At 48.4% G+C, this 60,948-nt stretch overlaps 1 protein-coding gene across 2 annotated transcripts; it reads right to left on the bottom strand.

Annotated features, from left to right (window-relative positions):
- Positions 1 to 10,601: 10,601 nt before the first annotated feature.
- On the bottom strand, positions 10,602 to 33,338 carry BAG3 (BAG cochaperone 3). Of its 2 annotated transcripts, none has more exons than XM_055300457.1 (4): positions 32,759 to 33,338; positions 17,303 to 17,632; positions 15,479 to 15,883; positions 10,602 to 11,980 (listed from the first exon to the last, which is right to left on the bottom strand). In XM_055300457.1, the coding sequence occupies exons 1-4, from the start codon at positions 32,942 to 32,944 to the stop codon at positions 11,162 to 11,164; spliced, it is 1,740 nt and encodes a 579-aa protein (XP_055156432.1). In that variant the 5' UTR covers positions 32,945 to 33,338; the 3' UTR covers positions 10,602 to 11,161. The 2 variants fall into 2 exon arrangements, with proteins under 2 accessions (XP_055156432.1, XP_055156433.1); XM_055300458.1 differs by having other exon boundaries at positions 10,602 to 11,977.
- Between the last annotated feature and the right edge of the window lie 27,610 nt (positions 33,339 to 60,948).

Raw genomic sequence — 60,948 nt, 5'->3', positions numbered from 1 at the left:
TTTTTAAACTATGCATTTTCTGATCTCTTGATAATTAGGCTGCAGTGTAGTGAGCAAAAATAAAATAAAATAAAAATGGAAGAGTGAACCATATTTTTAATACTTTTAAATTCTGGGGATTTAAAAATGTATTTAGGATAATGATCTTTTTTTTTTTGTCTGAGAGAACTTTATGACCCAACAATTTGTCGACATTACCCCCAAAAACATTGATGGACCTGGACACCTGTTGGGAGAAATTTCTAAACCATGCCAGCTGCTTTTCTGTCAGAGGGGAGGTTCCAGAGTCACCCTAGAACTTTCGTTATTCAGGTAAGAACTTTTAATTCAGGTGGATTCTTTTAATTATAAAAATGTAGGGCTAGTAGGCCCTCATTGCCTTGAGTGGAAAGTGGTATAAAGCTTTTTGAAAGAGTTAAGGGAGCCTGAGAGAGAGAGATAGAGAGCATAAGGAGGGGGAGCAGGAGAAGGAGAAGCAAGCTCCCTGTTGAGCAGGGAACCTGATGTGGGGCTCGATCCCAGGACCCCAAGATCATGACCTGGGCCAAAGGTTTAGCCAACTAAGACACCCAGGCACCCCTTTAATACCTCTTGACAAGCAAATCTGGTTGCCAGGGAGAAAGAGTGGAAAAGTAATAGCAGCCTTCTGGAGGCAAAATCTCCAGATTCCAGCCCTTTCTGAGATTCAAAGATGGGAAAAGCTGTTGGGATAGATGCAGGGTCACTGATGAAAAGGAATATTGAAGCTCCTGAGGGAAAGTCTGTGAGAGAAATCAAAAGTGGAGACGAGGGGCTTGGGTGGGGGGGGGTGAGGTGGGCAGAGCGTGGGAAGTGAGAGAGAGCTTAGGGACGGTTCATGAGAGGACATACTTGGAGGCCCAGATGCCCACAGGTAAAAATCAGTTGTCAGTATTTGGCTGTGTTCCATTAAAGTTGGCCGAGTCTCTTGTTCAAGTGAGGGTTTCCAGAAAAGTCTTATTATGGTGACAAGTGCCTCCTCAGCATCACACCTAAGAGGGAATGTAAAAAGTCAATGTACAACCCAGTGGAGGGCTTCTCAGGGCCCCTCTTGGTTTTGCCATTTGATAAATGCCACAGATTTACAGACACCTCTGTTAGCAGAACATCTTTTTACATCCTCGTACTACTCCCCTGAGCAGCCATATTCTTTATGCTAAGTAAACGATTTATTGGCTGATACTAACAGGTATGTGAGTTTGCAATTCAGTGAGTTGGAAAAGTCTGTGTCCATTACTCCTGGGCCTCAGGCGGGAGCTGAGACTTCATGAGGATCACATCCTGATTCCTGCACAGGGTATGGTCAAGGAGGAAGTGCTGAATTCACCTGCTGGGTGTTTCAGTGTAATCCAAGAAATCTTTGAATGAGGAGCCTAGAATGCAGCCCCAGGTGGGGAGGCCCTAGGGACAGAGGCTGGGTCTCTGCAAAAGGAGCAAGTGTCTACTTAGTAAGGAAGGGCCCCTTTTCTTTTTTTTTTTTTAATTTTTATTTATTTATGATAGTCACACAGTGAGAGAGAGAGAGGCAGAGACACAGGCAGAGGGAGAAGCAGGCTCCATGCACCGGGAGCCTGACGTGGGATTCGATTCCGGGTCTCCAGGATCGCGCCCTGGGCCAAAGGCAAGCGCCAAACCGCTGCGCCACCCAGGGATCCCGGAAGGGCCCCTTTTCAATAGCAAACCTGAGCGTGCCTTTGAACACTAGCTGGTAGACAAATCAACCTCCTGTTCTCTCTCTCTGTCTGCATCTATAACAGGATTGACCCCACTGACCTGAGTGTTGCACCCCTAAGGTTGTTGGACAACTCCAGGGGGAAGGGAGAGGCCTTACAATGACGACACTGGACTTCTTGCTCCTAGGAGCTCCTGCAGGTGCTCGAGCAACTAATTGGAAAAATTAGACCTGATTCTTGCGGCCCTGAAGTGCTGGTTGAAGCCGATTGAGCTAATTGCAAGGGGTAACTAATCTGCCTCATTTCAACACTCAAGAAAAGCAATACCTGTTTTTTTTCTGCCCGCTGACTTCTTCATGCCCGTGACCCTAGGACGAAGCTCGTATTATCCTCAAGCATTATGTCTTCAGGAAATTGTATCATTTAGGCCTCTTCTCTTCCCCAGGGACTCTGCTGAAGGGATGGGCATTCATTCAGTAGCCATGTATTGAACCCCATTACTCTGCTTCATCACTTGGGCCCTGGCTGATTTGACCAGGGGTATCTGACCCAAGGCAGACAGTCCATAAGCCAGTCAGTGAACTGTATCACCTGGTGCTGAGAGATGAGCTGATGGTCAAACCTATGCTCTTAAACATCTTAACGAAGATATGTAGAGAATGAGACATAGAGAAGTCAGAACCTTCCCACACCGCTGGTAGGAATGTAAAATGGTGCAGACACTCTGGAAAACAGTCCCGCAGTTCCTCAGAAAGTGAAATATTGAGTCACCATGTGGTCCAGCAATTCCACTCCTAGGTATATGCCCCAGTGAAACAAAATATATGTCCAGAAAAAAAATTGTGTGGCCCCAAGCTCACAGCAGGATTATTTTTAATAGCCATAGATGGAAAGGACCCAAATGTCCATCAGCTGATGAGTGGATAAATAAAATGTGGTCTATCCACACAATAGATGCTTTTCATCAATAGAAAAGAAGAAAAAGTGACATTTGCTACAACAGGGCCTTCTAAAGTTAGATGATTTCCCTGCTACCAATGCAGTTACCACCATCTCTGAAGACTCTTCCATAACTTTCCAGAACTCTCTGCCGTACACAGCTAGAAGCTGACAGAAGCACATCCATGTCCTCAGCTCCAACAAAGTCTTCAGACTTGAGAGTTAACTCCACTCTTCATAGTTTTCCCATGCTGCAGCGGTCATCTGAAGCTAAGAAGTTTCATGAATCCGTTGCTCATAAAGGGCCACATTCCTGGAGATTGCCACATGACTGATTCTCGACCTAGTCCTTTTGGCTGGAAGTTTGTCTCATCTGTCCCACCCTCCTGTATCCATGGAAGGTTGGTAGGAAGGCAGGCCTGTGGGGTTTTGTGCAGCTGAGCACGGACGCCTTCAGGGCTCTAGGTCAGGAGCTGGGCCTCACATCTGCTATGTCTAGCTCAACACCCCATAGCCTAGGACTGAATTTGCTTGCATTTTACTTAGAGCTGTTTAAAGGGGTATCCCTTTCTATGTCTCAGTTTTGGAGTTGGACCATTCCCCTTAATCAAGGACATGTGTCCCCCTTAATCATCACCCTGTTGAAGGGCACTGAGGAGCGATGCTATGTTAGGCACCAACTACCAGGAGCGTTAACGGCCAGTGTGCTCACACAGCCCCTGTGTCTATATTCCTTTGTGTTTGCCCAGAGTAAGTTCCAGCTCCCAGGAACTCTGCTGCTTCCGGGTCTCCCTTTGCTGAGGCCGTTCTCCCTGACGGCCCTTCTCTGAAACAGGCCAGTGGTTACCAACCTGGGTGCTCCTCTTGATGGCATCACCAGCCCTGATTCCATTCATTCCAAATCATTGGTGGGGAAAGAACAGAGTTCTTCGGGAACTGCTGGCAGTTTAATTCAATGGCAGACCCCGGGTCATTGGATCTGTGCTTTCTTTCCTTCAGCACCTGCTCCCCTAGAGGCCTGGCCTGGATGTTTTCTGGTTTAGGGTTCAGAGATCTTTGCAGTAAACCCTGTTGTCTGAGGTCCTCTTTTTGGCCTGGGGTGAGGCTGGGGAGGGGTGTCCCTGTTCCCTGTTTCCTGCAACCATAAATTCCCTGCCTGGAATGCACTGTAGAGAGGTCATCCAGACTTTAGCAGGGAGGTTACAGAGATGGAGAGGGAGGGAAGAAACTGGCATGGAGTGCAATTGCCCCCTGGACTCTGCCCACATTCCATCTTGAGGTTGGAGAGCAAAAGGACCAATACCCTGGACCTGCTCCTTGGCCTTTTTCCCCTTGGCAAGGGGTAGGATGGAGGGAAGAATGGTGGAAACGGTTCTGATGGGGAGGAGCACAGGGAGGTGTAGCACCAATGACCCCAGCACTGTGTCCATAGGGTGCTGGGTGCTGGGGGCAGGGGTGGGTCGAGAAATGCAGCTGGAAGAGCAGTGCTTGGGAGGCCCGGTGGTGACTTTGGTTCTTTCATTGTCTTGGGTGAGCTGCTGTCCTCAAGATGAAATGGATTATTCAAGTAGAGTCTGACACTCTCACTGTTACCATTTAATAAGGGAGAAACTGAGGCTCACACAGGCGTAGAGCCTGCCGAAGGTCACAGAGGTACTGAGTAAGGAGGCTGAGATTGGAATTTGGCCTATCTGACCCCAGTGCTGACTCAAGACCACCCACCCTCAAAATGCCCAAGACCAGTGCAGGCCCGAAAGAGAGCAGGGGGCACTGGGATGAGTTTAAGTATTGTTTAAACAGGGAGCCTGGAGGCATCTGCTGATTTCTCTAGAATGGAGAGGCCAGGGGCTGGGGCACCTCAAAGACAGGCCTACTCTGAACTAGGCCCAACAACGTGCTCTTGGCAGTCTTTGTGTGACAGGATGGAAGCCCTGGATGGGCAGGGGGATGAAAAAGGACTTCAGCCAGGTGGAAGAGAATGGGAGCCGGGATCCAAGTTCCCCTGGATGCCGCCGCTTCTCCTGTTGACCTTCTTCACCCCAGGTGGGGTCAAGGGAACTCAGGCCACAGTCATCACTCTCTCAACTCCCAGCAAAGGGAGGCACAGAAGGAACTGGGGACAGAATTTAAGTATGGACAGCACAGTGGGACTTGGAACTAGCTAACTGACAGCCCAAAGGCCAAATCTGACCTACAATTGGGTTTTGTTGGGCCTGCTGGGTTTTAAAAAACATTTAAAAATATTTAAAAATAGAGAGATATCACATGAACAGGCTCTGGACTTTCTTGAACACTGGAAAACTCTTTCAACACTAGACCCCTGTCTGTCCCTACATGGCAACTACTGGCTGGGACCGAGTAGGACTGGCTCTACCCCGCCCCTCTGACAGCTGGCTCTGTCACTCCTCCGCTTGGTGGTGACCTCTGCATTTGAGATCGCACCCCAAGGAAGGCATGTGTTGTGACAGAGCTGATGTGGTGCTGAGGAAACCCTGTAGGCAACTGTGCATATAAATTTGGTGTTCAGGAGAAAGAGGGTATCAGTGACATAGACCCAGAAGTGATCGGGATCTGGAAACTGGAAGCCAGTGACCCAGTGAGAGCAGAGAGCATAACCAATATATGTCAGCCACTGTTGTCTGGAGAAACAGTGTGTGAATGTGTGTGTGTGTGTGTTAGATTTATTTTAAAGAACTGGCTCACACCATGATGGGGACAGGTCAAGTTTGAAATCTGTAGGTCAGGCAGGCAGGCTGGAAACTCGGGTGGGAGCTGACGGTACAGTTTTGAGGCAGAATTTTTTCATTTCCAGGAAAATCATTGTTGTTCTACAGGCCTTTCACCTAATTGCATGAGGCCTGCCCCCATTGCTGAGGGTAATCTTTATTTAAAGTCAACCGAGGGGGATCCCTGGGTGGCGCAGCGGTTTGGCGCCTGCCTTTGGCCCGGGGCGCGATCCTGGAGACCCGGGATCGAATCCCACGTCAGGCTCCCGGTGCATGGAGCCTGCTTCTCCCTCTGCCTGTGTCTCTGCCTCTCTCTCTCTCTCTGTATGACTATCGTAAATAAATAAAAAAATTAAAAAAAAAAAGAATGTTTTAAAAAAAAAAATAAATAAATAAAGTCAACCGAGGGATCCCTGGGTGGCGCAGTGGTTTGGCGCCTGCCTTTGGCCCAGGGCGCGATCCTGGGGCCCCGGGATCGAGTCCCGCGTCGGGCTCCCTGCATGGAGCCTGCTTCTCCCTCTGCCTGTGTCTCTGCCTCTCTCTCTCTCTCTGTGTGTGTGACTATCATAAATAAATAAAAATTTAAAAAAATGTTTAAAGTCAACTGACTGTAGATACAAATACCTCCACAGAAACTCTTAGACTAGTGTTTGGTTAAGTATCTGGGCACTGCCACCTAGCCAAGCTGACACACAGCTACCGGTCACACAGCCGTTAAGAGCAGGAGGTCAAGGAAAGGAGCGTGCGAGACCTTGCTGTTCAGGAGCAGGCAGGGGAAGAGGATGAGTGGGCAGGGGAGGAAGGAGAGTCCGGCAGTTCTGATGGGGAGGAGCACAGGGAGGTGTGGCACCAATGACCCCGGCACTGCGTCCATATGGTGCTGGGTGCTGGGTGCTGGGTGCTGGGGGCAGGGGAGGGTTGGGAAATGCAGCTGGGAGAGCAGTGCTTGGGAGGCCCGGTGGTGACTTTGGTTCTTTCAAGATATTTCCTAATAAAGGGAGCACATGGAGGAGCAAGGGGGGAAGGTTTCCTTCTGATTTGTGCTTTCCTGTAGGCTAAGGCAGAGGAAGGAGCCCTGTTCTGGAGAAAGGAAGAAACCAGGGAGATGGGTACGCCTGGGTGGCTCAGCGGTTAAGGGTCTGCCTTTGGCTCAGGGCGTGATCCCTGTCCCGGGATCGAGTCCCACGTCAGGCTCCCAGATAGGAGCCTGCTTCTCCCTCTGCCTGTGTCTCTCTGCCATTCTCTGTGTATCGCTCATGAATAAATAAATAGAATCTTAAAAAAAGAAAAAGAAACCAGGGAGGGATGATGGTAGGACTCCTGTGGGGACAAGAGAAGACCTCCTTGGTCCTAACGAGGAGGTGGAGAAAGCCCAGCCTCCGCATGGGCAAGCAAGGACGGCAGGGCAAAGCTCTGGCGGGAGCAAGGCAGGGTCAGGTACAGGAGTGCTCTTGACAAAGGCCTCTTCTTTCTTTTTTAAAAAATTGTTTTTTATTTATTTGAAAGAGTGAGAGAGAGCATGAATGGGGAAGAGGGTCAGAGAGGGAGGGAGAAGCAGACTCCCCGCTGAGCAGGGAGCTCAGTAAGTGGCTTGATCCCAGGACCCCGGGATCACGACCTGAGCTGAAGACAGATGCTTAACCGACTGGGCACTCCTGGCACCCCAAGACCCCTTCTCGCTTACCTGGGGTGCTTTTTCTAATCGCCACTGCATCTCCTGGCACCACCTGCAGGCTGGCTCCCAGGCAGCCCCAGGGCTGTTCTGGGCTCCCGTGTCTGGGGAGGGCAGGGTCCTCAGGACCTGGGTTGCCTCTCCCCATAGCACTGCCGGCTCCCCCCACTCTGTCCTCTGCTCCTGCTCCCCGGCCCCTGCTCAGTGCCCTCCCCAGGGGCCCAAGTGGCTCTTGCTGATCCCCACCCCCATTGCTCCTGGAGGCTGCTGGACAACAGGCAGCCTGAGCACCAGGAAAGCAAGCACACACACACACACACACACACACACACACACACACACAACTGGAGGGATTTCATTTCCAGTTTTCAGAAAGCAACAGAGTGTGACATGGCAAGTTCAGGTCCTCCTTACACTCACTTGGGCGCTTACTACCGCTTTTTATTTTGAATCACTTCTGGGTGAGTCGCCACAGTATTTTCCACCCTTAAGGCCTGCAAGGGCTTAGCCCAGCCCTGCCTGTCACCCCTCTGCACTAACTTTCACAGCTCAGAGGAAGGGGCGGCAGAGCAGAGACAGGGAGTGCTGCTCAGGAAGGGCAGGCCAAACGCACAGGGCGTGTGTGCCTGCCTGGGCTTTTTTTGTGCCGCCTGGAAGTTCAAAACATGCTGGAACACGGAAAGAAAGGTATTTGCCTGAGTGACTCAGATATGTTCCAGCATTTTCCCACAGGCTCCTGCATATCCCGAAATAACTGCAACTCTGGATCCTGTTCCTTGGCATATGATTACATTTGTATAATGTTACAGAACAGTGGGCAAACTGGCCACACTCCCACAGGAGCTGCAGGAATGCACAGCCCACAGTGGAGCTCCATGCTGTACACAGACTGCCACAGGAAGAAGTATGGACTGGCCAGCATCATCCAGACCCCTGAGAGGGGCCCCCGTCAGTGCCCTCCTTTCATATGGGGTGAGGGGGAGAGGCCCAGAGAGAAGAATTGACTTGCCCGCACTTCACACAGCTGGGGACCCTAAACTCTCAACTGTTATTGATGTTTATTTTGGAATAAATGTCAGTTGAGCCTTGGAAACATAAGATCTTACGTCAAAGGGACTTTACGGGTCTCCTGGTCATCCAGGGTACCTCTGTGCCCAGATCTGGACAACAACGTTGGAATTGGGTTTCAATGGACTGCCTCAGGGAATTTACAGTCTTGCTCAGGAAATGACTGCAGATGTTCAACCAGCTGGAAGATGACTGGGCCCTGGCAAACAAGGCACAGAGTCTGGGGGAGGGAAAGTCTGAGAAGGAAGGTACTGTCCAAGGAGGGAAGGCTTCACAAAATGGTGGGCTCAAGGGTGAGCAAGATCTAGACAAGAAGGTAGGGTGGTGAGGGCAGACTCAAAGACAGGAACGCGCTGGAGGGGTGCAGACTCTTGGCGAGAAAAAGTGCAGGGGGCTCTAGAAAGTTCTGGAAACCAAGTCCAGGGACCTGGGCTGCCAGCCTGGAGGGTGCGAGTGGCTTTCAGTGTGGATGCCATCATTTGCCAGTTCCAAGTCATTTGCTTCATCTAGGAGACAGGAATTTCACAGGATTTTGACCCAATATATCCATTTTTTAAATGCTCTGACCTAGGAAGAGGTGAGAGGTTATTTTCAAATTTCGGTGGTCCTTAGACTGTCCTGTTCCTTTTGGCTACCACAGCCCGCTTGGTGCTAAAAAAATATAGCACACTGTGGTGACACTAACATGGCCTTTATGTCTCCTGGGACTGGATTCAAATCCTGCCTTTGCTCCCAGCCCTGGCAAGTCGCTTCCTGTTGCCTCACCCACTGTGTGAGGACGTTGAGAATAACTAACATTTGTTATGTGCCAAGTGCAGCTTCCACGGCTTCACAGGTCTCATTTCCCCCCACTTGTCCATTGTCCCAGAGCTATCACAGGGAGCGGTAATTGAACCCAAGAGTTCTGATTCAAGCCTGTGTTCTCAACTATGATGTTCTCTAAAGGGCACCTGGATAATTACACAGGCAGAAACCCCAACACTGGGTAGATACTCGGTATCTGTCCCAACTCCTACAGACACCGAGACAGTCACGTTAGTAAGAACCTTGAAGCCAGCTCTACACCCAGCCTGTTGCCCCCATGCAAGACCCGGGGACCACCAACACAGGTCAGATAATTCGTACTGAGATATCCACCAGGTATCATCTGATTTGGATGATTGAAAATATTCTAACTACAGTAAATGGCTATCTATTGATGTTTAGTGATAAAAATAACATCAGTCCAATTCATAACCATCCGAGGAAACTTCATGTTAAGGTCTGTTGAGCGGGACACCTGGGTGGCTCAGTGGTCGAGCATCTGCCTTTGGCTCAGGTCATGATCCTGGAATCCTGGGATCGGGTCCCACATCAGGCTCCTCACAGGGAGCCTGCTTCTCCCTCCGCGTATGTCTCTGCTTCTTTGTGTCTCTTGTCAATATATTAAAAAAAAAAAAAAAAAAGCTCTGTCGAGCATAGACACCCAAGTCACAAAAAGAAATGCTCACGTTCTTTATCTTTGGTTCATTTTAAAAACAGTCTGGTAGGTCTGTTCTCCTCTTTGCACATCCAGGCTTCTAGAATCAATGGTGTGTCATCAGCAACGAGCTTGTACTCCCCACGAGTTCACCCAGGAATGATGCTGGCGGACTCCCATCCGAATGACTTCAAACTTTCTCAGCAGGCTAAGAGTGGCAACCCCACCAGCGTGTATTTTTGTACAGCACAGTCACACACCAATATTAAGCTCAATACAGTCATTAGGAATTCGGCATGGGGGCCCTAAGTCAGCATGCTCTCTGGGGGTTCCAAGTTTCCAGGACTGTCCTTCTCTTCCATTTTTGATTTACATGCAGTTAAAACACCAAAACCTAGTGCATTCAGAGGCTGTGGTCCTTCCCAAGCTTTTAAAAAACACTCACCATACAGAGAAGGATCTCCTTCCACCCATGGCTTCTGAGTGCATCTGATCCTAACCCCAATGGCTTCTAGGAACCCAATCTGGGATGATAAACCCAGCCTGGTTTGATGACTCAGAGAAGCGTCAGATAAAGATGAGCCCGAGACTCTCACAGAACACATTCTCAACCCCAGTGACCTGGACTTTGTGCAGAACACTTTGGTCAGCCTTGGGCAACACGAGCAACTGGTTTTCCTGTGTGCGCATCTGACCCATCCCAGCCCTTGCAGAGGCCTGATGGCAGCCCAAGGCCCCAGGTGAGCAGAGATGCTGCCAGAGTGGCCCCTGGGCTGGGCCAATCCGAACAGGTGCCTTCCCATCACCTGGGTGCACAGCCCTGGGTCTTCCCAGGTAACAGCTGCAATCTGAGGATGAAATGTGACACTCATTATCTCATGAGCTGGGCCAAGAGAGAGGTCCTAGATCCCAGAGCTGGCCTGTAAATGTGTCTGCCATTGACTGTCACTGAAGCCAATGAGACACAATCTTGATGATGCCCTTCCTCAAAACTTTAGAGATCACACACACACACACACACACACACACACACACACACAAAACCATTTTGAGTTATATTATTACTTTATTTTCTTTTTTCTCTTAACGTAACATTAAAGTCATCCAACATACAGATATTCCTAGGGCTCCTTGCACATTTTATTCTATCTAAAGTTAGCTATTTTAGCTATGAGATGAAGAAAATCATCCCATTCAAAGGGCAACATTTCTGAAAAATGGATTCCATATTTGTGCGATGGGAAATTAACACCACATCTACCAGCCAGAAATCTCCTTCGGGCCAGAGCTACACGAAGACAGCTTACAACCATGGCTAACATGTGGTGCCCGTGCACAGAAAGGGCCCCAACAACAAGCAATGTGGTTAACTTCTGAAACAAGCAACTGCTTTATTTATACAGAATAAGAATACAGAAGAAAAGCATCATTTTCCTTTTAGCCCTTTAATAGTGTGTTTGGCCTCCACCCAAGTTACTGTGTACCAACCGCCTACGAAGAGTAAAAACAAACTGATTTAAAGTCCCTGAAATGCATGCAACTTAAAATTCCCTAAAGCACACCAGCAGTTCCCAGTGCCCGGGTCTGCTGTGTTGAGCAGAGAAGACTATGGTGCGGCTGGGTTTCCAGCTGTGTCCGTCGTGCTGCCGGGGTTTGCAGTTGCTGCTTCTTTGGCTTCTGGCTGCTGGGTTTCAGTTTTGGGATCTTCTTCATTTCCAGCACTTTTCTTATTCTTGTCTGTTGCCATGGAACCCATCTCCATGATCTCCTGCAGTGGCTGGTCGGTTTCAAGGGAGCGAGGCTGGAGTTCATAAACCTGGACTTGACCCGGGACGTCTATCGCTTTCTGTTCAAGTTTTTCCAGGATGGTCTGAACCTTCCTGACACCATCTCTCCTGGCCTGACGAACATCAGCTCGTCCTTCGGGGTCTACAGAATCCAGGGCCAGCAGCTCTTTGGTCAAATACTCTTCTATCATCAGGTACTTTTTGTCCGTCTTCTTGCCTTCAAAGTTGTCCACAGCCTGCTCCAGCCCTTGCACATTCTGCAGGATGGCTTCCACTTTCAACACACCTGGGTGTTTTGGGGGTGCCTCAGCTTCTCCTGGTTTGGGAGGTGCGGCTTCTGCGGGGGCAGGGCCAGGGGCTGCCCCCTCTTCGGCAGCCACGTTCTTGGGGGACGAGGGGACAGCAGGAGGGGTGAAGGTGGGAGGACAAGGAGCCGGAGCAGCAGCCGGAACCTTTACTTCCACCCTCTCAGATGGGGGTGGGGGCTTCTGGGAAACAGGCTGGGAATCTGCCTCCTTTCGGATCACCTGAATCGGGATGTGTCCAGGAAGGAGATCTGGTCCAACTGGGCCTGGCTTGCTTTCGGGTTTGTTTTCAGGTTGGGGAACAGGTGAAGATTCTCGATGAGTCATGGGCTGCTGAGGAGAAGCAAGGACACAAAGATATTTTTAATGACTGGCTGAGAGTCACAGGCAGTTGTTGGTAGCTAGTACTGAGGGTACAGAAAACTGGGGAATGGCTTTAATGGTGCAAAAGGGATTTTCAAAGTCAACCATGCACTGTTACAAAATTAAAACATTCTGATCATGTGTGTGACCAAACCATTCATTTCCATTCATCACCTTGGACTGTGTGTCTGTCACCACTCACTGAACTTTTCTGTGGATAGTATTCTTAGGGCAACAAAAAGAAAACCAATATAGTTTTCAAAAATGAAAATACCAAACACCTCACTGACTGCTGAGCTAGTTTAGCTCAAAGCAGAGTCCTGCGTGACTCAGAATCTTGGTGATGCAGCCATGGAGGTATACCTGCCAAATGTCCCCTTCCTCACACTGTGTGGACAGTCTCTCTTCAGGGTGTGATGGTCCCTCTCCTGTTTCAGACAAGTTGTAATCTTTTTTTTTTTTTTTAAATCCATGACAGCCTAGTGGTTTCTGCCCAGACTGATGTATTTTTCTGAGAATAAGCACGATGCCCAAAATAGTTAACTGTGAGAATTTCGCTGGGCACATCTGTGCCAGAGCCAACTCTTAGCTGTGCGTCTCCGCATTGACTTCTGGCCATATAGGCTGACATGCTTTTTAATGTAACTGCAAGTGAAAATTTTTAGAATGAGCTATGTTTAAAACAAGTATCTTCCCTCTTCTAGCATTTCAGTGGATACCTCACCCCCTTTTTTATTACTGAAGTAGAGTTGACACACAATGCTGTTTCAGCAGCGCAACACAGTGACTCGACGGTTCTATACATTACTCAGTGCTCACTATGGTAAGTACAGTCGCCATCTGTTATCACAATATTATTGACTATACTCTCTCCACTGTACTTTTCATGCCCATGATTTTGTTTTTTTTTTTACATTTTTTTTAAATTTTTTTTATTTATTTATGATAGTCACAGAGAGAGAGAGGCAGAGACACAGGCAGAGGGAGAAGCAAGCTCCATGCACCGGGAGCCCGACGTGGGACTCGATCCCGGGTCTCCAGGATCGCGCCCCGGGCCAAAGGCAGGCGCCAAACCGCTGCGCCACCCAGGGATCCCTCATGCCCATGATTTTGTAACTGGAGTTTGTACCTCCCAACTCCCTTCACCTATTTTGCCCATCCCCCCACACACTTCCCTGCTGCCAACCATCAGTTTGTTCTCTGTATTTATGAGTCTACTTGGCTTTCTTGTTTGCTCTTTTGTTTTTTTTTTTTTTTGATCCCACCTATGAGTGCAATCATATGGTATTTATCTTTCTTGGACTTATTTCATTTAACCTAATACCCTCTAGGTCTATCTATGTTGTTGTAAAAATGGCAAGATTTCATTCTTTTTCATGGCTGAGTAATATTCCATTGTATATGTACACCGTATCTGCTTTACCCATTCATCTATCGATGGATACTTGGGCAGCTTCTATATCCTGGCTATTGTGAATAATGTTGCAATACACAGAGGGATGAGTATAGCTTTTCTAATTAGTGTTTTAGCCAAACTTCTTAAATCTCACACATCCTAATTTCATCAACTGGGAAGTAACAGACTACATGATTTCTGAAGTACTCTCAATTTAAAATACTAAATTTTTACCACTATAATATTCAGTTAGGTCCAATCTTTGCAAACCTTCAAAAAGAAATCTCTGAACAAGCACTAAAAGGGAGGGCACTACAAACAAGATTAAGGAAGAAATAGGATTAAATAGTTTCACTGATTATGGGGAATATATAGGAAAGACACAGGGAGAAGCATTTCTAGCTCTGCGAATGGGCACTGCTTTCCCGAGATTCCCTGAGCCCAAGTTGGGATCTAGTGGCTACTTAGCCATCTGAGCGCCAGCAACACCTTCTCTACCAGACATCTTGCCAGCGCGGATGCCCTCAACCACTTGGCAACCAGGCACACATCCCTCTCTGGGTTTTAAAACAATCTCTGAGTAAGAAAAATGACTTTGGAAACTCTTAAGGGCTCCACGGCTTGTGTACTCTTTGAAAAAGTCAAGGTCACAAAAGCAACGGAAGTCCGAAGAACTGTTCCAGAATGAAGGAGACTGAAGAGAAAGGACATCTAAATGCAGTGCTCATGATCCTAGATTAGATCCTGGAACAGGGAAAACCGCTATCAAGGAGATTTGAAAGTGGACTGTGTATCAGATGACGATGTGGTAAGGACGTTAAGTTTCCTGATTCTGATAATTGAACTGTGGTTATGGATGAGGTCCTTCTTAGGAAAATATTTCCTGAATTATTTATGGGTAGAGGGGCACCGTATCTATAATTACATCTCCAACAAAGAAACCACGTGGATAAAACATATAGAAACAAGAAATGGCAAAGCAAATACAGCAGAATGTTAACGGTGAATGTGGATGAAGGGGGTATTGGGTTTCTTTGTAGGATTCGTGTAATTCCTCTGTAAGGTTGAAATTATTTCCAAATAAATAAGCTAAAAAAAGAACCACAGGAGGGTGCTGTCACTATTTATAGTAAGACATCCTGCATTTGCCTACAAGGGGCTTTCCTTCTAAAAACTATGGCAGAGAACCAATTTGGCTGCTCAAGTTGGGGGGCCCGGGGTTGTTCAAGGCTTTGCTAAGTAAGCTACATGACCTCCTCCTCTTCCAGGATGTGCCCTACAAGTTGCTCCTGAAGGATGAACAGGTCTGTGCCTGCAACTTCCCCACGCCGGAAGGTTTCCCGGTCAGCTGGCAGGCCGGTCCTTTACCGGCAACATTGCCCTTTACCACCAAGGAGAGAGGTAGAAGGCTTGCCCCTGTCATCAAGCTCAGAGCCGAGCTCAGCAAGTAAGATGTTGAACACTTTCGGAATGCACACCGTAACACATGCCAAGCCCTAAAGGACCGTGAAGGGATGCTGTGAGAAAGAGGAGTAGGCTTCATGGAAGAGGCAAGACTGGCTGGTCCCTTGGAGGATGGGGAGAACCTGGAGTGTGATGGCATTTCTGGGAGTTGGTTCAGCAAAAGCAAATGCACAGACGAAGAACAGAAAGGGCCTGTAGAGTGGAGAAGGGGCATCCGTGAGGAAGGAGAGGTGGAGATGAGGCTCTGGCTGCAGTGTGCAAGGGGTCTGAAGAGCCCTGACAAAGTGTGGTGGGCGCTAAGATAGCCGGGCCCCACGTGTGTGACACCCTACATGCTGCCCAGCTGTCTCTCGCTGAGGTGAGGGAGGTTCTGTCTAAAGGCAGCTGCAATGACAAATGAGCAAAAGCTGCAGAAAGTACTGAGAGTACCCAGTACCAGTCCTGCGTTTCTGCTGATAACCAGCCAATTCCAGAATCTTGCTTTCCCCCAGTAACAGGCATGGGAGCTAGTGAAGGCCCACGGAGGAACCAGGGCACCCGCACGGAGCTCCTCAGCCCCGGCAGAGAAGCTGCTGGAGTCGGTCGGCCTGTGAACACCAACTCCGTACCTGAGGCTTGTCGACCACAGTGTGCACACGGTGGGGCGAAGGGGAGTGCACTGGTGTGCCGCTTCTGGCCGGAGAGCCCTCCCGGCTGGATGCACTCCGGGCAGGTGAGCGGAATGGGGACGCTGCCGGCATGGGCCGGGGCTCCCAGTCGTCCCCCGGGGCCCTGTGGTACATCGGCTGGTAGGTCTGGTATTCACCCTGCTGAGCCGGGTAGTGGGTCTTCTGGGCTTGGTGGAAGGAAGGCTGGGCTGCTGGCCAGGCGACATTCTGCTCGTGTATCACGGGGATGGGGATGTAGCCCCGGGGTAGCTGGTGACTGCCCAGGCTGCTCCTGCTGGAGGAGGAGGGCAGGCTGGCTGTGGAGGACGACGACGAGCAGTCCGAAGCAGCTGGAGACTGGGATCGCTGCAAGACACAAAGAGTAGAGGAACGAGTGACCCTCTGCCCTGGTGCTCCAACCTCGCCTCCGTATGTGCCTGCTCAGGGGAACACATTTAATACAGCCTTCCGCTTATAAACCTTTCCATCTCCAAAATGTACTGCAAGGACCTGAGGCTCTAGAGCCAAGTGGCCAGCATTCTAACTCTTACCAGCTGAACTGCCTTTTTAAAAAATTATTTATTTGAGAGAGCACTTGCTCGCGCACAGGGACAGGGCAGGGGTGGGGTGCAGCAGAGGGAGAGAGAGAAGCAGACTCCCCGCTGAGCAGGGAGCCTGATGTGGGGCTCGATCTCAGGACCCTGGGATCATGACCTGAGTCAAAGGCAGATGCTTAACTGGCTGAGCCACCCAGGCGCCCTTTCATAGCCTTTGGCACTAAGCATAGAAAGTGCCCTGCCACCCCGAGCTGACTAGAAGATTCAGTAAAATAATCCGTGGATGTGCTTCAGCTTCAGGGCCACACACTGATGTCTCTGGATGTGGGGAGCAGCACATGTCACGTGCCCGGAAGCTGGCCAGCCCCTAGACCACCTAGAAAACCAAGTGCGTGTTTCCCCAGCTGGCTTCAAAGAGCCCTGTTAGCTCCAATTTGATTAAGATTTATCTGATTATTGTGTCACTTTGGATTTTCACAACAAAATATTACAAATACAGGTACTCCTTCAAGAAAGGAAAAGAACAGAGCCGAAGAAGGCGGTGCTAACTCTGGCCACAGACACAGAGCGAGAATCTGTGTTCACGAGCAGCAGACAATCTGCAGGCAGGGAAACCGGAAGAGCTTACTGCTCAGGAATCCTTCTGGGGTCCACGGGCTCTCAAATCCCAGCTAAGAACTGGATTAAGAACTCTTTAGATATTAGTGCACTGAAGCACTGGCTTCAGGCTTAAAAATAAAACCCTACCGTCAAGGAGCTGACTTCCTGACTCTTTAATTTTGGGTTTCTTTTTAAACCATGGGATACTGTGCGGGCAGGTATGTGCCTCATTTTCCTATCAAACCAGCTCCATGCAGTTAATACTTACCTTTAAGTACAGAACTGAAGGAAACAACCCATCACTATCCCTGTGTTTCTGACACAGAAAGCCCAGGAGGAGTAAGGAGCCCCAGACAGGAGCAGGAAGGCCAGGCTTCCAGCCCCCGAAAGGCCACACTTCCACCTTTAAGCATTTGGACCAAGCGGTTTACCCTTCTGAACCCCAATTTCTCAACCACAAAAGTAAGCCATGACCTTCCCTGTGGGCTCCCACACCTGTGGAATGCTGGGGGACACTATGTGGCTGCCATGCTGTCTCTGCAGGGTGGCCTCCACTCCGCAGGCCAGGCCCAGGTGCCCTGCATGCTAGCATGTGCCTGGCCCAGGGTCTGGGGCCTGCCCTCCTTACCTCAGGTCTGTGGGAGCCTGGGGGCTGGGCCGCTGCAGCTGCTGCCACCGCCTGTCCACACTGTTTATCTGGCTGGGTTCCCTCTGCCACACCCCGCAGAGGGGACTGGGACCTCTGAGGAGCCTCTGTGGCCGCCTCGGTTCGGAAGCGCTGTGTCCCCGGCTGGGGACAGACAAAGGGAGGACGCGGCTGCCGGCTCTCGACGCCTTCGTGTAGGACAGGAATGGCAATGTAGCCCGGCCGGAGGTGGGGGTACACGGCGTGGCCTTCGCGGGGGGGCAGCACCCTGGAGCCCTCCTGGGAAGGGCCATTTGCAGAGGACGGTGCTTCCTACAACACAAACAGGAGAAACGGTCTGCTTAAGAACTGGGGAGAAAACACCCCACAGAGGCAAAAACGTGGTGCGAAGTGCCATGTTCCGGAGTGAGTCCCCCCCACCCCCCGCCACCACTGGGCATCAGCCGAGACGACAGCACAGAGAGCAAGGCTGCTCACAGGCACCCTCTCCCCCTGCCAGATATCCCCTCCCCTACAAGGCTGCTGTATGGATTTGGGGCATCAAGAGAAAGCAGGTGAGCCACAGAGAAAGCCAATGAGCAGGAAAAGGTCCCAATTTCCCAAACTGGTCAGACAGGCTTCTTTTATGGTGACAACCAGCAGCTGTATGTAGGAGAGCCACTGACCGTCCCCCAAGTCACAGACCCAGATCAGAAGGTGCAAGGATGAGTCAAGTCCAACTCACTAAATTACAGCCAGCCTCCCGGCTTCCTCAAAGGTCCTAGCGTTTCCTAACAACACGGGACCCAGCCTGGACATCATTGCACGGGGGTGGCAGTGGGGCAAGGCTGCCTACCTAGGGACATTTTGGGGACAAGCTGCAAGAAAGGGAGATAAGAAGGCACACGCAGGCAGCCCAGTAGAACAAATTACGGAGGGTGGATTATGCTGGTCTGACGATGCCGACAAAGCCTGTTCTGGTGAGGAGTGGCTGGGGTCCCTCTCGTGTCCTCTCATGAGTTGTCCCTTCAGCCACCTGGCTATTTTGGGACCCTTGAGAAGGCCAAGTTCCAGATGTACCGCAGAGAAAGATCTTGTTTCAGACAACAAGGCCGGTCAGTCACTCACGGGGCAATGTCATTTCTCATCACAGGCTGAGCAACCACGGTCAGGGACCCCCCCACCCCAAAGGCTGCCAGCCCTGACTATCTCCTGAGCCCTGCTTTACAGAGGAGGAAGCCACTCACACACATCTGGGGACGTCAACTATGACGATGGAGAATGTGATCCTGCCTGAGGCGGCATCTGTCGGCGAACAAATGCCGAAGCCTGACACTCCGGGAGCTCGCGGGGTCTGAGGCTCACTTGCCGCAAAACCAGTCACGAGGAAGGAGAGCGGATTTGCGTCTCGGAGTGACCGGGTCATTGGAACCGGTCACTGGTGCCTGGTTTCTGTGTCTGTGTGCAGCAGTCGGTGGTGGTGGACCCCGGAACTTCGCTCTTTCAGACCCCAGTCAAGTGCTTCCCTCCTGCTGAGCCCCTGCCCCGGGCCTCCCGCACACAGGAGAGGCAAGGGTGTCGCTGTGTCCTTGGGGACACCAGCAGACAGGCACTCTCAGATTAGAATGCCCACGTGCTCGGGGTGGCGGCATTATTTTAGCCTGCTTAGCTCTCAGGTCACCCAGGAGCAGGCAGTGGGGCCAGGCCTCACATTCAGAAGCCAATTCCTGCCCTGAGACGGGCACCAGAAGGGAGGCAGCAAGAGGCGCCGAGGAAACTCCGGGCCGACTCCGAACCCGCCACGTGGGCCTGTCGTCCCGTCGCTGGGGCCCCCCTTCCGGCGCGAAGCAGGGGCCCGGACGAGCGCTGTGCGTCCTCCCTGCTGGCTGCCTGGGGGCCCACTGCCCCCTCCCAGCCACAGCTGTCGGCACAGTCCTCGGCAGGGCGGCTAGGAAGCCCCCACCCACTCACCACCCCCTGGTGACCACCCTGCTCCTCAGGTGCTGGGCACCACGGGCCCATGCGGTACCACCTCGGGCTCCCGCGACAGGGTGAACAGCATCAAACAGGCAGCAAGCAACCCCCCCGGAAAGCACGGGCTTCTCTCGCTGCGCTGGGGCTGTCCTGGACAGGGTGCCAGTGCGTTGCGACCTCCGTTGGTAACGGTTCTGGCATCTGGGATCATTCTCTTAACCCGTGAGCTTCGATTCCCTTATCTAGAAAAGGGAGCCGGCCACCCCCATCTCGCAGGTCTGCTGGAGGTTTTCTGAGAGCACCTGCGGGAAGGACGCCTGGAAGGCAGCCATGCATGTCGGTTCTCTCCCCAAAAAAGGCACGAAGCGTGCTGCGCAGACCCCAAAGTGTCTGAAGAAAGCGGGTAGACGATTCAGAGTAGTGGCTGCCCCGGAGGTAATGGGAGTCACTGGGAGGGCCTTGAACCTTCTGAGGATGGAAATGTTCTTTTTCAGCCTGGTGGCAAACAGGTGCAAACCTACCTACAAACCTATCGAAGTATACACTTCCCTGGATCTCCCCCCCCCCCCAATGGCCCATCCCCACCGCATTCCACCCACACTATCCGCTTTTAGCAGGCGAGGGCTGCCAACCCCACCACCCCCGCAGAGTCGGCTGTTAGATGTGCCTCCAACTCAGCCCCTTCCAGGGCCTGGAAACCTTAGATGGACCTGGCGGCTGAGGCTCGGCTCCTCCTGGGGGAAGCCCCTGGATCCAGAAGGCGAGGCAGCAGCTGCCTGCCAAGAGTTGCGCATTTTATGCATCTCACTGAATATATTTTGTACAAATAAAAGAGAAAGGATGCAGGGAAGGAAGGTGGGAGGAAGGGAGAGCAGTTGGGCCTGCCTCCTGGAGCCAATACTACACCTGGGCCTGGGTTTGGTCATCGGTGGAGAAAAGCTGTGGTCATTGGCAGACAGGGGTGTGTGTGGTCCGAGCATCAGAGGGAAAGGGGCAGCACACGAAGCTGGTGCTGAGCAGAAGAAGGTAAGGCAGGGGGCATGGGCCTGACAGACACATCCCGAGAACAGCTGACAAGAGATGCCTCAGCAACACAGTTGGAGCCGAAAGGGGAAACCAGGCCTTGTCAGGAAATGAGGGGAGGAGTCAGGCAGTCAGGAAAGGAGGTGAGAGCAAAGCAGGGCTGAGGGCATGGAAAGGGAGAGTGACCGAGGGAGGCCAGCAGGAGGAGAAAGGGTGGGAAGGCCTCCATGGCGGCAGGATGGCAGGACCAAGGGGGAAGGGCCACTACCAAGACTCGAGCTCTGAGCCTGGGATCCACTGGAAGATGGTGCCGCCAGCTGGCATGGTTAGGGGAGTTCTGGACACCCCAAGGTTCTGCACTCGGGGTTCCAGGTGAGGCCACCCCTTTATGCCATGTAATAAACAACCAAGCGTCTCTTTGTGAGTCTCCTATCAAAAAGAATGCTCCCATTCCAGTCTGATCGCGGTTTTGTTTAGAAAAACACTGCTTGAGGTAAGTAGAAAAACCACCCCAGCTTTACAGAAGGATAAACACTTCTACACGAACGAATAATTTAAACCAGAAATGAAGCTCCCGCCTAGACTAAGATCTAAAAAAGCACCATGGGAGAGAGTTAAATTGCCCTTCCTGTCTTCTATGGTGGTTTTCATTACAATCTAATAAAAAAATTTTTTTAAATGAAACAAGTAGGGCTTCTGGGTGCCTCAGTTGGTGAAGCGTCTTGATCTCAGGGTCGTGAGTTCAAGCCCCACACTGAGCTCCAAGCTGGGCGTGGAGCCTACTTGAAAATAAAATGAAGAAAGTCAAAGAGACAAACGTCTAATAGTCATGATTCTCATAGAATATGAGAACATGGCTCCTCAGTCCCCTAAAAAGTTCCAGCATCCAAACATCCAGAGAAAGCCTATTGGCCAGGCCAGCATCCTCCATCTGGAACTCATTACTTTGCCCCCTTCTGACCTCAGTGGGGACCAGGGGCCACCCCCTGGGGGTTACGCTTCTGGAAGGAAGGGGCGAGCTGTGATCACCTGACCAGGCAGGTCACTGTAGGTCCTCCTCACCACCGCCTGCCCTGCAGCTTCTTAAGGAGTAATGGTGGCACTCCAGGAACTATTTTCCAGTGCAGCGCAGCTCACCATCTCTATCTTTGGGCAAAGACGTCAGGAATCCCTATATACAAGATCCGATTAGGAATTAAGACTTTCACTACTTATCTCACTACATTCATTTAATATGAACTGGTTCATTCTCCCTTGCTTTGCACTGCAGTAAAATCTTGAGGTGCATCTTAGGGCATCCATGAGATGGTCAGGATAAAAAGCAGGAAAAATTACCCCAGATAAGCCAAAATTTGCCCTATTAAGTACAAGGTATTAATATTAGAGAAGCTTGAGGTCAGATTCTAAGCCCTTGGACTTATGCAAGTCTTGTTTGCTTAAGATCGTGTCTTAAGAGCACCAGAGCTTTGCTGCTGGTTTTTAATAAAAATGTGGACATTAAGGGTGCAGCTAAGAGATGTGGAAATAGACTGTACTTGGTCCTAATCCTGGATCTGTCCCTACACATACGTGTTATATAAGCAGCTCACATCTCCTCTCTGGACTTTACTTTCCTCAGTCGCAAAATAAAGGCAAGGCCCAGAGACTCTGTGAAGCAGCAGTTCTCAGATTCTAGGGAGCAACAGGAGCACCCTAAAAATGCATAAAATGCATACCCTAAGGCCAACCCCAAGAAAGTCTGATTCAGTAGGTATGTGGTGAAGCCTAAGGAGGACCACAGTGAGAAACACTCATCTACGTGAAGTTCCTTCCCACTCTGGCGTTCTTCATGGCTCTTATTCCAATATCCCCTCTAGCTCTAAACATCTACAGAAAGCTCAAAAACAAGGAAAAGTTGACATCATATAAATTTAAAGATGACCTCTCTTAACTGTGTTCAGTTAAACCATAATGGAAGCCACTGGGATTCAAGGTGTCCCAATGTTTCAGGCCCCAAATGAAGAGGCGGCCACTGATCCCCGGGAAGGACTTCTTGTGCCTTAAGATTCTTTCATTGTTATTAAAGACTTATATCAGTGAGAGAGAGAGAGAGAGCAAAGAACGGGAGGGGCAAAGAGGGACAGAGAGAAACTCAAGGAGACTCCCCGCTGAGCACAGAGCCTGACATGGGGCTCAATCTCACAACCCTAAGCCAAAACCAAGAGTCAGTTGCTTAACCGACTGTGCCACCCAGGGCCCCAGGACTTCCTGTGCCTTAAAACAGGTCAAAACCAGCAGCTCTTGGGTACCAACCTGCCATATGCCAACCACTGCACTGGGATGTTGCACCTTCATGGCCTTAGAGGCTTTGGGGACAGAGGGGGAACAGGGTTTGCCTTGACATCTCCATAATCAGCTCCCTGTACACTGAGTGGCCTCTGAACCCTGAAAACAGCCCTCCTGTAAATCCCCAACCTCAACTCCATGGCACAGCTCTCTCAAAAGTGTTCTCAGCACCTACAAGTCACAGCTCCCATCAATGTGGTCCGAATGAAGGGTAAGAGTAACAAGGTTAACTTTTAGGGCTGCCCCATAACACTTTGCCTCCATAGCCCTGGAGTCTCAAGTAGGACACAGATCCAGTAACTGGGTTTTGAGGCCAGAAGAACCTTCATAGCATTCAGGTGTTGACTTTTATTAATGACACTTCAAAACTTCTAAAACAAAGAAAAAAAGATGGAGGAAAACAGAAATCCTGAACTCCCCATATATCTAGGACCTGGATCAAAATGAAGTAGCTTAACTCACTCCTATCAGGCAGGGAACAAAAGAAAAACTTCCTTCTAAAGCACAAAGAGTTGAGCTTCAACATCCTTCCAAAACGTTCTGTTTGGTATGTTTAGGCCATTTAAATTAATTAATAAGTATTATTGCTAATTTGCTATGTCCCACAGCCAAATTCAAAATTCCTCCAGTTTCCAATGGATTGTCATAAAGGGTCTCTCCCTCCGCCCAAGTCTGGGCACATACTGGATGCCAGGTAAATTCTGAATAGCAAGCAACATCTACCTCCACAGAAGTCTTTGTACATTGCTCCCGGTAAGACAAGAGTCTGTGCTGACCACAAATTCTGGACACAGCCCAGTAATAGGCGACTAGAGGCTTTATCCGATTGCTTGTTATCAAAGCACACATATTTTATCCTGGGATCACTGAGACAGGTGTCCCAGTGTGTCCCTACTGGGGAGAACTTTCTATAGGATGAAACTTAACACCTCTTCTCTGTGCAACCGTGAGCAAATGAGCAGGAATGAATGGGCATGAGCCCTGGACTTCAAGCTGTCATCCTGAGCTCCAGTGCTACCATGCTGCTCACCAACTCGGCCCTCAGACAGGACTCCCAACTACCAAGACTCAGTTTCTCCAGCTGTAAAAGTCCCCACACCTCCCAGGGATTTCTCCAAAATTTAAGTGAAATAAGGCACAAGAACATCTTTGTAAACTGAGCCCTACACAGTCATGTTCCTTCATTCCACAAATGGTTATTGACAGACCCAGCTTCGCAAAGCAACAGTTGGTTGAGCCTACACTGTACAATGCCTAAAACCTCCGTGGTCTCCCGGTTGGTAATAACCCGGTTAGGTTAGGAGCCCCTTTACCTGAGTCTTTTTTTTTTTTTAAGATTATTTATTTATTCATTCATGAGAGACAGAATGAGGCATGAGAGAAAGACAGGCAGAGACATAGGCAGAGGGAAAAGCAGGCTCCCTGCAGGGAGGCTGATGCGGGACTCGATCCAAGGACCCCAGGATCATGACCTGAGGCAAAGGCAGACGCTCAACCACTGAGCCACCCAGATGCCCTACTTGAAAGTCTTAAGGCCACTAATTAGCAAGGGTGCCATTTTCTCTACCAGGAACTATACCTAATGCTTTACAATCTGGAAGCAAACACAGCCCAACGCTCCAGGGGCAGAGCCCTCAATTCCCCTCCCCTGTAAGAAGTCCCCACCCCAGCCACTCTCAAGGGACCTGCCCTGAAGACAAATCCACACCCACCTTGCACTGACTATGGATCCCTGTACTCCTGCCCCTGAAACCTCAGGAAAACCGTGGGCCAGGCTGGGGTAGGAGGATCTGTCGGGGAGCAGAACCTCTCCTGGTGTCTCACCAGTAGTCTCAGTAGGTCCCCCAGCAAGGTGTTCGAGTACCTTCCAGGCCAGGCACCTCAGACCACAGCTGGCATTTCAGCATCAGCCCCCAGCCCAGCCCCCCATTTCCCCCACCCCCGAAGTCCTCCTCAAGGATTCCATGTGGCAGGTGTGGCCCAAGATCATTTCAGGCAGTTTCCAGGTGGAGAACCCCGCTCACCTAATGCCCAGCTCCTGAACTCACGGCTTCAGAGAATTGAAAAACCTAGCTAGTTCCTCTTCAGAAAAAAGGAGTAGGGACACTTGCTCTAGTGATCTGAAGTCACGAAATCACAGATGGAAAAATACCTGAAATTTCTGTATCTGGAAGCAAACTGTCTCAAGTTACATAAAGAGACTCCCTCATGGTTCATTCCCATGGGTTTCTCAACAACTGGTCCATACAAAGATGGAACACTGACCCATCACTTGCTGCTGCTAGACACCAACTATACAAGTTGTTTGTTGGTATCGGGGTTCAGGACTTCACTAGATATGCATTTTGTACAAAACAATCACCACCCCCTTGCAATCTGCAATTTGCCAGCTGCAGCTAGGGCAAGCACCCCTTTAACCAAGGGAAGTGCCTGGAGGGGAATTCCTGGGGACTCTCCTCCCCACCCTAAGCAGCTGCTCCAACAATCACACTCCCTCAAGGGGGTGGTGGCAATTAGCAAACCCCCTTCTCCTTCCACCTGCAGTGACATTTCCACCCCTTAGAGCTAGGTCCAGAACAGCTGTGTAAGTGGCCAGCCCCTTAGTTAACGTGACTCAGTTTCCCCACAACACTGACTTGGCACCTAGCTCCTGCCTGGCAACTGTCCTGGGGTCTGTACAGACAGGTGGAGGGAGACACTCCCCTAAAGGAGTCAAGATTGAAGGCAAACACGCCAGCCGATGCAGTAGAGTCCAGGGAACACAATGCCTCCTGGCCTATCTTGGCTGAGGGATCAGGGATGAAATCAGGGAGGAAGCTGTTTGGGGCTGTGGGCTGTGGGTTTGACTGAAGCCCCAGAAGGCCCAATGGCCTTCATCTGACCCCTCTGCTGTGTCCCTGAGTGATGCTGAAGGCATCTAGACACTAGTGGAAAGACAGCCAGCTAAGGTAGCACAGGGGGATAAGAGGCCTGGCTTCTGGGAAAAAAAAGATCTGAGGCCTGCCTGGAGCCAACAGACCCATGTCCAGCCAGATCCGTCTGCCTTTGTGATGTACCCCCTCCTTCTTCACGGAAGCTGTGATGGTTTCCAGGGACCATACACGTGTCCAGTCAGGCCCGGACTCATCACTGTCCATGCACTAGCCCCCTGATCCTCGCAATCCTGCTGGACAGGTACAGTTGTGTTCCCACTTTACGGAAGGGGAGACTGAGGTTCAGAGAGAACGAGTGATTATCTGAGATCACTAGAACTCAGGTTTGTCGGACATTGAGGCCAGGGGTGTGTTAACCCTTTCGCTATTCCTGCCACACCTGTACACTCTGTAATAGTAACTGTTTGTGGCTAATGTCTTCAAACGCTTCATCTTCCCAGGGTAAAACACAGCAGGGGAGAAGGCATTTCGTTTTGCCCAGTCGAGCTGGGCTGAGGCTCAAGACCTGGAACATTCAGTTCAAGTGTGCTCTGGGCCAGGGAGCCAGTGCTTGGTGCTGAGTCATTGCCTGGCTGAGGCAGGGCAGGCGACAGTGCCGACAGTGCCGACAGTGCCGGGGCTCCGCTCAATTCTGACTCACCACAGCCCCATGCGCCCAGGGCCTCTGGAAGGAGAAAACCCAGCTCTGTCTGGGCAGGAGAGCTGGTCCCCCAGCCCACCCCCACCCCCCACCCCCCGGTCTGTAGGATAAATGTGGAAGATTCAAAGTGATGTGGCTGCCTTGTGTTCTGCACACACATCTTTCCCAGCCTCCCGCTGTTTGGATTTAACTATTCACTCATCCATCCAGTGTCCAAGAGGAATCTTTAAAATAACTGGGGGGAGTGGGGGGAATATCTACAATTTACCTTAATGAACACTGAGGATGTTATTTCGGAATAGGAAATGGTTGTTTTCCAACAGGATGCTAGGGCATTTTCAGCGGCGAGTCTCCCCCCAGTCACCAGGGCCACTGCTCTGCGCTGGGAGCTCTTGGGCAGCCACTCTGTACTGTTTATGGGCTCTTGACGTAGGCAGTGAGCAATCTGTAATTCTGGGCTTTTCGCACTGACAGTGAATAAGAAGCTTCACTGTGTACTGTCTGGTCTTACTGCCAGCCACATAGGGAAAAGAGAGAGACTCCTTTGACAGCGCTGAGGCTGCTGTTGGAGCAGCTGGGCAGTGGCTGCTGTGAGCTCCCAGCCTCTCCAGCACGTCTGCCCGGAGAGGCTGTGTCTCTGGTGGGACAAAAAAAAGACCTTCTCCAGACTCATCAGGATGAATTTAGGGAATCAATACTGAAGTGCTTTGCGGAGAAAAGGCCATTTAGAAATGCAGTAAAAAGGAACCTTTGCGGGATGTCTGGGTGGCTCAGTGGTTGAGTGTCTGCCTTTGGCTCAGGGTGTGATCCCAGGGTCCTGGGATCGAGTCCTGAATCGGGCTCCCCACAGGGGGTCTGCTTCTCCCTGCTTATGTCTCTGCCTCTCTCTGTCTCTCTCATGAATAAAGTAAAACCTTTAAAAGGGGGGGGACCTTTCCCCGGGGGGACATTTGGGGTGCCCAGGACAATACTTCAGCACACAGGAACCAACAGAAGGCTTCCAGCAACTTCCACTAACCCCAGGATCGGGCCTGCACTTGGGTAAGGACAGCTTTTCTTTTACCAGCCCGTCCAGTCCGGAGCCCGGCCCAGGTTTTACCCTCCTCCATACACAGTCATTTCCTTAGACCTAGACCCTGCCAGACTCAGAGCAGCAGAAAGATGACAGGCGCAGGCTGCCCCCAGGACTCTCAGCCCACAGGGACATGACCCCAGGGCAAAGCAGGGAAGTGCCCTTTAGAAGAAAAATTCCAATCAAAGTAACAGGGAGTCCTGAGCAGGGATAGCCGGCTTCCAACCAGAGAGATGTGTGTGTCAGAAATGCTGCTCAGAGAGTGGCATGCAAGGAGACAGACCTGTCCTCCAAATGGCATCAGACGCCAGGACTTGCAGAGAGCAGGCTTTCAGTAAATTTCAGGTGGAATGAACGAATGAAGACTTGGGCCCGTCTCCTAAATTGAGACCCAGGCTCGGGGAACAAGTGGGCTCTCATCACCCTGGGAGCTCTGAGCATAAAGGAGGTCTGAGAAGCTGCCAGGCTCAAGGTGGCACGGCTGTCTGTCACCGCTCCAGACCCCACCCCCACCCACAGGTGAGGGGAAAACCTCTGGCCACAACAGTCTTTCCGTGGTGTCACAGCTGACAGGCCTCAGATGCATCTAATAGTTTCCATCTTAGAGAGCTGTTCTGAGGATTTAAAGAAATAAGGTTTGTAAAAGCACCCAACCAGCGTTTGGCATATATATATATATATATATATATATATATATCCATATGTACAAACAAAAAAAATCTGAGGTTCATTCTATCCTAAAGAAATTCTCTTTCATGAAGCTTTTTGCGAGCTGCCAGGCTTCCAAGGCCCCCGAAGAAATCTTCACGGAAATATGTGAAGACTTCATAACACCAGATACTTCACACAGTTGCACAGTGCCAAGTGCGCAGTGGGGATCAATGCCCACGTGTGCAAAGGGCAGGATTTGGGGTTAAGCTTCGAAAGTCCAGCTGTGAGTCTGAGATAGGATGCAGAAGAGGAGCCTGAGTGAAGACTCGATTAACCAGCAATGGGGAGCTGGGAAGGGCTTGAGAACCCCATGATCAGGTGAACAGAGGTTTCTTCAGTGTTCATCAACACTAATGGGTCCTCAGAGGTTCCTAATAAGCAAGGCCTTTGCCTTCTCCCAGTTTTCCTGCCTAAGATGTCTTAAATATTTAAGAGCAACATTAAAGCAGCAAAAATGCAAAGGAGGAAGAATAGGTTTGGGTTACACATGACGTCCTATCTTTGATGATAAACATCAGACCATTTAAAAATGTCAATAGGAAGTAGTAAACATGTAGAGTGCCTTATATAAGACAACTGTGTGTCATTCCAGAAATGGGGACAGGAGGACAGTGCTAATCAAGCCTCACGGATGGCATGAAGCTTTCTGACTCACAACCAGCCCCAAGAGCATCAAACAGCTAAGCCTTCCTCGGCCCTGGCTAATGTCAAATGCTGCCACAGTTCCTGTGTACCGACTTTACCCTCATAAAGGGCAAATCTACTCTACAGAACAGGGGACGAATTATGTTCAGTTCTTGCATAAGCCAAACATAGCCTATTCTTCGGAGGGTAAAATGAAGGTCTTGGATGAGCCAGACATCTAAGGCATCTGGCCATGTTCTTCAGCCTCCCCGCCCCGCCAACAAATCCCTGTTCATCAGTTGCAAAGGAATCTGCTACCCCATCATGCAACTTGCTAGAGATACAAAGGAGAGAACGGCCCCTCATTTCCTGATTGTGCTCTGATTCTGCTAAGAGGCCCAAGAGCTTGCAATCGATTTGCAGAGAGCAAAATGATCTCATCTTTAAGAAAATTCAGGAGGCTCTGTTAGACCTGAAGCAGAAAATAAATGAGTCTCTCTACTTCAATCCTAACTCAAAACATTTCCAATTTCCTCTGAAAGGGTGTTTCTACATCTCTCTCCCAGGGCCCGAGTGCAATCAGTCAGATTATTCTGGTGAGCTTCTCCTGGGAGGGCAACACGCAAGAAGGGAATGCTCTGGCTCACTTCTGCTGGGGTATAGGAGGGTCTTGGGACTGCCTTGAGTCTGATTCGGGGCACTGCCACCCCCATATTCACACTCTCAGGAGCCAGGAACCAGGGGAGTCTCACCAAGAAGGAAAATGGGGCCTCTGCAAAGGCTCTGCAGGTTAGATGCTAAGCAGGCACAGCTTGAGGGATTCCAGGGCCTACTTGCAGGAAGGCAGGCACTAAATTGCAGCTCCCCTCCTCCTACAAAATGGGATCACCAGCCACCAGTGGCCCCCAAATGCCAGTCTGATTTCCAAATCAGAATCATCAAGGAAACTTTTCTGAGGTACAGATTCTTCGCCCCTACCCTGAGCAATGTGGATTCAATGTGTGTGTGTATGGGGGGGGGGGGGTAGACAAGGGAAGTGACGCAGCTGCTAATCTGTGTTCTTAAAAGGCTTCCCAGCAGACTGCTGGCCTTGGGAATCTGTGCTACCAGGTAACCTCCAAGATCTGCAAAGCCCTGCTAGAGAGAGGAGGGTCTCCCTCTGGTCCCAGGAAGCTTTGTGAGAGAGCAACACAGCACCACACTCCAAGGCATCTGGTCTTTGTTTAGGCAGAGGAGAGCCAGGAGGAGTGGCTGCACATCTTCAGAGTCCCAAGTGAGCGCCAACGTCTCTGCCAGGGAAGGGGCCTGGACCGGAATGAACTTGCCAGGAGATTAGTGGCAAGCCCACGTGCGCAGAAAATCGACATCCAGGAAGACTGCAGGTGGGGAGGTCCAGTTGCTCAGAGCGGAGCTGGATAAAGCCCAAAGTCTTAGCCTGTAGCCGCCCTACCTTTTCTACGAAGGGCAAGACGCTTGCTCTCACTTGCCCCCTCTGTCAAACTAGGGACAGAGAGTCACTTTACATCAAGGCAGTGTGGGAGGATAAACTCTAAAACAACAACTGTACAAGGCTGAATGGAACACAAAGCTTGGGGCGCCTGGGTGGTTCAGCAGGGGAAGAGTCTGCCTTGGCTCAGGTCGTGATCCCAGGGTCCTGGGATGGAGTCCTACATCAGGCTCCCTGTAGGGAGCCTGCTTCTCCCTCTGCCTGTGTCTCGGCCTCTCTCTGGGTCTCTCATCAACAAAAAAAAAAAAAAAAAAGAAAAGAAAAGAAAAAAAAAAAGAAAGGAAGGAAGGAACACAAAATTCTAGTCACTTCCTTCCCATGAGAGCCGTTCCTTTACCAACAAGGTTAGACTATAAAACACCCAAGAAGCAGTCCTTCCCCCAAAAAGGGCCTGCTCTGTTCTTCACGCATTAACAAATAGCTCTTGATTGATCGCATCTCCTCTAGAAGACAAGGATGTTCAGAGGGTCTGCTTAGCTCAGCTCCTCCAAAACTGCCCTCTGTTTCATTCCAGGGCCCTTTTTCATTACACACTTAGGAAGCCAATTTCTAACATAAAACAATACTGAAGGATTTTCCTTCCTATTTGGTCTGGAGGAAGGTTGTAATTCACACAAGTGAAACTGAATCAGTCTCCCAGAGGTTCTGCATGTATCAGAGCACAGGTATGAAAGCAATGAAGCCCAAAGAGCCAATGAACCGGACGTGTGTTCTCTCCTTGAGTTTGTGCCCTGCTGATAAACCTCAAGTAGTTAAACTGGTAGAGAACTCATTTCTTGAGTTGCCACATCCAGTCATCACCATCTAAGTAATCACAGCACAGAGGGCAACCAACCAGTTCTTGGTGGCTGGGAGGGCACATCCCAGCCTGCACACTTTGCAGTTTCATAAAAATTCAAGACGCCTCTACCTTCTTCTGAGTAGATACCCCGCCTCTTATCAGGACCTTCTGGGGCAGTTCTTTTTGCTAGAGTACCGGCTGAGTGACCTCTGGAAACACACTTAACTGTCTCGGTTTCTTTCACGGTAAAAGAAAGAGGTTGAGATAAAAGATCTTCATGGGCCTTTCAACTTCAAAATTTCTAACTTAATTTTCAAGTCCACTTTTCTGGTGTCAGATTTCTGACTTAGTGGCTGTTTTCTCTATTTGTTGAGAATAATAGTAACTCAACCTGGTTTTTTCCAACCCTTTAAAAAGGTTTATGAAACCACAGCCTAACCAATCCACTGGATGGGTACACAAAGATCTCAACTTGCTGGGTGAGTCTTATTCTAAAAACAAAGTGTTGGCAATCTGGGTTTAGGCTGCGCTTACAGTGGCTACGTTCAAACTTGACCTTCACTCACAACAAAGGGTGCTGGCAGATTCTGACTGTCCCTGTCTCCATAGGAAGGAGACCTCAAAATGATAGTTTTACACCACACGTAAGATTTACATCCATGCAGACTGCAGTATCTCACCCAATAATGGGCTGAGCAGATACACAAAAAAAGTATATATAATTATGCCCATCCTGGCTACTTACATACTCTTGGGCTAATTTTCAGATAAAAATATACAATTAATTTCTCATAAATGTAAGTTGCCGAATGTTCAACAAACATCTTACTGTTGGGCACCAAACTTTCATCAATATTTTTAACTTAAAAATGCATAGAAATAAAATGGACGATACAAACATCTCTTGTAAAATAATGATTTGTAAACCACCTCTAATTTTGTGAATTTTTAAATCTTTGAAACAAACGACTAACTCTCCATGGCTTTTTAAAACTTCTGCCCAGATGGCATAACATTACCCTTCCCTTAAGCGTCTATTTGCCACGCCTTTTATTCTGAAAAAGTTCAAATTCATAGGAAATTAGAAGAGCAGCACAGTTAGTTGTAACCTTTTAAGTTAACAGACGGATTCCAAATTCCTATTTCCAAATTTTCATGCTCTTAAGGGTTCAGCACATGTCTTTGCAAATCCGTAAGTGAGGCACACGTCTGCTGCATTCACAGAAGTACTTCTGAATTAGTTATTTGTGTATTAGCAACAAATCCTACGTATTTTAATACCATAACAAGGAAGGGAATGTATGCCACTAGGAAAGAAAAAAAACAAAAACAAACAAAAAAACATTCTCTCTCCTGCCAGTGGGAGGCAACGTCTTAAGGCAATGGTCAACCACGAGACAGTCTCCCATCTTTTAGTTTAGAAACTGCCTGGGAGAAGAACATCTTGTTTTCAACAAATCAGAGCAGAATATATTCTTATTGAAAACCGTTTCAAAGAGTAATAGAATTTTAACTGCAGATGCAAAAAAAAAAAAAAAAAGGGAGGGGGGGGGGGAATGTAGTCACATCAGTTCCCTGAGTCACTCTGTGCCCGAGACGACTGAAGTCAAGATGCCCCTCGACCGAGTAGAGGGACTTCAGGAGGCAGAGTTCCTGCGAGGCCGGTCCCCGCGGCCGGGCCTCCGGAGCTCAGCAGGCCGCCCTCGGCCCCTCGGAGCCCGGCCGGCGGGGCGGCACCCGGCGAGGAGCACAGCCGTGCCCCCCCCCCCGCCCGCCGGGGCTCGTCGGGGCGCAGCAGGCCCACCCGGAGGACGCGCGCCCGCAGGTGCGCCCGGGCCCGCCCCCCGCCGTCGGGGGCCGCCGGCTCACCTTGGGGCCCTCGGGGGGCACGCGCGGGTCGTTCCACGTCGTGGTGCGGCTGTTGTGGTCCACGAAGAAGGGCCAGCCGGTCTGCGGGTCGATCTTGATCTCCCAGCCGGGGGGCAGGGGGTCGCGGTCGCCGGCGCCGTTGCCGGACGCCATCTGCACCACGGGCGAGTGGGTGGCAGCGCTCATGCCGGGCCGGGGCCGGGGCCGGGGCCGGGGTCGGGGTCGGGGTCGGGGGCCGGGTCGCGGGGGGCCGGGTCGCGGGGGGCCGGGTCGCGGGGGGCCGGGTCGCGGGGTCCGGGCCTCTAGACGCCGAGTCGCTCGCCGGCCGCTGCGGGGTCGAGAGCGGTGCGCGCCGCCGACGTGTCCGGGAAGCCGGCGCCGGGCACCTTTATGAATTAAAGGAGGGGGTGACGTGGCCCGAGAGGGGTGGAAGTGTCTGGAAATAGCCTCCTCGCTGCCAACCGGGAAGGAGATAAAGGGAGGTAGCAACTGGCCGGCTAGAAACTTCTGGTCCCATCCAGAGAAGTTGGCGGCGAGCGGGTTGGATGCGGAGCTCCGCCCTGAGTCATCGGCTATAATCGGGGCGGGCGGGCGGGCGGGGCGGGGCGGGGCGGGGCGGGGCCTGGGCGGGCGCCCTCCCCCTCCTCCTCCCTCCTCCTCCCCCTCCCCTCCCTCCTCATCTTCCCCCTCCCCTCCGTTTCCTCCCCCTCCCCTCCCTCTTCTCCCCTTCGTCTCCTCCCCTCCCCCTCCCCTCCCTCTCCTCCCCTTCCCCCTCCCCTCGGTCTCCCTTCCCCCTCCCCTCCGTCTCCTCTCCCCTGCCCTCCCTCCCCTCCGTCTCCCTCCCTCCTCCCCCTCCCCTCCCTCCTCCTCTCTCCCCCCTCCCCCTCCCTCTTCCTCCCCCTCCCCTCCTCTCCTCCCCTCCCTCTTCCTCCCCTCCCTCTCTCCTCCCCCTCCCTCCCTCCCTCCCCCTCCCTTCCCTCCTCCTCCCCCTCCCTTCCCTCTCCTCCCCTCCCTCCCCTCCCCCTCCCTCCTCCCTCCCCTCCCCTCCCTCCCCTCCCTCCTCCTCCCTCCCTCCCCCGCCCTCCTCCCCGCCCTCCTCTCCCCTCCCCCCTCCCGCGCGGGGCCGAGACTGGCCGGCGGGCCGGGCCGCCTGCGGGGCGTCGTCGGCGTGCGCCGGGCGGGTTTCGGTTTGCAGACTCCCTCCCTCGGCGTGGAGCGCAGTGGGTGTTCCCTGGACTGGCACTCGGGCGCGGGATGCCTGCTGCCGCTCCTTCCTATAAAAACAAAGTCATCGCGAGCCTTTAAAGTCGTTGCTTTTCACCTAAAGTCTCGCCACTCCCCCCCCCCCTTTGCTCCCTTATGAACAAGATCCTCGGGGACACTGGCGTCCCTCAAGTATGTTTTAATCACTTTTTTTTCCCCTCCAAAGGCCTAAGGAGCTCCCGGAATGTTGATGTGACACCATAACAAAGCCAGGGAGAAAATGCAAGTGCAAATAGAAACTCACCTGCCTTCTTTTCGGAGCCTAAAAAAAGATTGCGTCAGCCCTGGTTTTATGACCCTCAACCTCGCATCTCAGATATACAAACTATCTCATTGCACTGGACAACTTTAAAGACAAATCACCTTTTTGGGGGTTTGGATCTTTTTTAGGGACAGGTTCGTTCTTGCTATCTTAAATCTTGACCTTCATTTGGAAGGTAGGGACCAAAGCCAGTCGTGAAAAATTAGTTGGTTCAAGGGGTGGTTGTACTTGTAACCTAAACCAAGCAATTCCGTGACAGAGTCTGTGGCCCCGGAGGGAGAATTTGTGGGGAGGTTCCATTTCAGATTCTTAGGCAGGCAGATTCATTCCCTTCCCCAGAAATATTTTGAGAAGTTGTGCTTTCATTAAAAAGAAAACCACAGGCCCAAAATGGTGTTACTTGGGTCAGGCCATGTCACCAGACCAGAGTTTATTTATTTTTATTTTTTAAAAGATTTTATTTATTCATTCATGAGAGACACAGAAAGAGGCAAAGACATAGGCAGAGAGAGAAGCAGGTTCCCTGTGGGGAGCCTGATGCAGGACTCCATCCCAGGACCCCAGGATGATGACCTGAGCCAAAGGCAGACAGACGCTCAACCACTGATCCACCCAGGTGACCCCAAACCAGGGTTTAATACCTAACCTAATGTCAGTTTCCCCCAGAGGTATGTCCAGACCTGTCAGTCAGGAATTTTCTGATAAGCACAAAGAGGTAATCTGTCACCTGTGCCTTTTCTAAAATTCCCCAGAGGAAGGTGAAGTTATCTGCAGAATAAGACCCCCTGCCCTTCCTCCTAAGGCAAGATGATCTTCTCTGAAACAATCCTTTTTTTTTCTTTTTCTTTTCTTCTTTTTTTTTTTGTTTTGCATTCCAGTCCCATCTTCCTTCTTATAAAAACCTTCCATTTTATAGAACTCCTCAGAGCTTCTATTTGCTAGATGCGATGTTGCCTGATTCATGAATCTTTTAATAAAGCCAATTAGATCTTCAATTTATTTGGCTGAGTTTTGTTTTTTTTACACTTTGGGCTAATATTGGGCCTAGCTTTTCAACTCAGATTTAGAGATTATCCTGGAACTTCTCTTCTGTGTCAAATTATTCCTTTTGGAACAAAGGCCAGAACACCTTCTGGATCATTCACTTCCAATGGATTGTTTCCCACTCGCCTGGGTCTGCTTGTCAGCCTTGAAATCCAAAAACTCAGTTTTGTAAAAGACACACAGGTGATTAAGCCCCAGGGATTGACTTAGGTCACCAAACGTGCTGGAGACTAATACATAAACCCAAAAGCCAGTGCATCAATCTACCATAAGAAATACTACCATTGAAGGAGCTGGACCTGCAAGTTCACTGGCTAGTGTTTATTCTTCTATCTGAAGGTCTTAGCACAGGACTGGGCTCAGAATTCATATTCAATAATTATTGATGTTTATTAAAGATTGAATCCAAAGTGAATTTGTATCTCTTGCCTTTGCTCAGTTTGCTTTCCACTATAGCTACAGTTTAAATACTGAGAGCATTCTTTACTTCTTTTTTTTTTTGCTAGGCAGAAGCAGAGAAGAAAGTTTTCTCTGGAATTAACTTAGCTGTTTCTGAGACTTATACTCCATCAGGGGCTTCCAATTGGTTTGTCTAAAATGGGGCTATACGTCTTAGAGAGCTGGCTGAAAGCAGCTTCTTTGAGCCATCCAAATAACAAGGAGCTTGTCCGTCCGTGGTGGCTTTTTTTTCCCCCCTCTGGGTCTTAAGACATTAGTTCCCCAGGTGCTATGGACTGAATGACTGTGTCCTCCCAAATTCGTATGTTGAAACCTATTCCCCCATGTGATAGTATTTGGATGTGGGCCTTTGGGAAATGATGAGGTCATGAGGTGGAGCCCTCAGGGATGGAGTTAGTACCCCTTATGAAAGGGACCCCAGAGAGCTCCCTGCCTCTTCTTTCAGCACAAGAGGACCCAGAGAGAAGGTGGCTGTCTGTGAACCAGGAAGCAGGCTCTGACCAGATACCAGGTCTGCTGATGCCTTGATCTTGGACTTCCCAGCCTCCAGAACTGTGAGGAATACATTTCTGTTGTTTAGAGGCCAGCCACTCTCTGGTGTTCTATTACAGCTGCCCGAATGGATTAAGACACCAGGCCTCCTGGAGTTTGCCCAGATCAGAAGCTTAAGCATGATGCATCTCACTTACCGCACAGTCATCACCAAGCCTATGGATCCCACCTCCTCAACATTCCTTGACCCTGTGCATTTTTATTTGAGTACCACCAGCATGGCCCGGGTCACCCTCATCCTTCATCTAGACCAGGCAGTGGCCTCTCATTTTGTCCATGTCCAATCCCTTCCCCACATGGCAGCCCGAGTGACCTTATTGAAGCATGAATGGACCATGTACTTTCTCTGATTAGAATGATCTCATGGCTCCCGTTGCCCTCTCTATATTCAAGTCCACACTTCTTGGCCTGGTGTAGACAAAACCCTCTCTTCCCTCACCCTGGTGCACACTCTGTGCTGGCCCTGCTGGGCTACCCCTGCACACGCTTCTCTTGTCTGCACACGCTGCTTGTTCTACCTCCTTCCCCACCTCCAGCACCTGCAACTCCCTTTGCCTGGCTGACTCCTCTTCATCTCCAGGTATCACCTTTGGCAACACTCTCCTTCACCCTCCCAGCCTGGCTCATGTGTCCCTTCTACATGCTCTTATGCAAATCCCGTGCCACCCTATCAAGAGCACTGCACTGCAGTTGCTTGTTTGATGGTCTGGTTTGCTTATGGATTGAGTTTCTCGAAGACAGGCACTGAATCTTGACAGCCACTGTGTCCCAGCCCCTGGCTCAGGGCCTGACAAATAACCGTTACAAAACAACAGTAAGTGCAATGGCTGTCATCAACTAAGTATTTACTGCAGGCCAGGTATTGTGTTATGAGCTTTATGTAGATGCTCTCATCTTTGTTGGGGAGGCAGTGACCCCCTTTCAGGAATGAAGAACTATCCCCCCAGATGCTGGGAGCACCACAGGAAGATCAGTCTCATTTGTCCTTTGGGGACTGGCTTAGCTGAAGAAAACTGCCTTGCCCGAGATCACCCTGCAGGGGAAACCCTGCATCCAGAGACTGATCTACTGAGGGGCACGAGGGCCCTGCCTTTTGGTCCAACTCAGGGTAGGGCAAACGACCTATCCCATCTGCAGAGAGCTCCCTGGGGTGGCTGCTGCTTTCCTTGGGACTGCACCAGAGCTCAGATGTTCTCTCTGCCCACTCCTGCTCTCCCTTTTCCTGGTGTCACTCTTAAAAGAACTCCCTCAAGAAGCCCCGCTTGCTAGCTTCTGTCTCACAATCTGCTTTGGAGGAACCAAACCTGGAACAAGCCTCCCAGCAGCCCTATGGGAGGATATTTCGATGATTCTCTCTTTACAGGTGAAGCAATTAAGGCTTAGAGATGCCACATAACTTGCTCAGTGTCACGAAGCCCATGACTTGTACAGGTGGGATTTGAATGAAGGCAATTGATTCTGGAGCCCATGCTATTAACCAGACACTCAATAAACGTAATCAGTGAATCGATGGCTTAGTCCCCTAGTCATGAAGGAAAGAATTTAAAAAGCTACAATTGAGAAACAAAGCCCGATGCACATAATTTTTCTCGATGCTGAGGAAACAAGAGCAGCAGCAGGCTGCTGTGGCAGACCGTAAGCCAGGCCCCCGATGGTGGGGAGGGCCTGGCTGACTCACAGCACAGGTCAGAGAGTGGACTCACGCCCAGCTATAATGGTGAGTTCCAAATGCAAATGTCACCCAGAAGACTTCAGTGTCTGAATAATTTAATCCATTTCTAATGGAACACATGAGCCGGCATAAGGGAACAGCCAGTTCTCCCTCATCTGTGCAAAATGTTGCATCTCAAGTCATTTTTGTTTGCCATTGGGATATTATCAGAGAGCAACACATGCAGCCATGCACAGCTTTACCAGCCAACCCCTCCCAGCACGACCCCTTCCACCATGGTCAGCCTGGACAAGGAAAGCCAGGGCCACCTGGTTGGGAGCTATGGCCTCTCCCTAATGTCCTGATGGTTGAGTTGGGAGATGCGTTGGGAGAGGGGGCACCACAGGCAGTAGGCATTAGAGCAGAGAGGGGAATAGAGATTTCTGGACTAGTTGTCCTGTGAAGACCCGATGATAAAGCTCTAGAAATATACCCTGGTGGAGGGGCAGAGGAAAAAAATCAATACAGTTGGCCCTCGAACAACATGGGTTTGAACAGCATGGGGCCCCTTATTCATAGATTTTTTTAAATTGACACAGTACACTACTGCATATGTATTTTCTCTTCCTTATGATTTTCTTTTCTCTAGCTTGCTTTATGTATTGTGCGAATACAGCATATAATAATACATGTGACATACAAAATATGTGTTAATCGACTATTTATGTTGTCAGTAAGGCTTCCGGTCAACAGCAGGCTATTAGTAGTTAAGTTAAGGGGGAGTCAAAAGTTGTGCACAGATTTTCAACTGTGCATGGGGGTGGTGCCTCCAACTCCCGTGTTGCTCGAGTCAACTCTATGGCTTAGCTGTAGAATTTCAGATTTCAGCACTAACTTTGCATCTGTTTGTTATTAAAAGTTAAAGTCAGCGTACTCAAGTCCAGCTGCCCCATGTTCTCTGACCTCCTGTGGCAGGTACATTCTGTACTAGGCATCTGGGACTTTAAGCATAAACTATCCTGTTTTGCCATTTATCTACATATCCCCCTGAAAGGACTGCAGGAGCCATGGAAATGAGGACTCTAGCATTAATAGCTAAATTTTTTTAAAATGTATTTTTTAAGTAATCTCTATACCCAATGTGGAGCTCAAACTTACAAGATCAGGAGTTGCAGGCTCCACTGACAGAAACCCCAAAAGGGGTATATTTTCAATATATTAGGCACTGTATTCAGTAGGTCAGGACCTGATCTTATTTATTTTGCCCAGTAAACCTAGGAGGCATTAAACCCATTGCACAGATGAGGAAACAGGCTTTGAGACATTGAGTAACTGGCCCAAATTCACATGACTGACCAGCAGGTAGAACCAGGATTTGAAACCAAGTCTGATTCCAAGACCTGTGCTGAATTGTAATGAACTCCTTCACGATTTGCTGCTTCTTCATTCTCAGTGAGTCCTGGCTGAACAGCTGTACTAAGTTGATAGTGTTCCTCCCAAAATCATATCCACCAGGAACCTCAGAATGAGACCTTACTTCATCAGTGGAATCAAGTTAAGATGAGGTGATACTGGGGACGCCTGGGGGCTCAGTTGGTTAAGTGTCTGCCTTTGGCTCAGGTTATGATCCCAGGATCCAGGGCCCTGGAATCTGGCTCTTTGCTCAGTGGGGAGTCTGCTTTTCCTTCTGCCCCTCTCCCTGCTTGCACTTTCTCTCTCAAATAAATAAATAAAATCTCTTAAAAAATTAAAAATAAAGCTATAAAAAAAAAGATGAAGTCATATTGGATTAGGCAGGTCCTAATCCAATGACCAGTATCCTTATAAGAGGAAAGTTTAGACACAGAGACACACACAAGGAGAAGGCTTTGTGAGGATAGAACAGGGATTGGACTCATGCATCTATAAGCTGAAGACTGCCAGCAAACACCAGAGGATGGAAGAGGAAGAAGGGTCCTCCCCTCAAGTCTTCCAGAGGGAGCCTGGCCCTGCCAAAACCTCAATTTCCAACTTCTAGCAGCTGCAACTGTGAGACAATAAGTTTCTATTGTTCTAAGCCACCCACTCTGTGATAGGTACTTTGCTAAGGCAGCACCAGGAAACACATTCAGTGGCCATACCATCAGTCTCTGTCACCCAACTCAGGGGGAGCTTCTGTGATCCACAATGGGAAGCACCCTTTGGAGGATGAGCCAACAGATTGTTTTATTTGTCCCTCATCAAGCACAGTGGTGCAGGGAGGAGCCGTTTCTCAACTGTTCATCTCCCCACCAGGCAAAAATTAACCCTCTTCCTGTTTGAGAAACACCCAGGAAAGAATTGAACTCCCAGCTCATTCGATGTGAATCTCTTTTATATATTTTTATTTTTATTTACTTAGGTATTTATTTTTAAATTTTAATTCCAGTATGGTTAACATGCAGCGTTATATTAATTTCAGGTGTAAAATATAGTGATTTGACAACGCTCTACATCACTCTGTGCTCACCATAATACATGTACTCTTAATCCCCTTTTATTTCCCCATCCCGCACCCACCTCCTTTCTGGCAACCATCTGTTTGTTCTCTATGGTTAAGAGTCTGTTTTCAGGTTGTCTCTTTTTTTCTTTGTTTGCTTGTTTCTTAAATTCTGCATATGAGTGAATCATACGGTATTTGTCTTTCTCTGACTTACTTCACTTAGTGTTATGCCCTCTAGATCCATCCATGTCATTGCAAATGGCAAGATTTCATCTTTTCTATGGCCGAGTGGCTAATATTACATTGTGTCTATATATCCCATTTTCTTCATCCATTCATCTATTGATGGACAATTGGTCTGCTTCCACAATTTGGCTATTATAAATAATGCTATGATAGACATAAGGGTGCACGTTTCTTTTCAAATTTGTGTTTTCACATTCTTTGAATAAAAAACCCCCATAGTAGGGACGCCTGGATGGCTCAGTGGCTGAGCATCTGCCTTTGACTCAGGTCATAATCCCAGGGTCCTGGGATTGAGTCCTGCATCAAGCTCCCTGCAGGGAGCCTATGTCTCTGCCACTGTCTCATGAATAGATAAATATTAAAGAAAAACATAGTAGAATTAATGGATCATATGGTGGTCCTATTTTTAACTTTTTGAGGAACTTCCATACTGTTTTCTACAATGGCCGCACCACTTTGCATTCCCACCAACAGTGCAACGAGGGTTCCTTTCTCTCTACATCCTTGCCAACACTTGTTCTAGTTCTAGTGCTCTAGTGTTCTAGTGTTGTTCTAGTGTTCTAGCCAGTCTGACAGGAATGAAGCCATATCTCATTGTAGTTTTGATTTGCATTTCCCTGATGATGAGTAATGTTGAGCATCTCTTCATGTGTCTGTTGGCCTTCTGGATGACTTCTTTGGAGAAATGTCTGTTATGTCTTCTGCCCATTTTTAATTTGGACTATTTGCGGTTTTTTGCTATTGAGTTGTATAAGTTCTTTATGTATTTTGAATACTAACCTTTTATCATATATGTGGTTTGTAAATATCTTCTCCCATTCCAGAGGTTGCCTTTTAGTTTTGTTGATTGTTGTTTCCTTTGCTGTGCAGAAGTTTATATGTGTCTTTAAATGAGTTTCCTTCCATCAATCAAAACTCTCCAAATTTTAGGTTCAGGTTTTAGTCGTGTCCCCCTGACAAAGTATAAATGAATTGATAGCTTGTCAAGCCCCAAATCAGTAAATAGTGTAGAACTGTAGTAAAGCAGTGAAAAATTACCCAGTTAGTCATCCACTCTAGCAAACCTTTGAGGGTCAATCTGTAGGAGTGTAATGATGAATAAAAGGTTGGCTTAGTTCCTTTTGTGGAAGTGAGAACCCTGTGAACCAGCTAAATTACATTACAACGTGGTAAATGATGTTGCAGAAGTAAAATATTCTTGGAGCCCAAAAGACAGAGCCATTGATCCAGCCTGGTGAATCTAGGACGGTTTCAGGGAGGAACAAACTTTTGTGTTGGGAAAAAAAAAAAAGGTTTTTAAATTGGTAATGCACATGCATGATACAGAACATGAAAGGCACCAAAGGACACTGTACTAGTTTGCTAACTCTGCGTAACAAAGTACCACCCTTGGAGTGGTTTAGAAAAATGAAAATCTGTTGTCTCATAGTTCTGGAAACTAGAAGTCCAATATCAAGGTATCTGCAGGGTTTGTACCTTCTAAGGACCGCAAGGGAAAAACCTGTCTCATGCTTTTCTCTCTCCTGGTTTCTAATGGTTTGCTAAGAGTCACTTCAATCTCTGCCTTTGTCTTCACACTGTCCTCTGTGTGCACCGGTCTATGCCCAAATTTCTCCTCTGTGTAAGGATACATGTCATATTGTATTAAGGACCCACACTACTCCTCTACAACCTCAATTTAGCTAATTTTATGATCGATGCCCCTATTTCCAAATGAAGACATTCTGAGATCCTGAGGGTTGGGACTTCGACATGAATTTTATGAGTCACAATTCAAGCCATAATAGGTACTCAGTGAAAAACGTGTCTCCTTCCTTCTGGTGTTTCCATGCCTACCAGGTCCCTGCTCTAGAAGCAACCAGTGTTCCCGGGTTATTGGATTTTCTTCCACGGGTCCTCCATGCATTTACCAGTAGGTATGTGCACCCGTGTTCACTCACAAATGCTTGCACACCATGTGCACTGGCATCCTCGTTACTCTTTTCACTTAATAGTAACCTTGCAAAATTTTCCGTATTAATCCATACAGATGTTCCTTTAAGTGGCGGTGTTGTGGTCAATGTATTTAACTGGTCCCCTATTAATAGACATTTATATTGTCCCCAGTCTTCTATTACAAACAATGCTGCAATGTATATTCTTGGGCACACGTCATTTTGCATGAATGTACAAATCTATTAATACCTGGATGTGGAAGTGCTTGGTCATCAGACCAGTGCATTTTAAAATTTGAGATGTTTTGCCAAATTGCTCTCCAAGGAGGTCAGAGAAGGTTAGCCTTGCACCAGCCCCATGATCTTACCAGACTGCATTACCTAACATTCTGATCCTTGCCAGTCTGTTATATTCTCTTTGTACTTTTAATTTGCATTTCTATTGTGAGTGTAATTGAGTATCTTCTCATGTGTTTAAGAGACACTGGGAATTTCTTTTCTTTGAACAGCCTGTACCTATCTTTTGCCCAATTTTCTAGTGGGACCAAGGAGGAATGAGGATTTTTACAGATGCAGAAGGAATTTTAAATGGGCACCAGATAATTGCAAGTACATGAGGATGGGGGCTGGCATTAAAAAATGGCTTGAGGACCTACCCCCTCCCCAGTTGCTTGAGATGTCCCGCCAGGACTCCCTCCTCTTCCAGTCTAAGCAGCAGCCTGTTTGGGAGCTAAGGGGAAGCCTGGAGATTAGATTCTGGGTTTAGAATTGAAAATTTGAGGTCGAGGGGCACCTGGGTGGCTCAGTTGATTGAGCGGCCAACTCTTGGCTTCGGCTCAGGTCCTGATCTCAGGGTCATGAGATCAAGCCTGACCATGGGCTCCAATTCAGCAGGTGGTATGCTCATCTCCCTCTCTCTCCCCACACTTGCTCTCTCTCTCTCTCTCTCAAATAAATAAATACATCTTTCTTAAAAAATTTTGAGCTTTATCTGGGAAAGCATTAGCACCTCCTCTGGGCCTGTTTCATCTCAAGGGGGCTGATCTAAGCTTCGTTTAGGTGGGGGGAGCAGGTAACAGGTAGAACTTATTGCATGGATTTAGTAATAGGGTTGGGAGAAAGACAAAATTTGAAACAGGTCCATGTGTCATAAAAGGAATCTCAAAAAAAAATAATAAACAAAATAAAAATAAAAAAGGGACAGTCCTGGTGGCTTAGCAGTTTAGTGCCGCCTTCAGCCCAAGGCCTGATCCTGGAGACCTGGAATCGAGTCCCATGTCAGGCTCCCTGCATGGAGCCTGCTTCTCCCTCTGCCTGTGTCTCTGCCTCTCTCTCTCTCTCTCTCTCTCTCTCCTTCTCTCTCTGTGTGTGTGTCTCCATGAATAAATAAATAAAATATTAAAAAAAAAAAAAAGGAATCTTAGAGACTAGGATTGGAAATTTCTCCCTAACCCACAACCCACTTTTGCGTTTTTCTTTTGTCTTCCCTTCACTTGCTAGGGCTGTGCTGAGTTCAAGCCCAAATGAACAGACATTTCTTTTCTTTTTTTGAACAGGCATTTTTATCTAAATCCATTATTGTCTTGGAAATTATGACTGGGTATGGCTGAAGAGTCATTTTCAGAGCAGAGAAAGGGTCAGAGTTGTACCTCTGGGATCCCTACCACCCTGTGGTTTGCACTCTGGAAGTTAGGCAGATGCTGGTCACACATCCTCTGTTGTTCTCAGAAGATGCATGAAGTTGTTTCTAGAGGGTCTGTCAAGTCTCACTGTTCTATACTTCTACTCTTTGGGGCTTCATGGAACGCTCCCTGATAATAACCTCTGAAGTAGGCCCTCTGGGCAGATTCAGGCAAGCAAGAGCTCACCTGTGTCTTCCAGGATGGTGGACCCCAGTTAAGGAAATAACACTACGGTGATGGCTGATTTTATGTGTCAGCTTGGCCACGGTGCCCAGATATTTGGTCAAACATTATTCTAGATGTTTCTGTAAAGATGTTTTCTGGATGAGATTAAGGTTTAATCAGTGGACTTTGAGGAAAGCAGATTATCCCTACAATGTGGGTGCCTCACCCAATCAGTTGAAGACCTTAGGAGAGCAAAGACTGATGGCCCCCAAGCAAGGGGTCTGCCAGCAAATTGCCTTTGGACTGGGCCTGCAACTCAACCCTGCATCCCCAGACTGCTGGTGTACCCTGAAGATTTTGGATTTGCACCCCTCCACAATCATGTGAACCTATTCTTCAGAATAAATCTCTCAACACACACATGCACATGTATATATACACACAGGCATACACACACACATATATATTCATATACACACACAGTCCTGTAACACTGTTGGTTCTGTTTCTCAGGAGAACTGTGACTCACACAACTACTAGTGAGCTACATTATCCTCAGGGTGTTATAGGACTTAGCGTAGGTTGGGAGAGATGCTGAAGTGGGAGAGGAAGTGAGGGCTCCTGCAGTCGGGGAGGTCTTGGGCAGGAACTGGAGATGTGAGCAGGATTCCAAAGCAAGGTCAAGTTTCAATAGGTGGAAAAGGAGGAAGGGCCTATGGGAGAGGAAATACCAAGAACAAATGTGTGGAAGTAGGGCCCAAGCAGGGGACCAATCTTGGAGACACAGGTGCTGCTAGCACCAGGTGTCTTCTCCAGAGCAGCTGTCACCATGACAACTGGACACTTGCTGGCGAGAATGTGTCTCGCCTCTTAGGCCTCAAACGGGTGCTTCCCCAAGCCCACCTAAATCTGTCAACACAAGCTGATGCCGGTAAATACTTGAGGGATGAATGAATTCACTTTGTACTCCTATTGAATTACAATCTATGGAGGAATTAATTCCCTACCTGGTTCCAAAGGGGGTCAAGAAATTGAGAATGATGGTTACAACAATCAGTTTTTGCCCAATGTGGAAATCGTTTTGTTTCTTTCCATTTCAAAATACATAAATACATACTCAGAAACAATTCAGTCAATGCCTAAAATCAGAAAATGGAACGTCCTAGTCTTGTTGCCCCGAGACGATATGTGAAGGAAATGACATTAAATCACCGTTCACTGTAAAATGTGACTCGTTATTATTACTGCCCCCTTATCAGATCTTTCCTTGCTCTTGAATCGGGATTGCCCTATTAATTGACCACCTACCCTTATGAGTTAGGGACTGAAATACAAAGGTAACATAATTAGACACAGCCTTCTCCAAGTGCCTAGCTGATCAGAGAAAGTTCTCTAGCTGTTCCCGGCTTTGGTGTTTCTGTGCCACCTCTTGGCTACTGGACACAAGCTCTTTTGTTGTCACTGACCTGGAGTACATGTTTTTCTTTCCCTTTCCAGGGCTGTGGTGAACAAACCTATGAGAACATTTCTCTGAAGCCACTTCCATTTCCTAGAAAATGAGTTGTTAAATTGGAAGAGCCCTTTTTATTTCTGTCCTCTGGAAGCTTGGCTTCCTTAGTTTAATAAATTTGGGGTTTTTTTTTTTTTTTGGTTGTTGTTATTTGCATTTAAAGATCTCATTCTTCTACTGGGCAGCAGCTATGCACCCTGACAGACCAAACTGGTTTTGTTTTTACCACTTTTCACTAAGAAAAAGAAGCCTTATTCCTAGTAAATAGAGAAGAATAATTAGCACCATTCCCTTTATGTTTGAATTTTTTTTTATGTGAGTAATCTTTGAGTATATATATTTATGTGTCCTTGTTTGGAAATAAATTTTAAATTTTAAGGTCTTGTGTAAATGAAGCATTGCACCCAACAAGCCTTAACCTGGCCTTTCTTTGCATTCTTTAGGGTTGTTCTTATAAGGCATAGACCAGAGCTTAACCCACTTGCACCTGGGAAAACCTGTTTTGATTTGCCAGGATCCCTTTGTGCCCCGGATTAATTTTATTCAAATCCTCTGGATTACTCATGAAGCTATGCCATACAGTTGATTGGCCATAAGAAGCCAAGACAGACCCTTGAATTGGTCAGGAAGACCTTCTGGGACAAGCCTGGTGGCCCGCTGGGAGTCCACTCCCACAGGCCCACAGCTCTTGGTTGGGAAAGTTGCCTTTGAAAGTTGAAAAAAGCATTTGCTAATTAATGGCAGCCAGGATACAAATAACACGCAGGTCCTAGGACAAGGGAAGCCAAACTGTGCTTGTACTGGGTTCAGGCACCAATCTAATATGGGAGAGGAGGCCAGCAAGGTTTTTTGTTAATATAAAGGTCAGGAAAAAAAAATATATATATATAGGGCAGAACTAGGTTTTGCGTTCAAAGATTTTTTAAATGTATTGTTTTCTAATACAAAAGTAATTTATATATACTCTATAAAATTCAGAAAATACAGAAGTCAAAGATAAAAATAAAAATCTCACAAATGGGGTACCTGGATGGCTCAGTCAGTTAAGCGTCTGATTCCTGATTTCCACCCAGATCATGATCTCAGGGTTTTGGGATCGAGCTCCATATTGGGATCTGTGCTGGGCGTGGAGCCTTCCTGGGATTCTCTCTCTCCCTCTTCCTCTGCCCCTTCCCACTCACCCCAGCTCTGTTTATGAGCTTGCACTCTCTGTCTCTATCTCAACAGCATGTCCCATTGCCTCTGTTCCCACAGAGCAAGAGAGGGCAAAGTGAAGCAGGGCTCTGCAGAGTGGCCCCTGGAGAAGAGGGTTAGGTCCCAAGGAGGGACATGCCACAACTGTTGGTTAATTTATCCATTCAATCATTCACAATTCTTTAAATATGTATTGTGTGGCTGCTGTGGGCCGGGCACTACATCCAGCTCTGGGGATGTTTCATGAACAACACAAACTCCAGACCAAGTTCTTACATGGCCATTAAAACTCTACAAATAAGAGTTGAATCACTTTAGTTAACACCAAGGAGGAACAGCCCTCCTTGTCCAGAAGTCAGGGAAGGCATCTGTGAGGAAGTTACACATGAGCTGGCCCTGGCTCTTTAGGAGTTCGTTAGGCTGAGGGAGCGTGCGGAGGAGCCACATGTGTGAAGGTCTGTGTTAGGGAAACGTCAGGAAGTGAATGAAACACAGCCAGTGTGGTGGCAGCAGAGTGGAGCAGGGCTCTGGCTGACAAAGGAGGCTGGGCCAGATCATGAGGGGCCAGGGAGGCCTCTCTAGGACTGCACATCCTTATTCCAAGGGCAATGGGAATAATTTGCAGAATTTTAAGCAAAGCAGTGACATGATCAAATTGGTGTTTTTAGGGGTACCTGGGGGGCTCAGCAAATGAAGCATCTGTCTTCTGCTCAGGTCATGATCCCAGAGTCCTGAGATCAAGTCCCACGTCTCAGGCTCCCTGCTCAGCGGGGAGTCCCTCTTCCTCTCCTTCTTCTTCTGGCTTCCTCCTGCTTGTGCTCTCTCTCACTCACTCTCTCTCAAATAAATAAATAAAATCTTAAAAAAAAAAAGATTGGTGTTTTTAGAAAATCACTGGGCTGCTATGGGGAGAATGCCTTGAAGGAAGGCAAGATTGGATGGAGGCCAGGAGACTAGTTGAGAGGCTAACGGACATTCAAGTGAGAGATGGTGTCAAATGGGGATAACAGTGATGAAAATTAGATTTGATCGAATGTATAACTAAGCACAAGGCACCTGCATGATCTCATTCAATCCTCACAAACATCTGTCAAGTTGGTATCATTATTATTATTTTATAAGTGACACTAAGGCTCAGAGAGGTTAAGAAACTTGCCCAAGGTCACCCAGCTGGTGAGCAGAGAGCCAGGATTTGAACCTGGGCACTCTGGGTCCAGAGCCTGCTGTATAATTGCCATCTATACTGGACAAAAGTGGATAGATTCAAAGTGCACTTAGGAGAAATAAGCAGCAGAACTTGGTAATTGGAGGCTTTCTTCCATGATCATAGCTAGATGATTGGTGCCATTTATTAAGGCTAGAACGGCTAATGGCCCATGACAATTTGTTGTAGTTACAGCTTAATGGGACAAGAGTTGCAGATGAATTAATTCGCAAATAATAATAATGGCAACCACATGGAGCTTTCTTTGTGCCAGGTGCTCCCAATCTCCTGTGAGGATAATTCACTTAATCCTCACAAGAACCCTGGGAAGGAGGTATTAGTGTTATCATCTCTGCTTCAGTGTGTCTAACATTTATGTCCCTCCACCCCCCACCAAATTCATATGTTGAAATTATAACCTCCAGAGGTGATGGTAATAGTAGGTGGGGTCTTTGGGATTTGATTGATTCATGAGGGTGCCTTATAAAACAGGCTCCAGAGAGATCCCCAGCTCTCTTCCACCACAGGAGGACACAGCTAGAAGGCACTGGCTGTGAACCAGAACCACCAGAATGAGATCACGTTGGGTCCTTGATCTTGGACTTCTGGCCTCTGGAATTTGGAGAAATAAGTTTCTGTGGATTAAAAGCTGCCCAGTGCACTATTTTGTTATAGCAGCTTGAACAGTCTCTGACAGTCCCTATTTCGCAAATGAGAAACAGGCGCAGAGACCTCAAGGAACTTGGCCAAGGTCACACAGTAGAAATTGTCAGAGCTGGGATATAAACTCAGGCAGGCTGGCTGCAGAGGGCAGGTGCATGCAGCTTCCAGAAACTTCTATAACAAAATGGTCCCCTGACCTGAGGCCAGTCTTCAGCAAAGCAACACATTTCTCTTTGAGTGAAGGTCTAAGATCTCGCTTTTGCCTCTGAAGTCACACTATGAATGTGGTCTGTGGCACATAAAATCAGCCCTAGGACATTTAAATAGTAAACCCTGCAACTTGCACACCTGCAGTTTGCTCACTCATGTAGAAATCTCCAGTCTGTTCTAAGCTGCTTATGGGTAGGGCCTGAACTGCTCAAAGGAGGCTGACATTATTTGCTGAATTGGTTGGGAGGTTGTCTGTAGGAGGATGAGAAGTTATGTGATGAGGAGCCCACTGGGGGACTTTTCTCGGGTTTCTGATGAAATCTTTTTCATTATGCAGATGTGGCCTTCTTGATGCTAAATAAATCCTTGCTTTATTTGGATGCCTGCAGAATTATATTTGGAGGGGTTGCTATTAAAAGGAACTAGTCATTAGAGGGAGAAACCATTAGTTCTTCATAAGCATGGAAGTTTATTTTTAATGGAGACTACAACTTCCCTCAAATCCTACACAGCACCTCATGAACTAGACCCTGAAGGGGAGGATGCTTGCATGTTTCTACAAATCTTTGTAGGAATCCTTGGATTCGGTGCCCCCTCTAGGGAAGGGCCTCCCCTCTAGGTCGGGTGGTACCCCAGCCACCCACAGTCCTCATCCATCACAGTGTCACCGACCTCGCCAGCTTTTCTCCCATCCTCTTGCCTTCCAGTCCCACTACAGAGTCAGTCCCACCTTCCCCCAAGTCATCTCTGCGGTTCCTTCCTGCTGGAAATGCCATCCTTGCTTCTCTTCATCTGGATCCTCTCCATCTCATCCTTCAAGACCCTGGTGGGTCTTGGTGACTTGGCTCAGTCAGTAAAGCATCTGACTCTTGGCTTCAGCTCAGGTCTTGATCTCATGGGTCCTAAGATAGAGCCCTGTCAGGCTCTGGGCTCAGCAGGGAGTTGGGTTGAAGATTCTCTCCCTCTGCCCTTCTCCCCTCTTGCGTGCTCTCTCTCTTTCCCTTTCTCTCTATCTCTCTCAAATAAATACATAAATCTTAAGTCTTCCCTGACTGCCCCAGGGAACTTCTAGTATAGCCTCATCATACACAAATTCTAATTATTTGGTTATGGGCATCTTCCTCTTTAAACAGAGAGGCCAGGGATCAGCTTATTGGTTCGCATTTTTCTTCCTCCTCCCTATCTGTGGCCCCTCTGTCTGCTGTGCCTGCTGAGCAAGAGCCATGCTGAGTAGTCTAGCTTCCTGAGCTCTGTTCCCTCCGCCCTGTCCTAGGTCATCTTTGTGAGCCTGTCCTGCCCACTGTGCTAAAGTGTCCATGCTTTGGACTGTGTGAAAACCTCGACTCCCCCAAACGTCTGGGCTAGGAGTGGATCCCCAGAAGCTAACTTGCAAGCTGTCACGTAACCTATGATGACCTGGGAAAAAGAGGAACTGAGAGAGGACCCAGCTGTGGCCATTATTCTTGATTTCTGAGCCCCAGACCCCTTTGTGCAGCCAGCCTCCAAGATGTCCCCCTGGTCAGCGCTTCCTGGTACCCCCATATGATCCCCTCCCACCATTGCATGAGGCTGACTCGTGTGACCAATAGGATACTACAGAAGAGAGGATATGTGACTTCCAAGATAGGACATAAAAGACACTGTAGATTCTGCCTTGGTCTCTTGAATTGCTCCCACTGGGGTAAACCAGTTGCCACCTTTGAAGACACTCAAGAAGCCTTGTGGAGAGGCCCATGGGGGGAGCAACCGAGACCGCCCACAGACAACCAGCCCTGACTTGTGAGTGAGTCACCTGGGAAGTGGTTCCTCCTGCCCCAGCCAAGCCTTCCAGTGACTGCAGACCTGCCTGACATCTTGACTGCATAAAACACTAGGTCAAAACCAGCTAAATTGTCCCCAAATCCCTGGTGCACAGAAACTGTGTGAAATAATAAATGTTTTCTGTTGTTTTGAGCCATTAAATTTTGTTGGGGTGATATGCAGTAATAGACAACTAATACACCTTTTTTTTAAGATTTTATTTATTTATTCATGAGAGATACAGAGAGAGGCAGAGACGGAGGCAGAAGGAGAAGCAGGCTCCCTGCGGGAAGCCCAATGTGGGACTCGATCCCAGAACCGCGGGATCACGCCCTGAGCCAAAGGCAGATGCTCAACCGCTGAGCCACCCAGGTGTCCCACCTTTTTGTTTCCTTACAATAAAATTTCCTTGTGTTGGCTTGTGTGCAAGTACTTGCTATTTACTCACTGCTGCCTTGTGTGTTGGTGGGTTCCCACCCGCATACGAGGGGCAGTTTATGCCCTGGGATTAGCATAGAAATCTCTGTCTCTCCTTGTTTGTCTGTTTCTCTTTCTCTTTCTCTCCCTCTCTGTATTACATATACCAAGGGCACATTACCTGTCTGTGGTTTCCAAAGAGCTTTTCCTACACATCTCATTTGATCCTCTTAGCAAATGACACAGATACGTCATTCTATATCTCAGATGTACTTATGGCTACAGATTGACTTTACATTGAGAACTTTTGCAATAATACATGGGAAAAGCACTTTTCACAATTCTTTCATGTATGTATAGGATCAATAGGTTGGCTTATTCAATAAATATTTACTGACTTCCTACTATGTGTAAGAAGTGGGAGTGGGAAGACATGGAAAAGCAGCAGACATTAATTTGCCTTCAGGGAATTCATAGTCTAATGGAAGCATTACAATGTGTACACAGATAACTAAAATACGCAGAAACTTCTAAAGCTCTAACAGCTGGAATGAAGCACTGGTTTTGTCCTGGGTGTTGCACTAAAACCTTTACATGGATAATCTTTCCTTCCCAGGATGTGATATCCCTGAGGGCAGGGGTTTATCCTTAACTCTCATCCCTAGAACAGTACTTGGGGCACACAGTCGACACTTATTTAGTGAATCTCATTGAATCCTTACAATCTTAAAAAAAAAAAAAAAGGGCAAAGTAGCAGAGTGGTTACCCATAGGTTCTAGAATAAATCTCCTGCCCTTGGATCCTAGCTCTATTAGTTGCAGGGAAGTGATCTTAGAAAAGTTAGTGACCCTTTCCGTGACTCAGTTTCCTGCTATGAAAAAAGTGAGGAAAATAATAGTACCTAGTTACAGTACCTAATAATATCTTACCAGGTTATCCTGAGGATCACATGAAACAATTTCATGCAAAACGCTTGGAACAGTGCCTGACACATGATAAGCACTAAAACGTCACCTCTCGTGACTGCGATGATCCCCATTTTACAGAGGAAGAAATGGAGGCTTGGAGATGTTTAGCAAGCCACGCCCCTGCTTTTAAGTGTATCACTCACATTTCCAAAAAAGGTGGTAAAGGAAGGCCGACCGGGATGAGTGTCAGAATATTTTCCCGTAAAGATAAAGAAGAGTTGGTTCACATCTGAAGACGAGGATCAAATTAGTAGGGACATGCTTTGAAAACGGTCTGTTCTGAACCAAGGGTAATTGGATTCTGGCCACAGGTTGCTTTTGCTACCTCCCCGTCTCAGATGGTTGGTTGTTTCTGGAAGGGGAGCCCCGCTGGGGTGGGGGAGAGGAACTCCTTGGGGCAGCCGTTTCAGCACGACTCACCGGGCAGTTTATAGCACAATTTAGATACACCAGGGATAGCAGGATTACTAACCACGCTGTCTGCTGATGTAAACTCTATTTGGATACAACAATGTTTTTAAATAACCTCAAATACAATTACCACCCTGAGGATGGGGCTGGTTGAATGACTAGAGAAATATCATTCAGATAGTTCATTAACTAATTACAGTGCTCCACAACCAGCCTGTGCAAGGCAGGGGTTGTAGGGATGAGTCACAGGGCTGAGCTCGAGGCCGGAGAGGGGCTCTCTCCTGCGCCAGGACCAGAAGGCATTATTCAGTCCTGCTTGACAAAGAGGGACTCCTCCCCTCCTTGCTGTCTCCTTAGCATTCAGGGGAAGATGCTCCGGAGGCTCAGACCTACCTCCATGCCAGGGTGGTCCACAGGGCTTCAAGAAGCTCTACTCCTCCCCCTGGTTGCTCACTGCACTTGTAACCAAAGACAGAATCTCGGAGGACTTGGACCGGGACAGGCAGGTGGCTGGGCACTCATTTAGTTAATGAACCTGTCGTCTACGTTGTCTTGAGTGCCATGGGGAAGAATGTTTCCTAAGGGCAACAGGACACCTGCTGCTCCATTTCCTGGGGAGCACCGGCTGGTCCTCCAGCTGGAGGAACTTGAATTCTCATTACACACGGGAGAGGGGTGGCCACCCCAAGGCAAGGCTAGTTGCGCGGCAGCCGTGTGGGCTTTTAAAAATTGTTCAAAGTTGTAAAAAGTGTTTGCAAAGCACCACTTTGGACAAGTCACCCTGTGAAACTTAGTTTTCTCAGCTGTAAATGGGGATAACATTCGTATCTGTCTCAAAGAGTTGCTGGATCAAATGACACAGGGAATGTGAAGTTTTTAGCATAATGCTTGGCAAAAAGCCAAGGACTCGGTCAACGTGAAGCTATTAGTTGTCATGTCATCATTTGACCACATGCACAGTCTTACTGATACCCCTCGGTGGAGAGCAGATTCAGATCTCTGCTCCTTCCTCCTGGTGTGCTCCTTCTGTCAACATTCAGCCCTCAACATTGGCCAGCCTTCTGACGGTGCTAAAGACCAACTATTCAGAATTCTGTTCCTGGACTTTTAAAATCAAGAGCAGCTGCACACTAAAGTCCTGAACAGCAAACGTCCCCCAGCAGCGCCAGGTTCACACTGGCAGTCCCCTATCCCTAAATTTGTTTTGAATAAACATTCTTTAAGAGAAATATAATGGAGGCTAGCTGGCTGTACTGCCCTATTTTTCTATTCTCCTCCAAAGTGAATGCCAGACATTTCTGGGGCCAAAGACAGGATTAACATTTCTCAGCCTAGTAAACACACCCATCTGGATTCAGCACAGGGAGCATTAGCGCTCCAACCATTTCCTGTAATCAGCTTGAAGGATCCAGGCCGCAAGCTTGGAAATTAAATTCTAGAAGTGATTTTTTTCCATCCTGGAAGCTATTTCAATTACAGCTTCTTGCAGATGAACCTCGGATAAGCAGCAAACTTACAGGCCCTGGCATTATGTAATGAGTCTGCACAACAGGGACTTTGCCATGACACAACAGAGAGGCCACCTGGAGGCTGAGAGTACAACCACCAGACAGAGTGCCATACCTGCTCTGAGCGCCCATGGCATACGGGACACTAGGCAAGACTGAGCAACATTTCAATGTCATAGTTTAGGAACTCTCTGACAGACAGTAAACCCTAGCAGTGTGAGACCCTTAGCCCAGCTGGAGGTTGAGAGTATGTTATCCAGGCTGAATCTCCAGTCAGTCGTGTGAACAAAGATGGCAAGGGCATTTCAGGCAGGTGGAAGAGCAAGCCAAGACCCACAGGTCTAAAACAAGGGGTGCGTGTGTGTCATATGTGTGCGTGTGACTCCAGGCAACCCAGTATTCGAGTGCAAGGAAGGTAGGGCAGGAGACTGGCCAGGTATACCTTTGCCCATCACCATTATTTTTAGCATCAGGAAGTCCTTTGGGACCCGCCCCAGGATCTTGTCTTCAAGATTTCAGATTTCTAGAGCATGAGATCCAGAGCACGATGGGCCCTTCCAAGAATTTCGCAGAGGCCAGACACTGGAGTTTCCCAGCACCATCTGCAGAATGTAGTGGGGCTAAGTATAGGGATTAGGGTTTGGTGTGTGGCAAAGCAGAACAGCTTCAGAGGTCATCAAGCAGGTGGCAGGAAGGGCGATCTGATAGCAGATGCTACTTTATCAATGTGCCTCCAATGTGGGAGACTCGGGAGCAGACTGACTGGCTCATGAGGCAGGAGCTTTGCATTTTTTTCTTCTTTTCTTTTCTTTTCTTTTCTTTCTTTCTTTTCTTTTTCTTTTCTCTTCTTTCTTTTCTTTTCTTTCTTTTCTTTTCTTTTCTTTTCTTTTCTTTTTGTATCCTACACAATTTGGGTGAAGGTGCTTGGGAAGAGAGGGCTGAACATATGAGACCTGGCCGGCATCAGCTCACCCATGGGAACCCCAGTGTGGGAGGGAACAAGGGTGTCAGATAGACCTACATTCGAGTCCTAACCTTGCAGTTTGCTGTGGGACTTAAATTATTGAATTTCAGGCAGCCTGGGTGGCCCAGCAGTTTAGCACCGCCTTCAGCCCAGGGCATGATCCTGCGGACCCGGGATGGGATCGAGTCCCATGTCACGCTCCCAGCATGGAGTCTACTTCTCCCTCTGCCTGTGTCTCTGCCTCTTTCTCTCTATCTCTATCTCTATCTCTCGTGAATAAATAAAATCTTTTAAAAATAAATAAAATTATTGAATTTCACAAAGTGCCAGATTCTTTGCTGTTATGTGGGGATAACGGAGCTCTGGGTTGTCGTGGGTGTGGAGTGAAGCATCAATGTGAGGCATTGTAATGGGTATTTAATAATAATGGGTTTTTCAAGGTGCCGCTGGATAAAAGGTTGCAGCTGGTAGTTATTCTTGAATTGTTTAGGCTGCTTTGGGGATGGTGCTGCCCTTGTCTGGAGGCCTCCCTTCATGTCAGCACGGCAAGCAGTGGGGTCAGCTCATCCATAATCACATACCTAGGAAACCAGAGTCCCTTGTTCCAGAAGAGCCTCCACCTGCCTTTCCTCATTCCTGCACTCCTGCTCCTGCAGAGCTCTGCTTGGGACTCCAGCAGCTCCTCACCACCTTTTCCCTACAAGGCTGCCAGGATAAGGGCCCAAGCTAGAAGCAACACAGCCTCGGTTTTTATTCGCCAGGATAATAGAACTTGTTAGGACTGAGCATTTTTCACTGCCTCTCTTGGTTTCAAAATCCAAGAGGGAAAGATTTTAAATTATTACTGAGTTTGTTTTTTAGCATGAAAAATGATGCAAATTCAAGGTAGAAAAAACCAAAAACAACCCTCAAGTAATAGAGGACACTGAAGTTAAGTTACTTTACTTCTCCCGGCCCCAGTTTCATCAACTGTAAAAGAGAGTCCTTCCACTCAGGGTCATTGTGGAGGTTCAGTGTAGGCATTTGGAAAACGCTTGGTGCAATGGCTGGCGTGGAGCAAGCACCTGACATATGTTAGCGATTATCATCCATCACCACTCGACTTCCAGAGATGACTTAGGGTCTCCTTCTGGAAATATTCTATGCTTGCAGGAAAATATATTTACATATTCATGCACACAGAGAGCTGTTACGCTTAATGTTCTGCAACTTGCTGTTTTCACTTAATAATCTTGGGCAGGCTTCCACGTGAATGCGTATAGAATTCTGACATTCTTTGTAAATAACTGGGCAGTATTTCATTGAATGGGTGTACCATTATTTATATGACCAAAGGAGAAACATTTCAATCATAGAATTACAGATTTGTTTAGAAATTTTCTTTGAGGGGCACCTGGGTGGCTTAGTTGGTTAAGCTCACGTCTTGGTTTTGGCTCAGGTCATGATCCCAGGGTCGTGAGATCGAGCCCCGTGTCATGCTCTGTCTACGCTGAGTGTGGAGTCCACTTGGCATTCTCCCTCTCCCTTGGCCCCTAAAAATGCTCTCTCACTCTAAAAAGAAATAAATCTTTTAAAAAAAAGAGAGAGAGAAATTTTAGTTGAAAATACATGCAAAAAAACCATTTGAATAATTAAACCTTCTTTTCAACATTTACAGATCTCATAAACTTGACCCACATTGCGTGCCAACAGTGCTGCTGAGTGACAAAATGGAGCCCCAAATTGAGAGCACCGCAGACCAGACTGGACATGCCTAATGGGGCAGGTTAAAAACAGTGTAAGCTACTCTACTTATTCCAGATTAATTTGGAACAGAATAGAACATTAAGGAGGTGTAATAGTTGTTTGTTCAAGCTTTTAACTACAATGTAAAAGGACCAGTGGTTTTACTATTATTTTTCCATTTGGCTTCCTGGCACCTCGAATTCAATCAGTGTCCTGCTGTTCAGAGGTATTTTGAAGTGTGCCAAGTCTTAATTGAAGTGGAAGTGCCTGAAACCAGAGTTAATACCATGAGCAACAGGGAGCCGAATTTATGGAGGTAAACTGTTGCTAGCTCTGCATTTCAACTACTTTTGGCTCCTGGGGTCAATTTAAATTTTGAGAGTAGACTGAAGGGTCGGGAAATGAGCTGGACTGGGCCAGAGATGCAGCTCTTGTAATTCTGTTGAGCTTTGGGTTCCCTTGGAGGGTAAGGATTCTGCTACAGGGTTCAGGGACCCTGGCTGGACCAGAAGACCCCGGGTGTGAAGTCTTCTCACCAGCACGGTGCTGGGGGCTGGAGATACAATGGACAACAGGATGAGATGGGTCCTTGTCCTATTAGATGCTAGATAGGGAGACAGACATAAATAAGCAAACAAATAAAACAAATAGAGTTTAGGATTGGCACCAAGAAGGAAATAAACAGGGATGAAAAAGAGAGTAACTAGGAGAATCCACTTCCCCTAGGGGTGAGGAGGAAATATATGAGCTGGAATTTGGTCGATGACAAGGGCCCAGCAGCAGGAAGAGCTGGGAAAGACCATTCTCAGCAAAAGGAAGGTGGGGGGGCCAACGCCCTGGAGTAGGAAAGAGTTGGCTATGTTTGATGGAGCTGAGAAAAATCCAGATGGTTGGATCATAGTAAAGAAGAGAAAGAGAAGAAACTACACCAATGGGGCCCATTATCTTGCAGGATCTCACAGACCACAGCCAAGAGTTTAGATTTCATTCCTAATGCTACAGAAGATTTTAAGCAAAACTGTGACATGGTCTGATTCCTATTTTTTCAGAAAGATTATTTGAGTGCTATGTGGAGAGTGCACTGAAATGGAGGTCAGTGGAGGAGGTGGGGGCTTCTTGTCATGCAAGAGGGGACTGTGGTGGAGGCAACCGCTATAGCAGTGGGTGGGCACCTCGGTTCTAAATCCCGCTAGCAGGTCAGAGTCTGCTGTAGGCTTTGGGAGACAAAGATTCTCCAGGGGTTCCCATCAGTCAGCTCACCAATCACCTCTCGGGATCTTGCCTAGCACAGAGACAAATGTTTGGTACAATAGGGGTATAGACCAACATGGGTTCACAGGGTAGACCCCAAACCCCCACGACAAATTAAATTATAAGATGCCAGGCCTCAGGCACTGGTGACCACAAGCACTAGATCAGGGACAGCAGGGAATATTTTGCCCACACCACAGACACCTGCCTTCAGGACCTTTGGCAAAAAGGTGAACTCCATACTGTCTATGCCACCTTTCTTTTTTCCAGCCAGGAATACTGACTGACACCATCTCCCACACTGATGACTACAGAGACCCCATCTGCCAACTTCAGCTACCCCTACGCACATCTGATTTTAAAGCAGTGCTATACCCCAAATGGATTTTTAATTTTTGGTCTGTAAGGAAGACAGACTTGAGGTCTCGTGACCCTGCCAGCCACCCTCTGCTGCGGGTGAACAGAAAGGCCACATTACAGGCTGGAATGCTATATAAGTTCAGAGAAGGCAAACCTCAGGGCCAGGCCTCTGTTTTTTGTTTTTTCTTAAAAATATTTTATTTATTTATTCATGAGAGAGGCAGAGACATAGGCAGAGGGAGAAGCAGGCTCCCTGCGAGGAGCCTGATGTGGGACTGAGGATCACAACCTGAGCCAAAGGCAGACGCTGAACCACTGAGCCACCCAAGCACCCCAGGGCCAGACCTCTTGACAGACAGGCCAGGGGCTGAGCTTTGACAGCTTTTGGAAGCTGGATCTGAGGATGCCTGATGGGGAGCCATTCTATAGTTGAGTGAGGTGTGGCTTTTCTCTCTGGTTGCTTTTAGGACCTTCTCCTTGTCTTTGACATTTAGCAATTTCACTACATTATGTTGGGATGTGGATTCTTTTTATTTGCCACACCTGGTATACATTGTAATTCCTATTGTTAAAAGCTGAGTTTTGTCCCTCCCACAAAGTACACGTGTTGGAACTCCTCAGCCCCAGGACCTTAGAATGTGATGGATTTGAAGATAGGATCTTTAAAGAGGTGATTAAACTAAACAAGGTCATTAGGGTGGGCCGTGATATCCTTATGAGATAGGAGATTAGGACACAGGTACACACAGGGAGAGACCATGTGGAAACATAGGGAGAAGCTATCTGCAAGCCAAGGAGAGGTTCAGAAGAAACCAATCCTGCCAATACCTTCTAGCCTCCAGAGTCACGAGAAGATAAATTTCCTTGTATATGTTTACCTACTACATCATGTTTTAAAACAGTATTTTGGCTAGGGAAGGTCAAGAATGCCCAAACTTGATCTTTGGCTTATTACTTCTATCTAGACCTAGTTCCAAAACAGGATGCCACGACAGGTGGCTGGGGGGGCCAAGGGATCAGTGATTGCTCACTGCAAGCCTGGTGCAGGGAGAGGTCACCGGGGCCAGCCCTGTGCTTCCGCTCTCTCCCACGTTGTTTGGGCTGTGAGATCTGCTTACATGTTCTGAGGTCTAGTATTTACTATCCCAGAGCTCAGACCTGAGTCTCAGGTTTTGCTGCTGTGATGGAAGGAAGAGCTGGTTTCACAGGGACCCATCACCATCAGGGAGAATGTTCTGGAGACCAAGAGCAAGGAGACCCCCTAGAGCTAAGGGCAGAGCTGGTGCAGGTCTGGGAGCAGAGGCAGGACAGCCAGAAGCTTTCCTGGGAGGGAGCAGTCTTGTCTTTTGCTCCTTCCATTATTATTTTACAGGAAGGGACTCAGGAAAGAAGCACTGGGGATGGGGACAAGGTCCCTTCTACTCCGGTTACTTGGTCTCGGGCAAACGTGGCCAACCCCAGAGACACTCCTCTTGATCTTGGGGGAGAAACGGGGCACAAGGTAGGAGGAGGTCAAGAAGGGACTTTGAACTCCTCCTGGAGGACGATCCTTATTAAAGTGGGGCAGCCCCAATGTAACATTTTTGGGAATTTAAATTGACACAGTTCTTGGGGTTCCACAACTGTCACGTTGCTTGTTCTTCCTTTCCCTCAAGGAGCCTACAGTCTCCTGTGGTGAAGTGCACCTCCAAATCTTGTGACCATGACGGGAATTGTCATCCTTTTCCCCCTCTGGGTCAGCCAGCCTCTGGCTGGGTCCTTAGGGACAGAGCTCCCTCTGCTGGCTTCCGAGCTGGAGCCTGCCGGATCCTGAGCAGAGCCCTTCCTGCCATGACATCAACTTCAAATTATTGTCATCATAATCTCTAACAACCTGTTTATTAAACGGTACATTTGTCTATTGCTGTAGATTAATCATCTTACTGTGAGGTATAGCAAGGGCTCTGGAACCAGCCCTGGGCCTTTATTAGCAGTGGCCTTTGGCATATTTCTTTAATTTCTCTGAACCTCAGTTTTCTCATCTGTAAAATGGGTATAACAGCACTTGTGTCAGGTGGGGTCCAATCAGGAAAACAGAAATTACACTAGTTGAGTTCACAGAAAGAACATGGGAGAATTGTTCAATGTGTGCTGGAGGACTGAAAGAACAACACAGGTGTTTTGAGGTCACAGAGAATAGCTACAGAAAGTGGCTACCAGCCCTTTGGTGGAGGGAAGAGGCTGGGATTACCGGAACTGCTCCAGCACCTACTGCTGCTCAACAAACCACTGCAAAGTTTAGAGACT

This window comes from Nyctereutes procyonoides, unplaced genomic scaffold (genome assembly GCF_905146905.1).
Source record: "Nyctereutes procyonoides isolate TBG_1078 unplaced genomic scaffold, NYPRO_anot_genome, whole genome shotgun sequence".
In the NCBI taxonomy this organism is placed as follows: domain Eukaryota; kingdom Metazoa; phylum Chordata; class Mammalia; order Carnivora; family Canidae; genus Nyctereutes; species Nyctereutes procyonoides.
Note: the sequence above shows the minus strand (reverse complement) of the source record. Positions and strands in the feature narration are given on the sequence as shown.

What these genes read in the sequence shown, in the direction of transcription:
- BAG3 (XM_055300457.1), bottom strand. Translation starts at nt 32,944, where the DNA reads ATGAGCGCTGCCACCCACTCGCCCGTGGTGCAGATGGCGTCCGGCAAC. An exon ending in TGCCCCCCGAGGGCCCCAAG is followed by an intron (nt 17,633 to 32,758) that starts GTGAGCCGGCGG and finishes TTTGTGTTGTAG; the next exon opens with GAAGCACCGTCCTCTGCAAA. An exon ending in CAGGCTCCCACAGACCTGAG is followed by an intron (nt 15,884 to 17,302) that starts GTAAGGAGGGCA and finishes TGTGTCTTGCAG; the next exon opens with CGATCCCAGTCTCCAGCTGC.